Here is a 72,089-nt window from a genome sequence, read left to right on the forward strand (position 1 = left end):
TACATAAGGTGATCTGTTGGTTCTGTATGGAATCCTTGAGCCTTTTTGGATCAAATAACTCTGAAGCTGAAAAGAAAATTTCACGTGTTAGTGCTATTTCGTTCTAGTCATCAAATTAATTAAAAATTGTTAAACTACTTTTGCGACACAGTAGCGCTGAACAGTCACGAGGCTTGCACTGATGCCTTATGCAGAGATAATTGCAGAAATTTTATCACCTTATAATTCGCCCAATGGTTCAATTGTAACCACTTCTGCTTCAACAATTCTTAGCATCAGCACATTATTTTCAGATTACGGAAGGTAAGTTTGCCTCGAGACTTTTTGGCCAACACTTGTTTCCTTGTCTCGTTATTGTGCTCGGTAACAACGTTACTTTACTACGTCTTAAGTGCTATTTTTTGGAGGAAGAATTTATTTTCTTTAATGTTTGTAAAGAACTGATCTCCTCTGTATATGTTTCTGTATAAGGTAGAAGAAAAGTCCCACACAACGTCATTTTTCAGTGGAGTGTAATATTAATAACTATTGTATTCTGTGATACCGTAGTGAAACTTTATCGGTGATCAGAGATGATGAATGGCCTTTGCTGAAACAGAACACAATAGGCAAAAATTTTCTCTTTTGTTTCTGCAAGAGCCCGAGATCATTCACTCTTGTCTTTCTATGGTAGTCTGTAGTAGCAAACAAACATGTTTTGTAAGTTGTAGTTAAATTATACGTTTTACTGACTTAAAATAATTAAAAGTCATATATGTTTAGAACTACCTACTCCCACTGCGAATAGTTAACTTGATTTTTGCTGCTGGATGATTTGTTACAGACAGGTTCCAGCGGAGTTGGCAGATAATTGCGAAGACACACAGTGATCGATCTTGTATTGTACTCAGTCGTTAATTTGTATTTTCTCATAGCAGTTCGCGGCCCTGAATTAAAGGCCGATCATTTTAATGTATCTTGCATTCACCTCACGCAAGGAATGTGCAAATGATTCGGCCATTCGTCTCTGAACGGCTATGCTATCTATTTTTGCCCATGTCAGCCACTGGCCACTATTTAGCAATTGGATGGTCCACCATCTTACAAAGATGTGTTGTCCTCCTTTGAAATTATAAGAGTAAAGTAAAAAGAGAAGTGCATCGCGTCAGGTCCCATTTACCAATTTCCGTTGCGTTACCTATGTGTGTCTATGATGGATGATTCTTGAAGGTAATCAGGTCGCGTAATAACATTAGTTCCTTTGGCTTTAGTGCAATTGCAAAGAGAGTATCTTTAAGCAGGACAACTTAAGTGGAATTTTAATGTCACATCAAATGTAATAAACACCATCCAAGTTTTTCCGGATGGTGTGTGGACATGTTGCTAGCGATTCCTTTCACTGGTTTCAGTCGAAACACACCTGTCGTTTGTGCAGCGTACATTTTTAAGACGCCCAGCGCTTTCAGGGCAGGAGTGGTTTCTTTTGTTTCCTGTCTGGTCCCACTCCCTCCCTGCTTCTGTGACGCAGGTGCAGCGCCAATGCGGGCGTTCTGGCAAAGGAGTTCCACGCCAGCTGCAGGACATTCTAAGGCTGACACTCACAGTTACGTCACAGACATTGTAATGTTTTAATGCACACGCCCTTTTAACTCTAAATATTTACATTTGAGCCGGCCATGGTGGCCGAGCGGTTCTAGGCGCTACAGTCTGGAACCGCGCGACCGCTACGGTCGCAGGTTCGAATCCTGCCTCGGGCATGGATGTGTCTGATGTCCTTAGGTTAGTTAGGTTTAAGTAGTTCTAAGTCTAGGGGACTGATGACCTCAGAAGTTAAGTCCCATAGTTCTCAGAGGCATTTACATTTGAGTTACTACTCCCAATTTCCTTGTCTTTCGCTTGCAACGTCAGCATCTGTAGATCTATTGTTGCTCGCGTTCGTTTACCGCTGATTATTATGAGAATAAGCCTGTCAATGTGACTTGCATGAAACGCTGTGACAAAAAAACACATACGCTGATGCACGAAATAGACTGTTAACCCTGAAGCCACTTCGTAGCATTCATCGGTAGTACATAGTTTCGAGAGCAAAGTCCTAACGCTTCATCGGCTGGACTGAAACAAAGCCGGCGCACATGGAGTACACTGTGATCCATGAAACGTTATAGATTTTTAGCCAGTGATTATAATCGTGACGAAATCATCGAAGGCTCGGGATCTTTATCGATACTAACGCAACACATTAATCGATGCAGTTTACTTCTCAATATCAACGAGCAGGTTGATGGCATGTTTACTGGTTTCCAGCCAAGTTGACGACTTCATTGTGCGTGCAACATTTTCATTACTCAGATAGTCGTCTTAAGCGATACGGGTGGTCTTAGTATGCATGTAAGCAGTCCAGACTCCAATCGTACTGTAAGTGAAGTCTGTCCCCCTTTAAAGCTGAGTTTTGCTGCCCGCTACTAAAGACCGGACTCCAGTGCTACCTTAACCTGAAGATACCCTTGCATTTATAAGGTTATCTAACCACCTTATTTCGATAGATATCCACCACTAAAACCTAAAACAAGGTATAACATGATGACGACTCTTTGCAGTGCTGGCTACGTTAGTTCATTAATCTTCTTAGTAAATGTGCACTGGTGCCTCCACGACTGTACGGGTTTCTCTGGCGCAGCCGACAAAACCTACTAGCAAAATCTCCATATTCTTGTATTTCTCGGTCAATCACACCTTGCAATGGTGACAAATATAAATTTCATGAAAGTAGCTAATTCTTATCAGTTACACTGTGCCAATAACGAATATCATAAAGAAAACTGAAACTTATCTCTGGATTTTGTTTTGCAAAGGTGATCATCCATAAAGGGAAACGGAAGAAATTTATTTGCAACGTCGCATTTCTCCACATTGATAGTGAGCTTCCTTCAGTTCCAACTGTACACGCTGTTCGTATGGAAGAGTAGTCTGTAAATTTGAAATGCTTCGTTGAAGTCGTCGAGTATACGGCAATGGCACCACAGGGGGTTGGGAAGGCGGAGATGGATATACATGAAATATGTTGAATGTGTTGAAACTAAATGAGTTGATCGATGGGTATCCAGCCAAAGAAAATGAGACAGACGTGTAGTTGTGCTCACATTGCCTAATGATTAAGGGAAATTTACATTCGAGGACCAGTCTGACATCGGTTTCCAGTTATCACTAACGGTTGGATAATGCAATCATTACGACGTGAGTTGTACCCTGATACGGACACTGAGTTACGGGCAGACAAGTGAACAAAGAATGCAACAAATTGAAGCTATTGTCATACTTTGTTAACAGGATCACAGGATTCAGTTTTAGCTATGGCTGAGATCCAGAATTCGGGCTATTAGACTCTGTCACGAGATTACCGTGTCACAAAGGGCAGCACGTACTGCATACCCTGCCAGCAGTACACGTTTCTCTGCCAGAAGCATTTCGCGCGATAAAGTGAAACTGCCAGAATGAGATTTTCGCTCTGCAGCGGAGTGTGCGCTGATATGAAACATCCTGGCAGATTAAAACTGTGTGCCGGAGCGAGACTCGGACTCGGGACCTTTGCCTTTCGCGAGCAGGTGCTCTACCAACCTTTTTTTATTTTTTTTATTCGCGATGTCTTATCTACAGTGTGCGACGCTTACCGTTACGCTCCTTTTTTTGTAGCAGGGCAGAGTGATCAGGGTTCGTAACCCGAGGCAAGGAATCAAGGAATCAGTGATGGTAACGGGAAATCTTTAGTGGATAATTTTATTTATTTATTTTTTATTTACTGTTTTTCATATATTCTTAATTTGGTTTTACTTTATACCACAACAAAAAAATGTACCTAGCATAGCATCGTGCTCTGAGTAAACAAAACAATATCTCGGCACGTTCCTACACAGAAGTAATGTATATGGGGAAAACGAAAAAAAAAGTGCTGAGTACATGATGTAGAAGGGTATGTCGCTACTCTCCTTACGCTTCATCATCCAGGTACGTCTTCACGCATGTCGTATGTTTTCCACCGAGAATCGAACTTATTATCTTCAGCTCACTCAATGGAGTCTTCTCCAACCTGTTGATGATCCAGCTGCGTGGAGAGTCGCGTAGGGCACTCCCTAAGTAATTAGAAAAATACTGTCCGTATTTTGGGTTCCGTACCATCTTGCAATGACGTTCTTGTAGATAGTTCCAAAAGTCGAATACATCTTTAAGTACATCGTGAAATAAGTAGTGTACCGCATGCGCACGGATCCACGTGACAGCGTTGGTCTTGGTGCGCGGGAAATACTGTTGATCTGTTTACCATTGACTGTGATGTACCATGTGGATCGGACGTCTGTGTCCAGTGTAACCGCGTGTATCGTCCGCCACACCGCCTTCCAATTAACCTGACGGCTTTTGGTCTCCACGATGTAAGGTGGGCGCCTCTGCTGTAGGACATGATATATATCGCGCGCCGACGCCTGTTTCGTCGGTGGTACTGCGATACGGACATAGCTGTGTTCAATGTAAAAGTTCCCGAAGCAATAGAAGGGTGGGAGTACGTCTAGCGTCATCAGTGGGAGCATAAGGGAGAGCGGAGATAAGGACTCCAGCAGCGAACCTGTCAAACTTTCCGGGTTGTGGCGCCACAGCTTGATTTGTGGGCTGACATACAGGGCCACAGCTCTGTCGTGGACATGGACTAGACAAGGCCTCCCCTGTCTGGGGGAAGGGTCAGCGACTCATAACTGACTTTGAAGAGCATGCAGGTACTGACGTAGGCTCCGAATGCCGCTAATAGACGTCGAGCCATCAGTAACGGTATTGGAAGAACACGCGCTATGTGTGGAAGGCTCGATGCGAGGTAAACATTGACAAAGTTCAAAATGGTCCAAAAATTGCTCTGAGCACTATGGGACTTAACATCTATGGTCATCAGTCCCCTAGAACTTAGAACTACTTAAATCTAACTAACCTAAGGACATCACACAACACCCAGTCATCACGAGGCAGAGAAAATCCCTGACCCCGCCGGGAATCGAACCCGGGAACCCGGGCGCGGGAAGCGAGAACGCTACTGCACGACCACGAGCTGCGGACCATTGACAAAGTGTGTCCTTTGAAGAATGTTGAGGGTCGGCAGACGAAGGTTGAAGATCTGGACCAGAATTTGTTGTAATAAGCGGCGGTAGTTAAGCGCCGCAGTGCGCCGTATGTCGTCTAGAAACTCTATTCCGAGACATTTGATAGTGCCACGAAGCTGTAGGGGTTCGACACACGCTGGGGTCAACCCGCCCCCTATGACCATGGCGACCGATTTTGTGACGTTGAGACAGCTGCCGGAAGTCACACCGTACGTCGTAATCCATTCTAGTGCGTTGATTACATCGTCGCGATTGCGGAACACGAGAACCAGGTCGTCTGCATATGCTGTACAGCGAAATGTGACGTCACGTAAGGTGAGACCGGTGAGGCGTTGACGGAGGCCACAGAGGAGCGGTTCCAGTGCCAGAGCATATAGTAACGCCGACAAGGGGCAGCCTTGACGCACGGAACGGAAAATCGGGAGGGACTGCGAGGGACGCCCGTTAACGAGCACTTTGGAAGTCGCTCCTCGGAGGAGGCGCATCACGGCGTCTGTGAATTGCTGTGGGTACTGCATGTGCTGGAGAACGGACGTTAGGTACGCGTGACCCACTAGATCAAAAGCTTGGCTAAAATCTAGTGATGCCAGCGCTCCCGGGGATGCGGCGTGCCCTGGCTAGGGATATTAGTTACGGTATCGACACAGTGCTGTGTGGATGTTGTTGATACTCCCTAGGGAAGTCTGATCTGGTGAGATGACGTAAGGTGGGGTCGGTCGTAGACGGTTTGCTAATAGTCTGGTGAATATCTTCATGTCGCAGTTGACGAGTGTTAGCAGGCGGTAATCTTGTATTCGAGCCCCACCTTTAGGTTTGTGAACCGGTATAATTATTTCTTCTACGAAGGTCGCGGGGAGCGGCACCGCGGGGGACATAACCTCCCGACAGATGTCTGTCAACCTGGGAGCCAGTAAATACTGGAAAGTTCTATAAAACTCCACAGGGAGCCCGTCGGGGCCAGGAGACTTATTCGCCGCTATGGCGTCGATAACTTCGCCTTCCTTAATGTCGTTCAATAATTCAGTTTGTAAATCCTGTGGGACAATGCCGTAAACCAATTGTGAGACTGCTGTCATCTTCGTCGGGTAGGAACAATGAGCAGAATAAAGTCGTGCGTAATGGAAGAAGGCTGCACCAATGTCGCGTTGTGTGGTGTGATGACGGCTGTCCTCAGTGGTGATGGCATGTATCAGCGCCCGTCTTCGCAGTGTACGTTCTCGAATGACGTGGTTGCGAGTCTGTCTTGTGTCCGCGCTCGGGCGATCGTCCCTTCGAGGTGTCGGCTCATATAGGCTACGAACTGTGCCTTCGCACGCTGTACTGTCAACTGTCGTTCCGGTGTGGATGGCAAGGAGGCGCATTCGCGAAGGACGGTGAAATAATAATCGAGGGTCTGCCGCCTCCAAGCAGCAGTCTCACGACCATACGTAATAGAGGGTCTCCGTAGGGCCGGCTTGGCGCAGTTTAACCACCAACTATTCGATGTCGGATACGTCGGGAGGCGGCGGACGCACAAACTCCACGTACCTTCGATGGCGCGTCGACAATACGGAGAAGCGAGACGAGCAAGGTTTAATTTCCAGGGATGTCGGCTGCGCCACACCCGTTGGCGACGAAGGGTGACGGCACATATATAGGCCTCGTGATCAGAAAAGGCTACTGGCCACACCTCCGCGTCACTCACCGTTGCCGCGAGAGAACGGGAGACATAATGCCTATCGATGCGACTAGACGAGTGACTCGTGAAATGGGTGTATCCTGGTCTATTTCCTCGGACATGTTCGCATGTATCTACCAACTGGAGATCGCCGATGAGCGTCCCAAGTTCGGAGCACGGTGAACGGCGTGGCAGCTGATCTTTATGTGCTTGAGTGTAATTGAAATCGCCCCCTAATATCAAGTCATCGTGGCTGCCATGAAAAAGCGGTGTTATTCCTTCTGCGAAGAAGAACGATCAGTCACGACAGCGATTCGTTCCGGAAGGGGCGTACAGATTGATAAACCGGACGCCTTGCACCGTTACGGCCATTCCTCTAGCGTCGCGGAGATATCTAACTTCGCCTGCCTCTAGGCCATCTCTGACAAGGGAACCTCCCCATCGCACCTCCCTCAGATTTAGTTATAAGTTGGCACAGTGGATAGGCCTTGAAAAAGTGAACACAGATCAATCGAGAAAACAGGAAGAAGTTATGTGGAACTATGAAAAAAATTAGTAAAATACACAAACTGAGTAGTCCATGCGCAAGATAGGCAACATCAAGGAAAGGAGAGTTCAGCAGCGCCGTGATCCCGAGGTTAGCGTGCGTAGCTGCGGAACGAGAGGTCCTTGGTTTAAGTCTTACCCCCGATTGAAAATTTTACTTTCTTTATTTTCTCAAAGCTATGATCTGTCCGTTCGTTCATTGACGTCTCTGTTCACTGCAGTAAGTTTAGTGTCTGTGTTTTGCGACCGCACCGCAAAACCGTGCGATTAGTAGACGAAAGGACGTGCCTCTCCAATGGGAACCGAAAACATTTGATCGCAAGGTCATAGGTCAACCGATTCCTCCACAGGAAAACACGTCTGATATATTCTATACGACACTGGTGACGGCATGTGCGTCACATGACAGGAATATGTTGTCGACCCACCTAACTTGTACATGGGTAAAAAGATTCTTCTACCTTGCCCGATTTAGATTTTCTTGTAGATGTGATAATCACTCGCAAAAAAGTGATGAAAACATAAGAGTTTGTCACATAAACTGAAAATAAAAAATATAACTTTTCACTAGAGGGAAGACTTGAACCTAGGACCTTTCGTTCCGCAGCTGCTCTCGCTAACCACAGGACCACGGCGCTCCTAGACTCCCACTGTCCTTGATGTTGCCTATCTTCGCATGGACTACTCAGTTTGTATATTTTACTTTTAATTTTTTTCATAGTTCCACACAACTTCTTCCTGTTTTCTCGATTGATCTGTGTTCAGTTTTTCAAGGCCTATCCACTGTGCCAACTTATAACTAAATCTGAGGGGGGGGGGGTGCGATGGGGAGGTTCCCTTGTGAGAAGAACTGCGACTCCACTGTTAGTTGGCGAGGCGTCGGACACATGAGCCTTATAACCATACATACCCGGGAAATCGGCGACGAAGACTTCTTGGAGAAAGACAATGTCAACGACTGCTGCATTGAGCATGTCTTGGAGCAGCGACAACTGTCGTGTCCTAATGGTGTTAATGTTGATGGTCGTTAAGCGATAGGCCTGTAGATCGTCTCCTGCGGTGGGGGCCGCCGTCAGTGTCGCCGTACAAGGTGGGGCCTGTAATCTGCAAGCCGCGTCAGCGCCACATGTGTTGCGCCGAGGGGCCGAGGTGTGGGAGGAGAGACCCGTCTCCTCATCCACCACAGCGGCCGTAGAATCGTCTTCAATGTCATCCGCCCAAGGTCCGTAAGTTAACGGTGGCTGCGGTAGAACACTTGTGGGCGGAGAGACTAAGGGTGAATCCGCAGTTTTTCCTGGTTGTGTACCAACGGCGGGCGCTGAACTTGCCATCTGTTTGCCCGAGAGAGCGGAATCGGGTTTGTCAAAAATCAGACATCAGACAAACTGACAGGTGAGGGCGATCCTGTGTCATCCATTTTCCTCGTCGTCTCGTCGGTCGTCAACTGGAGAAGACGTCCGCTGGAGGCAATCATCTGAGGGTGTGCGACGTTGCTTTTTATGTTTTCTCGGTGACCTTTGTTTGCGGACGTGGGTTTCTGTGTCCGAAAGAGTTTGTGGTTTCCGCATCGCATCTCCCTCGGGGAGAAAAGCAGGGGTCGGTACAACCCTTTGTCGAGTTCCATTCTCTCGTCCGAATCTTCATGTGGAGTCGATGGGCGGCTTTCTTCCATTTCTGCGGACACCGTAATGTTGTTGGTCAATCCAGGACTGACGACAGGTGTGCATTCTAACGCTTCCTGACTTCCAGATGGTTTGTCGTCTGTCATGATGGTCGATCGTGTCACCCCTGCGTAATTCAGGGGGAGGGCCGTGAGCGTAGGAGGTGGTGCTGTGTCATGTAATGGAATTTGTGTAACCCGACGTTGAATACACGCCGAGAGCACATGACCCTCCTGGCCACAACCAGAACAAGTACGAGGTTGTCCGTCGTACATTACTATTGCTCGACAGCCACCTATGACTAAGTAGTATAGTACATGTTTCTTTAATTCAATTTTTACTTGACGGACGCCGCTGAGGACCTGGTACCTCTCGAAGGTGTTCCATTTTTCGGCCACGTGATTAATTACCATCCCACAAGGGCGGAAAGCTAAAGTAACTACGTCCGGTGGCACTTCGAACGGGAGTTCGAAGACTCTTAGTGTGCGTAATCCTAGTCCAGCATGGTTAACGGTAACCTCTCCGATGTGACCAGTGGAGTGTTTGAACTTGAGAGTGTTCGCGCATCTGTTCACAACTGCGTGACATAACTCTTCATCGACCATCTTGACGTAAACGACGCTACTTGTGATGGATAGGTGGATATCGATGATGTGCTGTGTTCGATTTCAAAGGCTCGTGGTCGTGCGTAGTCGGGCTGGAAGCTGATCTTGATGGCAGCTTTTCTGTACGAATGAACCATTGCGACTCAATGTCAACGGATGCGAGTACTAGTTGCGGCAAGGAAGTAAACAAACAACGCGCGCTTGCGACTCTGCGGACGGGACGTAAACAAGACGTCCACGCCGCTCACCGGCCGAAAGCAGAATGACCAACTGAGCTATCCAAACACGACTCACACCCCGTCCTCACAGCTTTACTTCCACCAGTACCTCGTCTATTACCTTCCAAACTTTACACAAGCTCTCCTGCGAACCAAGCAGAACTAGCACACCCGAAACAAATGGTTCAAATGGTACTGGCGGAAGTAAAGCTGTGAGGACGGGGCGTGAGTTGTTCTTGGGTAGCGCAGTTGGTAGAGCACTTGCTCGCGAAAGGCAAAGGTCCGGAGTTCGAATCTCGGTCCGGCACAAAGTTTTAATCTGCCAGGAAGTTTCAAAGTCAAACTGGTTTGTATGCGTAGAAGCCTGTAAAATGCATCCCGCTTCAACCACGCCATCGTCGCGAAAGAGGTCGTTGGTGCAGTGATCATATTGGTTGGGCTGAACAACAGTACTCCAGAATGATGTTGTCTGACCAGTCCCGCTTCACTGTGGCAATTGATTCTATCCACCGGTTAGCGTCGCGTGGGAGTAAAACACGTTGCGAAACACAGAATATTCTTGAACGCCATCGTTATGGTCTAGGCGTATTGGTATGGGCTGGCATTATGCATAATGGCGGGACAATACTGCATATATTTGTGCAAGGTGCCGTCACAGCACAGCGTATTGCAGGGAGACTATCTGGGATCATGTTCGTCTGTTTAGGAGTGCGCTAGGTCCTGACTTTCTGTTTGTGAACGACAATTACCGCTCCCACAGGACGAGTGAGATGTCGGACACACCTGAAAGTGAAAATATTGAATGTATGAAATGGCCTGCGTACTTCACGGACCTAAATGCTATAGACCTTGCCTGGCTGGGATACCCTTGTTAGACGTGTTCCTCTATGAACCCCCCCCCCTCCCCTCCCCTCCCTGTCCGAACCGTTGAAGAACTGAAAACCGCCCTGAGAGCGGTCTGGGACAATATCCTTCAAGGACCTCTCAATAGTTTGGTAGCCAGCATGACTAACACATCCAGTACGTGCATTAGTACCCGAGTAGTCCATATCCTTAGCGAGAGTGCGACGTCGACCTTTATATGGGGAGTCTGACTTCTGAAAAACATGAATCTTATTTATACCTGCTATCCTGCTTTCCCATGTGGTGAAATCTGTACCATTTATCGTTATAAACACGCCACTCCACTTAAATAACTTACATACTGTGTTTCATGTCGTCGGTAATTGCTTGTGAGTATTCCTGTTGAACAATGTCTCTGTTCCTTAGCAATTTTCAAGCAATTTTAAAAAATGATTGTTATTTGTCTCTTGTGGTGTTGGCAACATTATTTTTGTTTGACTTTATTATGGAGGACTCGAACCTCCGCCGGGATCAGCCGCACAGTGCAAGACTGCAGCGGCGTAGACCGCTCGTCTAATCCCGCGCGACTAATTACGGCAACTACTTTCTGTCGTAAGAGGTTCGCTTCCTTACATCTATTATCTCAGGTGCCAGAATTATTTGTTGAAAACAACATAAATGACAGCAAACTGTTCACGATATCATTGCGCTAGTGACTTTTCGTGGATTTAATAAAGGTTGAATCTCAGGAGGTACTTCTCCAACAACGGTCTCTTAAAATAATTCTTTATGCATCTGCAACAGAAGGAAGCGATAAGGGAGACATCAGCAGAGGGAGCTTTGACTGTTGCATCATTTGCTTATAACGTCACCTGTAAGTATTATACAAAGAGAGTTCAGTGAGTAATGCAACACATTTTTTTCTCGGCCAATTTCAATTGAAAAAATGCGGAATTTGTTGTGCGACATCGTGGAATATTCCCATTTCAGCCCCTATGTTTCACGAAATTCCGATAGGTGGCGGGGCTATACGTAGTCTTCAAATAGTTGTCTGTAAAGGAGGTACGTTCCAAGTAGACAGCAGTCATTGAGTTTCTTTCGGCGGGAAACCAGGGCATCGCAAATATTCATAATAGTTTCTAGAATGTCTGGGGAAACATGGCAGTGGGCAAAAGCACAGTGAGTCTTTGAAGGATGTATCTGTCATCATGAGAAAAGGGTTGCGAAAATCTGTCCAGTCACCCGCGTGCGGACCGGCTGTACACAGTTGTGACTCCTGCAATGCGGGAACATTCGCACACTCTCAATCCAGGTGATGGACAGACCACAACCAGCTGTACAAATGGACGTTTCTGTTGGTAGTACCGTCACATTCGTCCACCAGTTGGGGTGTAAGGAATTCCTTGCATGTTATGAGGCTGATCGTGAAAATTTTTTGTCGTACATCGTCAAAGGCGATAAAACACGGGGTCATCCCTTCGAACTGGAAACAAAAGCTAATCTATGGAGTGGAACCACTCCACCTATCCTCCCAAGAAAAAGTTCGAAGCCGCACCGTCAACCGATAAAATTATGATAACGATGTTCTGGGACTGTGAAGGGGTTATTTGTTTGATGTCGTCCCTCATGGTGGAACGATCAACTCTGAAGTGTACTGTGCTACCACCAGGTAAATGAGGAAACGATTACAACGTGCTCGAAAGCAAAGAAAAATTAAACGAACTGTTCCCTCTCCATGACAACGCAAGATGTAACACTAGTCTGCGCGCCGGCCGGGGTGGCGGAGAGGTTCTAGGCGCTACAGTCTGGAACCGCGCGACCGCTACTGTCGCATGTTCGAATACTGCCTCGGGCATGGATGTGTGTGATGTCCTTAGGTTAGTTAGGTTTAAGTAGTTCTAAGTTCTAGGGGACTAATGACCTCAGATGCTAAGTCCCATAGTGCTCAGAGCCATTTCGACCATTTGAACAAGTCTGCGCACCCGAGAGGAGCTGATAAATCTTCAATGGACCGTTCTTCTTCAAGCGCCCTACAGGCCAGATCTTGCAACTTCCGAGTCTCATCTGTTTAGCTTAATGAAGGATGCACTCGGTAGGAAGCTGGTTTGAGGACCCGGGTATTTCAGTTTAATGACTTACTTTAATGGTTGCTGAATGATAAAATTTGATCCGATGAAATAATATCTGTGAAAATAGTGTGTAACATTACTCATGACACATAAATGTTGAGGTTATAAAACAGTTTGAGAATGAATTACAAAATTAAAGCAGAACAATGATAAGAAAATGAATGGTTTTTGCTAGGGTCACCACCAGCTTGATGCTGTACAATTACGATTGAGATGGTATCCAGACACATAAAGAACACAAATTATGCTTTCAACCATAGTTGCAAAACTTTAAAATTACACAAAAAATGTATAAATTAGAATAGAGCAATGAATAAAAGATCAATGAATAAAAGAAGAACCAGAAAGGAATATTACTAAGCTGGTGAGCTCCAATGAGTTAACCCGATAGCGAAACAAACATGAGTGGTTACGAGAAAAATCCCCGGCCCCGGATCGAATCCGCCCGCCGGATTAACGACGAGGGCTAGTATGGCGGCCAGCCTGGATGTGGTTTTTAGGCGATTTTCCACATCCTTCTAGGTGAATACCAGGCTGGTCCCCGCGTACCGCCTCAGTTACACGACTCACAGACATTTGAAACACATCCGCACTTTTCCATGATTTACGCTGGACGCAGACAGATGGGGTACTCTGATTACATCCTGGGGGGTACGGGGTGGCGGCAGGAAGGGCATCCGGCCACCCCTTCACATTATCATGCCAAATCCGATTTAACCACGCCAACTCCGCGCAAAATGTGGGACAAAGGCGCAAGCGATAGATAGCGGTAGAAGCAAGAATTATATTGCAGAAAATCTTGCATACCAATGCATGAAGCGCGTAGATCACATTAGGAAGACTAAAAAATAGCAACCAGCAATGGAGTCCTCTTCCCTCAATATATAGCGATTCTCGTAGGTGTGAGTGTGTGTTGCAAATGCAGTCTCATCTTGACAGCTATTGAGGTGGCTGCCGACAGGACGGTGCTCCGAACGGCGGCCCCTGCTAACCTTTGCTGGGCTGAGCCGATGTAATATGATTGCGAATCGCGAATCTCATCATCCTCCTAATTACTCGCCGCGGATGCGCGTAAATTCACAATGAAACTTCGAAGACTTGGCAGGAGGCCGAAGTCAAGAAACACACGTACGAGCGCGGATTCCAGAATAGCATCACCAAGTGGAAGTTAGGATCAGAAAACCTATAGGAATCTGAATACCAGTTATGAATGCTTCTTAATTTTTGATAGCCTTCCTGCAGACTTCGGAAAGGCACCCCGCACAATCTTTCCTAGCCAATCACAGAATGGGCCTAAGTATTCTTCCAATCAGGGATCCAGAAGTCCGTTTCCTGGCTCCCACCATAAAGTTAAAGATGTATCCGCCAATGGGATACGTGTATATGGAAACGGGAGATGAGTGTCGGCCCGTTCCCACGTCCAGACTTGTCGAAAATTCAGGAAATTTTGTTGGCCTTCAGGAAATTTTGTTGGCCTTCGCACATCGTTTCTGCGGGAATGGCAAAGTTTGGAAATTTGCAGACACGCGAGTGGCTATTGAGGAAACGTTTGCGGAGACCACACACAGCATAAAAGCAAGTGGACAGCTGAGGAATCCACCCGAAGTTTAGTAACAAGGTAGAGTTTTCACCCCATACTCCAGTGCTTTTCCGTTCTGCTACTGATGACACCAATCTTTCTTTCCGTCACTCATTCTTCGTGGAAGCTTAACCAGCAGGATAATACCTGCAAAGCTCCGTCCGACTGTCCACGCGGACCACTAAAATGACACTCTGCACTATCAATGCTCACCAGCTCTTCCAGAACGTGTGAAAGTTCTTCCTGCTTACACCGCAATGAAAAGGAGTTCCGCTAGTCAAGACCAGACGCATACAATGGAAAAAACTACTACAAGAATGAAATGACACAGGGGTGTATTACCGGCATTGCTGCCGGCCACTGTAGCCGAGCAGTTCTAGGCGCTTCAGTCTGGAACAGCGCTGCAGCCGCGGTCGCAGGTTCGAGCCCTGCCTCGGGCATGGATGTGTGTGACGTCCTTAGGTTAGGTTAGGTTTAAGTAGTTCTAAGTTCTAAGGGACTGATAACCTCAGACGTTAAGTCCCATAGTGCTTAGAGCCATTTGAACCATTTTGAACCGGCTTTGCTACACGCTAGACCCTAGCTACTCATCTCAGCAACACGCTGTACAGGTGGAAAATCGACATACCAGACAGTAAATAAAACAATAGAGTATCCTATGCAGTATGTGCATAGGGTAAAATACGAGGGAAACGACTGAAATTGGGCGCCGCCTCACCGCACTATTGCACCTGTCGGCGCAGAAGGAAACTGGAAATATTGGTAACCGGCGTGTGTCTGTGGCTCTCACTCGAAGTTGTTATTACAGTCACGAATGCATTATAAGCAATGAGGAATATCTGTGCGCAGGTCTCCTTGTTCCTTTGTACCTCACAAAGACTGAAAGCATGTAACCTGGCGACTCCCCGGCTTTCACGACAACTCACCCCTCTGCTACCCGGAGGGGTGAACAGAAGCCTGCTGATTATGGCCGCAGACGGTGTGGGGCGCACCTGGCGGGATGGCGGGCACTCCCACAGATTTCCCGGCGGTGCCCGCAGCTCGTCAGCGTCCGTCAGCCCGCACCGCCCGGCTCTCCACGCGTCTTGGTCGCCAGGCTGCGCGGAAACCTTACGTCGAGCTCTCGTCTCGTTACATGCCGCAGTGGTTAGAAAGACACAAGCGTACAACATTAAACGGAGGTACATTTGGTTATAAACTCTCGTCGATGGTGAGATCATTAACGACAGACCATTAACTCGCGACAAACATGCAGCTGTCCCGTTTCAGAGTAATCATCTCGGAACTTGAACGATTTTCAGAGACGGCCGTGCCACACCGAAGTCGGCAACGCGAATCGATAGCACAGGCACCAGCGAGGTCTCGCTGCAACCCGCAACAACCAGTGTGGGGGAGGAGGGGTGGGGTGTGGTTCTCTCCAGAAGACACGCCCTCTCTCTCAGTATAGTGGCGCCCTAAAGCTGACGTCAACACTCGTGTAGCGTCGAGCATGCGAAAGCTCTCTCCGTGCGAGATCTCAGCTCCATCAGTCAACATTATCGTATAGGACAGTGACAGTTAAAGTTTCAGATGGTGTGTCTTTCCGTATAGGTTGCATTTTGTACTGCAAAAGGACAGTTTGTTAATCTGAGCATCAAGTGGTGCTACCATAGTCAATAACAGTTGTAAATTATGCAGTACTCCCGTGGCAAAGAAGTGAGTCAAAATCAAGTAATTTTTTTTTTTAGTTATGTAATGAAGTGAACTAATTCTACACGTGTTCTAGTTTGATGTGCCCTTTACCGAGCAATCAAAGAATTCACACTTATGTCGGACGAAAGTAGTTTCTTCTGGTCACAACAGAATTCCCGTCAGACGATTCAGGAAAACTATGGAAGACATGTGATGCTACAGAAACATGCTGAAAATTGGATGGGCTGTTTCGGGAAGTCTCAGATAACAAGTCAAAGAAGTTCGAAGTTCAATCCTTGTTTCGTCTCTCTCATATCTTTCGTATTTCTGATAATAAGTTGTCCATGCGAAAAATGCCAAGCTGGACCGTGGTTAGGTGACTGCCTTCAATTGTTTGTCCCCTTTTGACTGACTTGGTTAGTTGCTCAAAGTAACCAATGAGTTGACGACACCTTTACTTAACGTTCGTTGTATGTAAACTATTTAACAAACAAGGAAACTGTCAGCACAAATTCAAAAAATGGCTCTGAGCACTATGGGACTCAACTGCTGTGGTCATAAGTCCCCTAGAACTTAGAACTACTTAAAGCTAACTAACCTAAGGACAGCACGCAACACCCAGCCATCACGAGGCAGAGAAAATCCCTGACCCCGCCGGGAATCGAACCCGGGAACCCGGGCGTGGGAAGCGAGAACGCTACCGCACGACCACGAGATACGGGTGTGTCAGCACAAATTAAAAAAGTTACAAAACCGTAAATACTCTCTAAGACAAAAAGGAAGTAAGAAAAGAAAAAAAACGACAAACAGCGGAGGAATTATCTGAATGGGACAGAAATCGGTAGATGGGATGTACATGTACAAACAAACAAATGATTAAATTTCAGAATGATGTGTATGATTTATTCAAAACAAATCTCATTGAGTGGACTAGACTTGTCTTCAGTGAACTGAACCACAATCACCAGCAAAGACGTGCCTGGAGACGACCTGCACGATGATGCGATACCAACGTGACTCTGAACCGCCAAACGGCCCGACAACAAGGAGTAACCGCCTGTAGCGCCATTTAATTAGTAGAGATTGGAAATACCGCTTCGGTTGTGAATGACTTTATTTGCACACGACCGGTCTTGGACTGCTATAAACCCATCCTCAGGTGTCGTAGCTGTGCTGTGGTCCCCGAGAGCCGCGCGTACCAGGCGCGGTGTGCTGCCTATGAGCGCAGACTCCTTGTTCAGCACACCGCGCCTGGTACGCGCGGCTCTCGGGGACCACAGCACAGCTACGACACCTGAGGATGGGTTTATAACAGTCCAAGACGGGTCGTGTGCAAATAAAGTCATTTACAACCGAAGCGGTATTTTCAACCTCTGCTATAATGATCAGTTGTGGATGTTCTTCCAACAGGATTGTTTGCCATTTAATTACTTGGAAGGACTCCTTTGGTGGTCATCCGCGGCACTCTTCCAGCACGGCTATACGTCAACGCTATTCTACGACCCGTTTTGTTGCCCTTCATGGCAAGCCATCCTGGCCTTCCATTTCAGTAAGATAATACCCACCACATACGGAGAGGTTTACTACTGCTTCTCGTAGTGCTTGCCAAAACCTACCTTGGCCGGCAAGATCGCCGGGCCTCTCCCCATTTGATAAAATTTGGAGGGCCCTCCAACCAGCTCGGGTTTTTGACTATCTCATGCGCCACTTGAACGAAGTTTGACACGATGTCCCCCAGGACGACATCCAACAACTCGCAATTAATGCCAAGCCGAATAACAGCTTGCGTAAGGGTGAGAGGTGGACCAACGCGTTGTTCACTGGTTGAATTTGGGAAGCTCTTTCTCTTGAATAAATCATCGAGTTTTTTTTAAAACTGAAATCATTTGTTTGTCTGCAGACGTATATCGCTTTTACCGATTTCCGTTCCATTCGGGTAATTCCTCCGTACTGCGTATTTTTTTAACTGAATACTTTTTCCGAATGGCGTCAATTTTTGGAGTAGATTTACATCCACTACTTTACTAGTTTAATTGAGAATTTCATTTATGTGTGTCGGTAAGAGGTAAAAAACGTTCACTACAGTCAAGTATAATACATTATTTAGGCCCTTTGACTGTGAGCCCGGCAAACCAGTTGTTGTAACGTTCGGTCTACCACAAAAAAATCGGGCGTGAGCTATCTCCAGCGACATAGGTATTCGTAGTTGACTCGTGGAGAGATTAATTCGCATTACTACTAATTATACGGTTCCCGGATTCGGAGAAAACTAGAATAGGCGTACGGCTCATCGAACGGGAAGAGTAGCTTTGTACTCACACTCTTTCACGTTTTTCCTCGCCAATTCATCCCTCATCCTTATTCATATTTAGAACACTCTAATATCATTTGATATATTGACCAGTTACAACTACAAGATCAAAATGGAAATAATTTCCATCTATGTGTAGAATTATTCTAGTAAATGCACTGCTGATAAAGAGCTTTCACTCGTATCAACTGAGATCCTACACTCGGTGCTTCTACTCCAAGATATTTAAACAGACCATGCTCCCGCCAATACTTACGCGTGCCACCCCAGGGAGTGCTGAAACCCATAGTTATTTGAGGCAGCCGCCAAATATTTAACGGAGCAACGTGCCAAGCGCGTCAATTAAGCGATCACACACCGGAACTCTGACAACTCTTGTCAATTTCAGTTCCAGCATTCGGCAGTTTGTAATCTCACCCTCCCACACGTCACTATTAATATGCCAGACTTTTCGTAGTTTCAAATATTTCTAAAAGAAGAATAATTTTAAACGTACATACAGAGTGTAACAAATTAATTTCTTTTTATACATTTTAGTCTGAAATTTAATACATCGTATACAAAATCAAATGAAATTCTTTCAGTGAAACAGCCGAGAATGTTCACCCAAACTAGATTCTGGATTAATCCTGGTATGGTCTACTACTACAAAAAAAGGTTGTGTTAGAAACGACTGTCCCATTACAAGTTCCAGTTAGAGCAGTTTAGTTATCCCAGTCATCGCTCAGCAGTCATCACCCAGCAGTCGTCAGCAGTTAACGCCGCAGTTCAATCGATTCATTCGTCGGAAAATTTACGCCGACTGTCAAACATTTTTCCAAGTGATAATCAAAGTGTTTATTTATTGACAGACTCAATATGAAAACTGCAGTCAGTCTGAATCTTCTACGGTGTTACGTTAAATGCCTTCTCGTGAAACAAAAGCTGAGTATATAATTTTGACCTACATACGTTTAATAACTGATTGTTCTTGAGTCTCATGTGTTGCTACAGTAGTTATGTTTTACAGATATTGCCGCGTGAAGAGACAGTAGCTAGAGTGTAAACAGGCTGCTTCCATTCAGATACGGGTATGTGCGGTAGGAGGTTCACTTCCTGTTGTTACCCTTCTGTTGAGCACCTGATTGGTAGACACAACAGGAACCATTCTGGCATTCGCCTTAAACTATATATAGCTAAACAGCGGACAACCTAAATCTGGATTGCTTAGCGGGAATCGGAATTGCCGTCCTCCCGAATACGAGACTTGTGTCTTAACCAATGAGCTACATGAAGATGGACGGAAGAAAAGGGGGAAGGAAGAGAGGGTGTCAAGTAGGAAGATGAAGAAGTAGAGAAAGAAATATTGGAGACAGATAAAATGGGAAGGCTGCAGAGATGCATGAAAGGAAGTTATGAGGAGATTCACTTGGCCGTACACGTGAGGGCCGTAGCTGCAGATGTACAGCATCAGGTACACATCGCAGGGCTTCTGTCTCTTACCTGGCGTCTTCTAAAGATGTCCCTCTCACTGCAGAAGATAACGCTGGGCTCTGGCTTCGTCTGTGAAATTGTACTTCAGTATTGCTTAATGCATGTTGTGGTGTCACCGCCAGACACCACACTTGCTAGGTGGTAGCTTAAATCGGCCGCGGTCCATGTAGTACATGTCGGACCCGCGTGTCGCCACTGTAATCGCAGACCTAGCGCCACCACCAAGGCAGGTCTCGTGATACGAGAGTGGACCGCCCAGTTGTACGAGAACCAAGCTACCGCCCAGTTGTACGAGAACCTAGCTACCGCCCAGTTGTATGAGAACCTAGCTACCGCCCAGTTGTACGAGAACCTAGCTACCGCCCAGTTGTACGAAGCCTTTCTCTCTCATTAGCCGAGAGACAGAATAGCCATCAGCTAAGTTAATGGCAACGAACTAGCAAGGCGCCAGTTGTATCAGTGCCTATAGCTTACGAGTATTCAAGAGAGATGTATTCCAAGGACTATTAAAAAGATAAGTAAAAAGCATCTACATACTTTTCTTCTATTTCATTTATAAGTTCTCATGTTCCAGACTTCACGCCCGTCTGCTTTATGCCGTGCGTGCACTATCGGCTACAGCGTTAGTCTAGCATTCCTTTTCAGCCATCAACATCACGGTGTCGGCCCAGCTACCGACACAACACATGTCTTGTTTTATTCCATGCCGGGAGTCTTGCTACAGCACCGTTATTACACCAAATAATTACACAACCTCTTAGTCACATACTTGTCCATTGTTAAAAATAGCTTTACCCAATTTTAATAATGGACCCTCGTAATGCAATTAACACTCTCAATGAGATGATCAACACGCGTTGGTACGTCCGTCTGATACGCCACTGCTCACTTTAGCTGTCGTCAACCAACTCCTGCCAGCAATGACAACGGAGTTGCTGCCTCAAACTTTTCGGCCAGCCAGACCCCAGGAAAATCGTCGCTACCTTATAAGGGTTGGTTTCCCTCAACCAGTGAGAAGCGAACATGCATATTCAGGTGGATTGTGAAGCAGTAACTCGCCACCTCGTAATAGGCTCCCCGACACTAGTGCTTGCTACATATTGCACCATAATACAATTATATTGGCACTCATTTGCCATAAACGTTACAATGGCATTGGATCAGTATGCAATGGGACAATGAAAAGAGAATCGCGCTATTATAGTAAGCGCCGGCACGCCAGTCGGGAACAAGACGTCAGCCAATCGCACGCTGACCGACCCCTCTGCAGGACGGCAACGTGACAGCAGCGGCCCCTATGTGAAGAGGACAGACATAAGTGCTGCGACCGACTGGCGATGCCCACTTCTATAGTAGCTTCAAGATTAGCTGGGTCACTTTTCTTGTCCTCTCTATGACTTGGAATTGTCTACACTGAAGAAGATTAATTATTTTGTATGTCACCCTCTGCTTGCGACACATTTGTGTAATAGAAAAAATTAAGTATTGTAAATTTATTTCAGTAATAAAACTCATTAATACGATTTATTGGAGTGTTTGTCTGGTGAACCGAGTGTGCAGTCTTCCTAGACACCACAGCAACAATAAGGCTGCAGCAATGAGGACTGAACAAAAACTGGCAAGATGTCAGCAGCGGACCAGGGATTAGGTGCAAAGTTGGAGTTTCACCTGGACGCTTGTTACTCTAGCTACGCCACTGGAACAAAGTAATGAGAATAAATTTGCTATAATTTGTAAAAACATTAGTGTCGCGTTCGTAGCTTTGACCACCGGTTTCATGTGTGTATAAATGATCAAGTGTGTGTGAATTCCCAAGGGACCAAACTGCTGAGGTCATCGGTCCCTAGGCTTACACACTACTTAAACTACCTTAAACTAACTTATGCTAAGAACAACACACACACACACGAGGGAGGTATCGAACCTCCAGCCGGAGGGGCCGCGCAGTCAGTGACAAGACACTATTGGCAAGGAACTAAACATCTATGGTCCATAGCACGCTAACACGACAGTACTGGCGAGCCCCTGCAACACAGCTACTACTGGTAACCCCAGATGCTCGACCCGCCGAAAAACAGGCTACCGCAGGGAAACCGTACTGTACACAGCACGCAAACCAGCCACACACACCCTCTACACTGTCTGTGAGCCGATCTATGACCGATCGCCCACTAATGTTTAACGACCTTGAACTGTTGCAGGGACGCAACAACTGCAGCAAGCCCCGCAACGAGCTCCAGCAACGACAAAGGTAACGTTGCACGATACCTCGCTCTAACATAACCACACCTTGCATGCACTGTCGCAGGTAGCAAGCCGCTACTGCCCTTACTACCCGTCCTACTGTCGCAGAGGTTTTTTCCCCTTAGCGCTAGCCTTCGCACGTTTTTTCCTCTGCCCTTACAACCGCTACCCTTCGATCGCTTTCGTCCACTTTCTATCTCCTGATGGACCATGTTAATGAGTAATCTTACCCAGACGCATTGATAACATCGCAGCCCGCATCCTGTGACTCCTGATTCAAAAATTAACATGTTATACGGAGGTGACAGTAGAACTTTTGGTTTGGTCACCACGTTGGTGTGGGCGTGGAGGGGTCCCATCCAAAGTCAGTGACATGGAGCCTCTAACCGCGCGGCCATTCCGCGCAGCTGTATGTAGATTTTAGCATTACTGTGGTGTGTAGTTTTTTCTTTGGTATTGCAATCCGTCACTTATCCCCAAAATGCAGAACACGTTGCACAGCTTTCTGATATGTATTTTCGCACGTTACGTTTCTCTCTAAGAGGCACCACTGGAGGAAAGCGCCATGAGAAGAGCTACTGCCGACGTGGTGCGTACAACGAAAACGTTGACGCAGCAGCTTCCTCCCGATGTTGACAAGCGGAAGCGGACGCATTACTTCCGGTGCCCGCATGGCTGGAGTGCGCCAGCAGGCACGTCACACAGCGAAAGCACAAGAGTCTTCATCTGCGTTCCACCGGAGTGCTGGCTGTTTAGACACTCCAAGAGGAAGCGTGAATTTCGTCTGCCCTGGGTTCCCTGTGAGAAACACCGAGCGCCAGAAAGCCATTCCGTGAGGCCCCACGACTCCGTGGAGGTTCTTAGCACACCAGTCCCTGAAACCATGTGCTTATACACTGTTGATAGAACAAACAAAAGGAAAATGGTGATGTACCTGTAGTTTTTCATAAGTTCACCACAAAGTGCATTTACTAGAATGAAAAACTTTTTCTCTCCAGTGTCAGCGAATTTCAAAAATAAAATATGTAATTTGCTTGGTATTTACAGAATGTATATAGTTATCTTCTAAATACTGGCACTGGTTACGTTATTACAAACATGTGAGGAGAATCATAGAAATAAGTTCATAGGCAGTTCACCAGTCGAAAATAATCGACGATAAGAAGCTTAATTTCGTTATTATGCCTTCAGTAGTGGGATGCCACCAGTATCAGGGCGTTTTGTTAGTGTGGGTTGTCTACACCAGGGGCTAGTATAGATTAAAGGGCAAATATATTATTCTCTTTTGACTGACAGGTCATTAACCTATTGCTTTGTCGAGTGGATTATGACTCCCTGGAAATAATCTGTCCTTCAGAGAAACCTGCCCCCACTCCTCCCCCTCCACCTCCCAACCCCTCTGGAAACCTTCAAGACTCCCCCCTCTCGCTCTCTGATACAGGTACACTTTCAGTTACTTGAATAGTCCCCTCCCACTCTACCAACTAGAATGATTAATTAATTAAATTGATCAATTAATTATCCCTCCCTCTCTGGTAAATCCACCAGCCTTTCCTTACACTCGCCCACTCCCCCCCCCCCCCCTCTCTCTCTCCCACCTGGAAACTGGCGGTTCCCTGCTGCAGAGAAGGGATCACATGACAGAAAATTCAATTAAATAGCAAAGCAATTATAAAAAATTCATTTTACTGGGACTTGATCTATGTTGCTCCTCATTCCATGCTGTTTGTGAAAATGCAGGTCTTGTAAAATACTTTGCAAGGAAGTCATTAAATCGATCACCTTTTTTATTTTCATCATGCAAGGAATACTGCCATAACACTCATCACACATAATTATACTGTTAAAATCTTTAGATCGCGAAACATGCACCATCCACCATCGCCTGTCCACTGGGCCACACACGAAGCCTACTCACACCACTGCACACACAGGCCACTCGCAGTCCCACAAAGAAACGCATCCATCAATGGTTCAAATGTCTCTGAGCCCAATGTGACTTAACATCTCAGTTCATCAGTCCCCTCGAACTTAGAACTACTTAAACCTAACTAACTTAAGGACATCACACACATCCATGGCCGAGGTAGGATTCGAACCTGCGACCGTAGCAGTCGCACGGTTCCAGACTGAAGCGCCTAGAACCCCTCGGCCACTGAGGCCGGCGCATCCATCAGTGGCCCCACCCTATGCTGGTATCCAAGAGGTGTCCACTCTGGCTCCATGACTGACAGACCAGATGTCACGCTAATCCCCAAACTAAAGAGTCAGGAGGAAGCAACCCTTTGGTATTTGGCACCTGAGAAATTCCTGTCAGAACATCTGGTCTCTCTCTCTCCCTCTCTCTCTCTCTCTCTCTATCTCTCTCTCTCTGTATCTCTCTCTCTCCCTCCCTCTCTCTCTCGGGCTCTCTCTCTCTCTCTCTCTCTCTCTCTCTCTCTCTCTCTCTCCCTCTCCCTCTCCTCTCCCTCTCTCTCTCTCTCTTCCTCTTGTCCTGTAACTTGCCAATGCCAGTCACATCGAACCACAAACAAAGCAGCATTTACCTGCTAAACTCTATGGTTTGGATGTCTTGGAAATATTCCCTCACCTTAATTGATTAATTAATTAAATCGATATCCTTTGTAGGGTGGCTATTATTTCACACCTTACAAGCACTCATTCACATACTTTGCCATGATCTACAATCACATTGGGTATTATTTGATAGGTCGCACATCGTATACAGGGTGAGTCACCTAACATTACCGCTGGATATATTTCGTAAACCACATCAAATACTGACGAATCGATTCCACAGAACGAACGTGAGGAGAGGGGCTAGTGTAATTGGTTAATACAAACCATACAAAAATGCACGGAAGTATGTTTTTTAAAAGAAACCTACGTTTCTTTATATGGAACCCCCTTAGTTTTGTTAGCACATCTGAACATATAAACAAATACGTAATCAGTGCCGTTTGTTGCATTGTAAAATGTTAATTACATCCGTAGATATTGTAACCTAAAGTTGACGCTTGAGTACCACTCCTCCGCTGTTCGATCGTGTGTATCGGAGAGCACCGAATTACGTAGGGATCCAAAGGGAACGGTGATGGACCTTAGGCACAGAAGAGACTGGAACAGCACATTACGTCCACATGCTAACACCTTTTTATTGGTCTTTTTCACTGACGCACATGTACATTACCATGAGGGGTGAGGTACACGTACACACGTGGTTTCCGTTTTCGATTACGGAGTGGAATAGAGTGTGTCCCGACATGTCAGGCCAATAGATGTTCAATGTGGTGGCCATTATGTACCGTGTGTACCGTGATGTGCCTACAACCCCAGAGGATATGAAACAACGTATTGTGGCAGATTAAAGGGCAAATATATTATTCTCTTTTGACTGACAGGTCATTAACCTGTTGCTTTGTCGAGTGGATTATGACTCCCTGGAAATAATCTGTCCTTCAGAGAAACCTGTACTGCGGGGTGTACGACATTCATTACGCCAGAGATTGCAATTGTGTGCAGCAAATGATGGCCACCACATTGAACATCTATTGGCCTGACATGTCGGGACACACTCTATTCCACTCCGTAATTGAAAACGGAAACCACGTGTGTACGTGTACCTCACCCCTCATAGTAATGTACATGTGCGTCAGTGAAAAAGACCAATAAAAAGGTGTTAGCATGTGGACGTAATGTGCTGTTCCAGTCTCTTCTGTACCTAAGGTCCATCATCGTTCCCTTTGGATCCCTACGTAATTCGGTGCTCTCTGATACACACGATCGAACAGCGAAGGAGTGGTACTCAAGCGTCAACTTTAGGTTACAGTATCTCCGGATGTAATTAATATTTTACAATGAAACAAACGGCACTGATTACGTATTTGTTTATATGTTCAGGTGTGCTAACAAAACTAACGGGGTTCCATTTAAAAAAACGTAGGTTTCTGTTAAAAAACATACTTCCGTGAATTTTTTTATGGTTTGTATTAACCAATTACACTAGCCCCTCTCCTCACGTTCGGTCTGTGGAATCGATTCGTCAGTATTTGATGTGGTTTACGAAATATATCCAGCGGTAATGTTAGGTGACTCACCTGTATATGAATATTTAAAGGAGACTGACACTATCACGTACGCCTTGTAAATAATTGTTAATGCTTATTGCATGAAAGGTGACGTTGTCTTTATTACCATACTAGTAGAGGTTGGAATGACAGTGGAAATGAAACGGCAGACGGAAATCAAGCCCTGGGTGGAAGGCCCACACAGGTGTGTTGGTCCTGCTTCACCGCAGGAAATAGCAAGAACGACATCGTAGCACCTAAGCACTGGAGCGCAATAGAGTCGCAATCGGCTGGTTTTGTACCCGAACCGGAAGGATTATACCTCGGGAACGCTGAATATCTTGGATGCAGATAAGAGGAACGAAGAAGCGGCACCTCGGAAACCACGCAGGCTGGGTTATTTCCAAAGATTTTTACTCGGAAGCGTACCATTTTACAAGTGTAGGTTTTTCCTCGCAAACTTTCCGCACTGGACGACAAAAGACTAAAATAAGGTTGGTCGGCGTTCGGAAGAATCTGTAGAGAGGGAGAATATTCCGTGGTTTTGGGAATATGATTTGTTTTCGGAATTGCAATGGTGGGGAGCCAAGCCTTGCTGAGAAGCCAGCACTGGAGAGGCGTGGTCTTCCGTTGTGAGTGCCCGGGTGTGACGGTCGCTCGACATCTGCTTTTGTCGGTACAGATGGACTTGCTGTCTTTGCTCCCATTAGAGTTTATAGTTAGAACAGTTAGGAACTGTACTGTTGCGAACCTATACGATTCTGGACCTCACCTCCGGGTTGGAAGACGTCGCTGAGTATACAGCGTTCAGTAATTGAAAGCATTTCCTCTGCCTATACTTACGTTGAGACGTTATCTGAACTCCGTCCTTGTGATTGGGAGTTCGCGTTGCTCGTCTGTAGAACATAGAGAGGAGGAGAGAGTATTAGAGTACATTAGTCAGAGGTCCGCCTTCTGCCGTCCTAGTGTTTGAAAGAGTTTAATTGTGGCTGGAGTTCTTCCATCGTCGCAGATGAGTACTAGAACCATCACTCCGGCCCAACGGACGCAGTACATACGGTGATAGCTGTGATCACGTTATTTTATTTCCACTGAGGTTCCACACCACCGTGGATCATCTCTGAAACTTGTATCTTCTAGTGTTTGGTATGTGGATGATGTCAGCAATTTCGCGTTATTGATATTAGACCACGAAGTCATAATAAGGGCAGAGTTGGGCAATTGATTAGTAATTTTACTTATGAAATGTAAACTTTGTAATCTAAATGTTTTTTTTAATCTACAATAAATATATAAGCAGGAACAACGTTTATCATTTAGTAGGATTAGTTGCCTTCATTACTCATTTATGTTTAGATTGTAATTTACAGAATTAAGAGATACTGAGATCTGCTTCAGGGGGGGGGGGGAGGGGTAGTCAGACAGAGCCAAATCTTCATTTTAATGTTTACTATTTTCCGTTGAGCACATTAATTTTACACCTCCCTTGGAGTGGCACATTGGACCATGCTTCCTATTGGTGGATACTAGGACTGGAATATTTGACGAGATTCGATCCTGCAACCATCCAGTTTCCAAACCCTACTGGATTTTTTCCTTTTCCCTTGTCTCCGGTCAGTGGATACAGACACAATTAGGTCATTTGGTAGCTAAAAATTACAAATTTCAGCTCAGTTGCATGCTGTGTCCTTAAACAATTTGCAGGAGCGTCTTGACAGATGTGTCCTCACAATACAACTATTGAAAACAATAAATTTATCAGTTGGGAATTTGACATTGTGATTGGGTTCTTAAAACTCTATAGAAGGAGGAAGAAGGGTCCACCATGTGATAGGATAGAGACAACAACAAATACCACTCCAAGACAAGCTGCAGTCGTGGATGAGCGTGTATGCCAGAGAGCAATACCCCTGGCTATGGAGGGAATCTGGGGATGATTGGAATGGTAGGAATTTGAACTCTCTCGTTAAGTAGCCAAATGCCTCATCACATACGAAGTCTCTTAAGATAACAGCACAGAGAAGTTGCAAATGTCAGGTTTATACTACGTACCACTTTATAAATTCGGTAATAGGCCTACATCTGATTTTATTACGATGGTTGTCCCTCCTTGTAATGGTGGAAAATTGAAACATCATTAAAAGATATCGCTGCAGCGGAAAAGAAACGCCTGTTTACTGCGCCAAGTCATGAATCATATCCGTTGCACCCTACACATCTCATCCACCCACCAGGTGGCACGTGATTGATACCAAATTGATAGGCTAATTCATGAAAGTCACTTTGCATGGCGAGTATTTTTTTTTTTCAATAGTCGGATTACTCTAATCAGGTAGTTCAAATGGGAATCTTTGGAGGAAAATTATGTTGTTTTCGATGAACACTATTGGGAACCGACAATTGAACCTGACCACTGAAGGATTCTACTGCCAGCAACATACATTTCACATAAGGACTGCACTATTAAAACACGGTCACAATGACTGCATTACCATCACCATGCTTAAAAAGTGGTCTTGTTTCTACTGGCACACACAAGAGTCGCTGATAGTGTTACACTTTCTGGTAGAAATGCTGCCTGCGATTTGGTATCAAATCTGTCCATTCAACCACATACTTGTGTTGGATACTACGGAGACGTCTTTTAAAGATTACATCCACTGCTGAATCATATTCGTTCCACTCTCATACCTCGAAACGGGTCACCTTTTTTGAGCCTACCTGCTAAGGGTCCCATACAGCAAAAACTCCAGTGCAGTTTCTTAAACAGTCCCATTGCATCTTGTAACTGCTCCTCAGTTTCTACCCAACCCTCCCTGCAGCTTCAGTCATGTGATCGTCCAAGTTTAAGTCAGAACTGAACGACATCCAGAGAGCGCTAGGTCTAATACCTTCCGCATCACGTGGAGAAACAGAGTGAACTGAGTTCATGCGACAGGCCCGTGTTTTGACCAGTCAGTGGAAATGGGGACACGTCGTAGCTCCGCAAAGCTTGCACAATGTGTAAGGCCAGAACCAAACGAAGCTTTCTCCTGTAACACGAGGTAGCAGAAAAGATAGTATGAGCAGTTACAGTGATTTTTCTCATCAGGAAAGTTAGGAAGACTCCACATCACACAGAAACTGGAAGAAGGACGAAGATTTTGTCACTGCATTGCGGTACGTCTGCAAACTACACACACGTACTGCAGTCTGTAGCCGCTCTACGTCAATCTGCTGTCGTCGACTTTTCTGATGTAAGAAACTGATGTTGTTATCTAATGTATATGGCCGACTTTTCATTATAGTTACAAATCATATGGAGCAGCCACAAACATCTTCACTGTAACGGCGACTAAATTTCGGGTTTTTACAATAATAATTAATAGTGACCTATTTCACAGTCGATCACCCTTCATTTGTTGCTGCGTTACCGAAGACAAGATAGTTAATTACGTCTTTGGGTGTTAGATATTACTTCAACTTCCTATTTCCGACGTTACTGCTTATCCACACTATTTCTGATTTTGTATTATTTCTGTCTGTTTGGAAATGAAATGTTAAATAAGTCACAATTTAAGCTTTGTAATATTTCATAATCAAACCTTCCGTCATCCAGAGATAGTTTACAGCTTGCCTATAATTATTGTTGACTACTCACACCCTGTTGTAGAAATCACTTTAGTTTTTTATTAATAACTTTTAATAACAAGTTAATGATCATGAATGATTGCGTTTGTTGTATAGGAAAAAGGAGGGTTGATCCTACCATTACTCTCAGCAATTACAGCAACTAAAATGTCTGTGATTTTTATAGCTCGTCACTCAAGGATATTATAGCAAAGACGATAGTCCATTACTATTCTTAGATACAGTCATTCAAACTACGTACGCTTTAACTTTCACAAAGCTAAGTGTCCAATTCAGTTCGTGTATTCAATTTAATGTCCCTTCGTAAGGTCCACAGTGCCTACTAGCGATTATTTAGCATGTAATATAATTTAATGCTGAGCGCTACTTTTTCTCTCGTACACAGTTTCTCAGATATTCTTAGTCCATGGCCTTATGGCAAAAGTCTGTCCCTTATAAATTAAGTACAGTCAATTTTCTTGCAGCTTAACAAAAGTGCCCTGATCCCTTCTGTAGCATATCACACGGAAATGCCAGCTATATCATACGCCGCAACTACGTAGACTAATTCAGAGCGCAGAAAACAAGACGAGAGGACTAACAATACCCGCGGATGGTTTATATAGTAGAATTTAGAAACAAAACTATCCGTGTTAAACCATCTTTGATTTCCCTGAAGCGTTACTTCGATGCGGGCGTTATTCTGATGAGAGATTATATACCGATAATTTTAATTAAAACTTTTCCACTGTTATTAATTATTTCCGATATTATCGATCACCTCTCACCTCTCCCCTATATGAGAATAACCCTAATAATATTATTCTCAATTAAAAGAGCGGTTATAAAAGCCCCAGTTTGCACCCTGCTGCAAAGTGTTGTCATTCTCACCCATAACCGCGGTCTTTTTATTTTCACGAAGTTAGTAAACAGCCTTTACTTCGCCCAACAGAGGGAGTGAACCTACATTTGCTGATTTATTTGGGGATTTTAATGTGGACTGTGAGGCTAATCCTCTTGGCTCTTGTAGCACCGAAGTGCTGGTGATTGGGGAAAGGGGGAAGGTTGATGGTTGTGTTATATTGTTCCTTTTACATTAGTTTGTACAATGGTTCTTACGAATAACATGTTTACATAATATCATCACAGATTTTCACATATTGTAAGACAATTAAATACTTCCTGATAATATTATGCGGAATAAGTCTACCTATCATAAATAAGTTCATTACAAGTATTTTACAATTGTTTAAAAGTTGTCTAAATGAACAATCTTCGGTCTTAAACTTGATAGGGTTTTCAGGCTAGGCAACTTATTCATTCTCCGTCGCCCTTCTCTTGAGGTCATCCGTGCGGTTACACAGGGGAAAGTAGAACTAATTTTCTTGAGGCCCTCCGTTCGGTTGCACAGGGGATTGCAGCAATTATTTGAGATGGAACTCATCTTCTCGAGCAACCTCTTGAATAGGCTAGCGACTCGATATATTGTTGTTAGCGTTGTCTGCATGCTGACTTCAATTATTTATTCGTTCCGTCAGCGCCTTGGCGAGGTTGGTACCAACTCATGCATCATCGTCAATCTTGACGACCATCTGATTATTAGGTTGTCGTTGTTGTAATCTTCTTAACGCCTTTGTCCCTAGCTGCGTGTAATTTCGCCATACAGGATACTGGTACAGCATCTTGAATCTCGTTTCATGTAGAAGTCCTCTGCTTCGGCTTAATGTGCTGTCGTCCCATTAGAGAATTCAAGAAGCAGCCAACACGTCATCTCGACCAGCAGATAGTTGTGCCAGCCTCAGCATGTTATCTCGCCCCGTAAGATGTTGCAGGCAGCGCCGGTGTGCATTCTCGCCCCATCAGGTAGGTGGTGCAGCGTCGGCACGTTGCACCGAGCTGACTCTCGAAGGTAGTGATTCCGGACAACTCAGTCTCGTAGATAGTGTGGATATGGAACATAGAATTTGTGCATATATACGGTAGCAACAATTTCATCGCTTCAAGACAAAATAATGATGATTAGTCACATTAAAATAGTTAGCTACGTAAGAGCTTCACAAAATAAACTTCGTCATAGTTATTTTTCACTAAATCACTCATGACACTGTATTTCACACAGATCCTAGATCCTAGATCGTCATCTGTTAAATACGTAAACACATGGGGTTCATTTTATAGTAACATTCACATTAATTTCATTTAATAATTATGTAACTATTTACGTGAACATATTCCGTCCTTTCAGTTCTACCCACGTACAGTCACAACACATCATCAATCAACGTCTCCCATCACGAGGTCAGATTCTGTCCCTTCAGTTCCAATGTAATGACAAGACGTTCCAGTAAACCACTTCCAGCGCGTCAGGAGCCCAGATTCTGTCTTTTATTCAGTTCCGAACGTGTAACACGCATGATACGACTAACCAAGCTTCTGCCTCACACGTTATGATTCAGTTACGTTTATCTTTAAACGCGCAGTCACACATCATCAAATAACTAAGTATAGTACCACGATTCTGAACTCATGCCAGTTCTTGATACCAGGTCAGTCACAGTCGGTGATCAGTTTGTACTATTGAATTAAGATCAATCCCCATTAAATAGGAAATAATTGACTGTTAACTTTTAGGACAATAAATTGTCCTCGCGCTTCGTTCTGAATTATTGCTTCAGTACTCATCGTGCTTTTACATACATTGGCATCATGAAACTGACTTTACATCTGAGGCATTTGTTCAACTTAATACTAGAACATAAATTCACTAACAACGCAAATAACTACACATAAAACATACACTAAGATAATTCCCTTAAATTTACATGAAATCACACAGATCTTCATGAGGGAACAACCCTTTGGGCGAGCCCCTCATTATGGATACCTACCAGTACATAACTACCCAGATGTGGCACCTTGGTTATCTTATACGGTCCGGTGTGTAGATTTTCATTTTTCATTCATCTTCTTCTCTGCAGATGACTTGGTGTGTTTCCGCAACAGTAAAAAAATGGTTCAAATGGCTCTGAGCACTATGGGACTCAACATCTGAAGTCATCAGTCCTCTAGACTTAGAACTACTTAAACCTAACTAACCTAAAGACATCACTCACATTCATGCCCGAAGCAGGATTCGCAGCTTTGTTCTTAACATCGCAGATTTGTGCAAGGCTAGCTGAACTTTACCAATAAGCTAAGAAGCTCTTCTGTGAACCTTGCAGAAATTTCACTCCTGGAAGAAAGGATATTGCGTAAACATGGCTTAGCCACAACCTGGGGGATGTTTCCAGAATGAGATTTTCACTCTGCAGCGGAGTGTGCGCTGATATGGAAGGTAGGAGACGAGTTACTGGCAGAATTGAAGCTGTGAGGAAGGGTCGTGAGTGGTGCTTGGGTAGCTCAGATGGTAGAGCAGTTGCCCACGAGAGTCAAAGGTCCCGAGTTTGAGCGTCGGTCCACCACACAGTTTTAATCTGCCAGGCAGTTTCATATCAGCGCACACTCCGCTGCAGAGTGAAAATCTCATTCTAATTAGACAATCTGTCAAAATTATGTTACCAATGCGTATGAAGTGGAAAGTTGTTATACTAATATTACCTAACAACAGTGAGATATGTACTTTTATCGCGAAAACCATTCACCACCTGACGGCTGCTCGAGGAATAATATAGGAAACTACTAGGAGACAGAAGGAAACAAGCAAATGGATTGGGGACCACACTGAAGTGGAAGACTGTGGATGACTGTGTTGACAACGAAATGAGGGCGCGCGGCTCGTGTCTCAGGGCGAACGGTTGGCAGATGGTCCAACCAAGTTCTTCACTACATTCAGAGAGTTAAGAAAAGACGTAGATGACAACATTAATGGAATGTGGTTAGCTGGCATTAGAAAGCTTTTAGGAGCATAGTCGACGGGTACTGTGGAAAACTGTAAGGTCTAGAGGAGGCTGCCGTCTAGCAGTGGATGTCAAATTAATCACGATGATGAAGATGAATTATGATTCCAGAATGAGATTTTCACTCTGCAGCGGAGAGTGCGCTGACATGTAACTTCCTGGCAGATTGTGTGCCGGACCGAGACTCGAACGCTGGATCTTTGCCTTTCGCGGGCAAGTGCTTTACCAAATGAGCTACCTAAGCACGACTCACGCCCCGTCCCCACAGCTTTACTACTGCAAGCACCTCGTCTCCTACCTTCCAAACTTAACAGAAGCTCTCCTGCAAAAGGCCCGTGAAAGGCAAAGGTCGCGAGTTCGAGTCTCGGTCCCACACACAGTTTTAATCTGCCAGGAAGTTTAATGAATTATGAAATTCAGCATTTCAAAAACGTTCAAAAAATTTCAGCATATCATCAGTTACATTGCAAATCGTGTGAGACGTACTGCATGTGGCAAACCGGCCGCCAGGAAACCTGCTACAATCCGCAAACCGTCTGTCTTATCTCTGTGTACCATTGTACCCACCACCCCATCCCCACCTTTTTTTTTTTTTCAGTCACGAATGGTGCTCGGGAAGACCGATTGTTAGCAACCCTCTGCGCGAGGTCCAATCTCTCTAGTTTCACTCTCGTTACCTTTTCGTGAGATATACGTCGGAGGAAGCTATAGAGAGAGAGAGAAAGAGATTTTACTAGGAATGTAGGCTCCCACAATTTCAACAGTAAACCACACCGTGATGCACAACACCTCTTACGTAGCGTGTGCCACTGCAATTGTATGAGCGTCTCCCCGGCACTATCACGTTACCAAACTGTGACAAAAGAGCTGCTCTTCTGAGGATCTTCCTTATTTCCTCTGTCGATCCCATCTGGCGCCTAGTACGGTTTCCAGATTGATGAACAATAGTCAAGTATCTGTAGGGACGAGATTTTCGTAAGCTATCTCCTCCGTGGACGATTTTCACTTCCTGAGAATTCTCCGAACAAAACTGGGTCTGGTGAGTGCTTTTCCTACGGTTTCGTAGCGTTGCGACTTCTTTGCATTCAAACAGTAGGTGCTGATTCAGAACACTGAGGAATGCATGCGACAAACACGTTTTCAATGCACAGCTCTCGCTCCTAGCGACACACAGGATCTCAATCTGGCACGTTGTGTAAACGCGGAGTGATGGTGCTGTTTGCCGTGGATAGTAGGCCCCCAGATATTGCCTGAATGCGAGACGTGCGCACTTCTCGAGCCTCGTCCGTGCACTTTAACGGTAGCTGGCAATCGCAGAGTAGCTGTGAACGGAGTGCAGGACACGCGTGCAGACCTGGGACCGCCGGCGCCCTTGGTCCCTCAGAGGCCCGCATCAGCCTGCAGCTGCCTCCTGCGGCCGCATGCGGGACGGCAGCCAGCGGACAGCAGGTGCTGGCCGGCGCTTTCTCCTGCCACTGCCGGACACGACAGCAGCTGCCGCACCTGCTCTACCGGGAACCTGCCAACAGCGCAGCCTTTCGCGATGCTTCTCAGTTCAAGTTTTAGAATCTTTTGTTTCCGTCTGAAGGCATTTATCACGCGTCGTCGAGTCGGCATTTGTTCAGCCTTCGGTCGCCGTGTAGCAAACTCTTGTTTCTGGGACTGGATTTCTAGCGGATAATGTGACCTTGATCGGTTAGAATCCTGCGTGTGACGTCTCCTATTGCTGTCTAATGGAACTTCCACGAGCATCGAAAGTGTAATGTCCTTTTTCTATGTCCAGTCAGTATTCTTCACCTCGTCGAGATACGTGACCACGAAGCGACACAACATTACCTATTATTGTAGTCAATATTTGTTGATTAATGGGTTTAGATTCAAATTATTACAGTTGGCTAGATGCGCTGTTTAGCGGTTGCCACAAGAGATGCTCATTAAGGAGGTAGGACGTCAAAGGGACCGACTTGGAGCAGGAGAGGCACCACACGACTTTTTAATTTCCACTGTCTATACTTTTACAAAAAAATTCATAAAACTTCGTCAGCATGACCAGGAAGAATTCAGAATTCACACTCATAGCTGTGGAAGTTCGAAAACAAAACATGTGAAATTTCATCATTTTTTCACTTACTAATGGCAGTATTTGTTGCTGTAGGTACACTTTTCTTCATAACTAAGACAGATTCTTCGATGAATTGTGCACAGCATACAAACCATACTTAAAGGTGTACGAAAATCTAGAATTTTCGAAATCTATTAAAAACTGTGGTAAAATTGAGGTAATTAACTACAAAATTTCTGTTTTTCCCAAACATGAAGTTTAAAATGTAACAGTTCATTGTTTTTCATAAATCAAATAAATTCTAGAGTTTCATACACCTGTGAGTATGGTATATATGATGTGCAAAATTCATCGAAGAATCTCTCTAACTTATGAAGAAAAGTGTACATATAGCAACAAATGCAGCCATTAGTAAGTGAAAAAATGATGAAATTTCAGACGTAAAAAGAAATTTATTTTGTTATGTTTTCGAACTTCCACTGCAATGAGTGTGAATCCTGAATCCTTCCTGGTGATTCTGACAAAGTTTTATGAATTTATTTGTAAAAGTATAGACACTGGAAATTAAAATGTCCTGTGATGCCTCTCCTGCTCCAAGTTGGCCCGTTTGACGTCCTACCCCCCTTAACAGAACAGTTACTAGGAGGCAGATTCGTGTTTCAAAATGAATTGTTATCTTTGATTTGTGTTGCACATGTACACCGAATTAATTCCTTCAAAAGTCACAGCATTCATTTAATTCAGCAAGATGTTTTGTCCGTTTAAAATTATTCCTTATAATATTAACATGGAATAAACTATTATTATTATTATTGTCCAGAGATAATGTAATGCACGGTTCACTTCTCGCGATACTCTATTCGAAATCGTGGGACACTATAGTTTTTCCATAACTCAGGTTTTATTAACACAGCTTCTTTGATACGATTCATTACTATGAATGGTCACACTTAAGACCGATAATAAGCGTCTAGACAGGATCTATAAGCGAAAGTCAAGTTGCAACGCGACATTTGAATAATATCTAAGGTAACAACTGAATTTCGAAGTTTTCTTTTAATTACCCCGGTCTCCATTGAAGTTAACTATATCACGCAGTGGTGCATGAACTTAAGAGACGTTAATATTCAGGACTCAGATGCTAAAAGCACAGGCACCAAAATCTCAAACGCTAAGGACTGCCAGACGCTGCAGACACTCAGATGTTAAAGCTGTTAACAATTCGTGGTTGGGTTTATACAGAGTTGTGAAACAAAAGGAACGTTCTGAAATGTTGAATTTTTGAATAATAAGCGGAATATACCCCAGTCGTTTAATTAAGGCTAAAATACGTTAAGACTTGATATTCTCTGTGTAAATAAATCTGTAAAGTAAGGAGAAAAGGTCACCATTTAATGTAAGGAATGTATTTTTTGCTGTTCCGATAAAGAACGTTTCACAGAAATGTTCATGCATTGAAATTGTAAAGTAATTTGAAGTCAGTCGCCGTCACTTATTTTTGGATTGAATAGAAGCAGGAGTGTGAGCTCTCTCTCCCTCTCTCTCTCTCTCTCTCTCTCTCTCTCTCGTTTTCGATGGCTGTTTCACAAACTGTAAGTGTCGTTCTAGTATCTGTACAGTTTTTACTAGATAACTACGCTGATTTAATTACAATAGACGTGTTTGAATTAAGAACCTACTTTCCTACTGCATTAATATCAATCTCAATTTATTATGTTACATTTTGGAACTTTTTCAGGCTGTAACGAAGGAGAGTTGCCGACGAATTGTTTGGTGGCCACAGCCGAACGCTACTAGTGTTCAATCGGCCCTTACTTTACCAAACTTTTATTTCAGCATCCCTGAGGTCTCTTTCACCGGTCTTTTCTATCAATATCCGAGCAATGTAATTACGCAAACTGTGTCAATTTTGAGATCGGTCACTGGCCTCTAAACAATGCCGTCGGTCAACGTTCTCGACGGTCTGATGGGAATCTGATGCTGGTTGGCGGAATTCATAATTTCATTATTCACAATTAAAAATTTACTATGCACCATTTTACCATTTCAGAAGCTTCACCATGAGCAAAAGTGATAAATATCATATTATTTTATTTGTTTTTATCTACCGGTAATATTACAGTTTGTTAGGAACTCTTTGAATAAAGCCTCTTGCTAGCTTGCAGAATACTCCATTCTATTGGTTCTTATTATTCTTTTGTTTAATTATTTCTGCTTTACAACGGGAATTCGTGACTTTACATGAAGTATTTCGAGTAAATTTTAGTTTCAAAAAAGACCAGACATGTAACGAGGTGTTACAGGTGGAAACTCTAGCAACATGTTGCGGTTCTGCTAGCTAGTGGCTCCAGTGATTACCAGGACTGCAGGCAAGTACTTGCAAATAAAAGAAAAAACTCTTAACTTCTACGTTTTTGAGGTGTAATTGAAACTGTATGATTACCCCCTTGAAATGAATTCGCCATCAACAGGAAGTTGAACCCTAATGCTTCCTCATTCTCCCGTCGTGAAAAAGCCTTTCGTCTGACGATGTAACGCCACTGAAATAAATTCTGTCGATACCCAAAAAAGATTCTGGGACCCTCCTTGCTCGTTTACCCCCGTATTGACTTATTTTATGCTGGAATAATGAGAACATGCGCCTGTTATCTGGTGTCTTGTTACTGTCCTTGCGCTTGTGTTCTCTTTTTACATGTTACGAGGGTGCTGTGCATAGTACAGCGCACTGCTGGAGCGAACAGAGCCGCGGGTTCCTGGCCACTGGCGAAGCAGGGTCGAAGCCCGCGGCTGCCCCGGGGCGCAAGGTTAACTTGGATCTTGAAATGAAAAGGAATGTGTTACTGTGCACGCGACTCTTCGTATGGGATGCTAGGAAGTTATTCGGTATGGATCCTGTCCTTTAACAAATACTTATACAAGTTCAAGCCACTACCTTCTAATTGAAACATAGCGCAATTCTAGATTGTTATGAACTACTGATCATTTTCTGAGACTTGAAGGGAAGTAAGAGATCACTATAGATTTCCTTCCCTGGTTAACTCTTGAATGGAAAGGCAGAAGAGACCTGATACGATAGAAATTACGGAGCAAATAGCTATCTAAGTGTCAGAAAATATTATGCCTGAAGATTTTTTGCAAGTGATATACACTCTTCCCCCCCCCCCCCATGAACCATGGACCTTGCCGTTGGTGGGGAGGCTTGCGTGCCTCAGCGATACAGATAGCCGTACCGTAGGTGCAACCACAACGGAGGGGTATCTGTTGAGAGGCCAGACAAACGTGTGGTTCCTGAAGAGGGGCAGCAGCCTTTTCAGTAGTTGCAAGGGCAACAGTCTGGATGATTGACTGATCCGGCCTTGTAACAATAACCAAAACGGCCTTGCTGTGCTGGTGCTGCGAATGGCTGAAAGCAAGGGGAACCTACAACCGTAATTTTTCCCGAGGGCATGCAGCTTTACTGTATGATTGAATGATGATGGCGTACTCTTGGGTAAAATATTCCGGAGGTAAAATAGTCCCCCATTCGGATCTTCGGGCGGGGACTACTCAAGAGGATGTCGTTATCAGGAGAAAGAAAACTCGCGTTCTACGGATCGGAGCGTGGAATGTCAGATCCTTTAATCGGGCAGGTAGGTTAGAAAATTTAAAAAGGGAAATGGATAGGTTAAAGTTAGATATAGTGGGAATTAGTGAAGTTCGGTGGCAGGAGGAACAAGACTTCTGGTCAGGTGACTACAGGGTTATAAACACAAAATCAAATAGGGGTAAAGCAGGAGTAGGTTTAATAATGAATAGCAAAATAGGTATGCGGGTAAGCTACTACAAACAGCATACTGAACGCATTATTGTGGCCAAGATAGATACGAAGCCCACACCTACTACAGTAGTACAAGTTTATATGCCAACTAGCTCTGCAGATGACGAAGAAATTGAAGAAATGTATGATGAAATAAAAGAAATTATTCAGATTGTGAAGGGAGACGAAAATTTAATAGCCATGGGTGACTGGAATTCGAGTGTAGGAAAAGGGAGAGAAGGAAACGTAGTAGGTGAATATGGATTGGGGCTAAGAAATGAAAGAGGAAGCCGCCTGGTAGAATTTTGCACAGAGCACAACATAATCATAGCTAACACTTGGTTTAAGAATCATGAAAGAAGACTGTATACATGGAAGAACCCTGGAGATACTAAGAGGTATCAGATAGATTATATAATGGTAAGACAGAGATTTAGGAACCAGGTTTTAAATTGTAAGACATTTCCAGGGGCAGATGTGGACTCTGACCACAATCTATTGGTTATGACCTGTAGATTAAAACTGAAGAAGCTGCAAAAAGGTGGGAATTTAAGGAGATGGGACCTGGATAAACTGAAAGAACCAGAGATTGTACAGAGTATCAGGGAGAGCATAAGGGAATAATTGACAGGAATGGGGGAAAGAAATACAGTAGAGGAAGAATGGGTAGCTTTGAGGGATGAAGTAGTGAAGGCAGCAGAGGATCAAGTAGGTAAAAAGACGAGGGCTAGTAGAAATCCTTGGGTAACAGAAGAAATATTGAATTTAATTGCTGAAAGGAGAAAATATAAAAATGCAGTAAATGAAGCAGGCAAAAAGGAATACAAACGTCTCAAAAATGAGATCGACAGGAAGTGCAAAATGGCTAAGCAGGGATGGCTAGAGGACAAATGTAAGGATGTAGAGGCTTATCTCACTAGGGGTAAGATAGATACTGCCTACAGGAAAATTAAAGAGACCTTTGGAGAGAAGACTTATCTTATAAGAAAGATTAAGGAAAGGCAAACCTACGTTTCTAGCATTTGTAGACTTAGAGAAAGCTTTTGACAATGTTGACTGGAATACTCTCTTTCAAATTCTAAAGGTGGCAGGGGTAAAATACAGGGAGCGAAAGGCTATTTACAATTTGTACAGAAACCAGATGGCAGTTATAAGAGTCGAGGGACATGAAAGGGAAGCAGTGGTTGGGAAGGGAGTAAGACAAGGTTGTAGCCTCTCCCCTATGTTGTTCAATCTGTATATTGAGCAAGCAGTAAAGGAAACAAAAGAAAAATTCGGAGTAGGTATTAAAATCCATGGAGAAGAAATAAAAACTTTGAGGTTCGCCGATGACATTGTAATTCTGTCAGAGACAGCAAAGGACTTGGAAGAGCACTTGAACGGAATGGACAGTGTCTTGAAAGGAGGATATAAGATGAACATCAACAAAAGCAAAACGAGGATAATGGAATGTAATCGAATTAAGTCGGGTGATGCTGAGGGAATTAGATTAGGAAATGAGACACTTAAAGTAGTAAAGGAGTTTTGCTATTCGGGGAGCAAAATAACTGATGATGGTCGAAGTAGAGAGGATATAAAATGTAGACTGGCAATGGCAAGGAAAGCGTTTCTGAAGAAGAGAAATTTGTTAACATCGAGTACAGATTTAAGTGTCAGGAAGTCGTTTCTGAAAGTATTTGTATGGATTGTAGCCATGTATGGAAGTGAAACATGAACGATAAATAGTTTGGACAAGAAGATAATAGAAGCTTTCGAAATGTGGTGCTACAGAAGAATGCTAAAGATTAGGTGGGTAGATCACATAACTAATGAGGAAGTATTGAATAGGATTGGGGCGAAGAGAAGTTTGTCGCACAACTTGACCAGAAGAAGGGACCGGTTGGTAGGACATGTTCTGAGGCATCAAGGGATCACCAATTTAGTATTGGAGGGCAGCGTGGAGGGTAAAAATCGTAGAGGGAGACCAAGAGGTGAATACACTAAGCAGATTCAGAAGGATGTAGGTTGCAGTATGTACTGGGAGATGAAGAAGCTTGCACAGGATAGAGTAGCATGGAGAGCTGCATCAAACCAGTCTCAGGACTGAAGACCACAACAAAACATACACTCTTTAGACTAGTTGCAAGGACTTCAAGAGAAACTTGACGTCAGATACCGTTACGAAGAGTTTTTCCTGTTTCGCCGATATAACCGGCATGAGAGTCGCACGTTCTTCATTCTCACTCTCGTGCAAAAAAAACTAACCGGCGCCGAGGTATAATGACACATTACCATCCGAGACATCACAGTTCCAAGTCAAATGTCTGAAAATAATCCGCTAATTCAACAGTTGAAATATGAGTGACTGAATGGTCACGCGGCCTTACTTCCGTCGAAGATGGCGCACGTGAAGAACGTCTCTAGACAAACCGCAGACGGAAGCATCGAGAAAGTATATATTTATTTATTCATTGCTTATTTAGCCTGACCATATTAAGGCGTTTAACGCGTCTCTTACATCTGACCACGAGCTACACATATCAAACATATTACAAAAATTTCTCAATAATAATGATAAGATAATAATAATAGCTGATATTAGTAGCGATAATAATAATAATAATAATAGCAGCAGTAGTAGTAGTCTAATAGATCATATATGATGAGGTAGATTGGTTTAGCTTATTTGAAGCCATGTTTAGTATTATCAGAAGTGATATAATACGGTATCTGTTTATCGACGTATAAGATAGCTGGCCGGAATTCATATCTGAAGAAAAATTATAGTGTATTTTACTCCAGAAATCATGGGAAAAGTTTGTTCAATATTTTCAGCAATATTTGGACTAAAAAAAAAAAAGACATGATTGATCGTTCGAACTGCTGCCTGTTTACATATTACGTATCTACATTCTCGTGATCAACAAATACTTCTTGTGTGCACCTTTTCACGCTTAGGTACAACTTAACCACACTACAGTTGTTGCGTGACAATCATGATAACTTTTAGACATTGCTCTTAATCGTAAGGTCGTCGCTTTATAGAATTCGTTGTCAATTATTTTACAGCCAGAGAAATTCGGGATACAAGGCGGTACTCAGTTAGCAGAGGAACCCTCCCTGGACGATCACCGTAGAATAGTTTGCGCAGGCCACTTACGGGCCAGGAATCTGGCAAAGGGCGGGTGGCCCTTAGGGCTGTCGCCGCCACAATTAGGGATCTGTCCCTGCAGGCGCCACGCCAAACAATGCACCCAAGTGCCGCCCTCGGCAGGTAACGCAATTACCACCGACGCTGACGGTCGTCTCCCAGGGGCCAAGGGAGTCGCTGTCCGGCGCTAATTTCTCAGTACAAGTCTGTCTTTTCAGAGCACAGAGGTTAGACAAAGTAATACGAACATACCGATATACTTCTGGAACGTTATATGATTTATCTGTAATACACTAACGTTGCAAAAATCTCTGGAACTTTTTTGCTGTTTATCTGTAACATACTTAGGTTGCCTTCCGTTCTTCCTTTCTGAAAGAGTTCAGAATTACCATTATGTCGGAGATCATTGGCATCTTGGTCGATTACCGTCGTGTTCTACTGTACAGATTTATAATTAGGAATATAAAAAGCATACTGTCATCAGAAAAAGGTTTACTGATTAATGCAATAATGGAGAAAGAACTAAACTTGCTGTAAAGCCAGGATGGCATAAAATAGAATTTTTACTGCAAATGAGAAAAGTACGGAAGTCGGTACTGGGCTTCATAAGTTAGTGTATTCAGTGCAACAGAAAGTAAAATGTTCTTCGTACCACTACCTTCGTCACACCTGTTGCAGTCGGATTTCAGTGAATTTCCTACTCACATTGAAAGGAAGATGAACAGATTAGGTCAATAACCCATTTTAGTAAGAAGTAGTGTTCGTCCAATGACACAGCTTTCCCAAGAGTGGAACTGCATTTTTCAAGATCACGGCTTTCTCTGACTACTACAGACACGCGATGTACTTTTTTAAGAGAGTCATTCGGGTGTGTGTTATCAATAAATGGTTTTTTATCTTCCTCCAGCGACTTTCAACGAGATGTAACAGTTTCTTTTCGATGGAAAATATAAAAGTGTGATTGACCACCATTCGGAATTTATAAGGTTTCGTCACCAGGGGAATTAATATTGTTTCGAATGTCAAGGATAACTAGGATCTTGAACGAAAGTGTTGATTTGTATTATACTACCGATAGATACATTACTAACCTCATCAGAAAAAAATGTTAGCCATCTACTTAAAACAGCAGTCTGTTGCTTTTGGAGCACTGTACAACGATGTAAATCTGGTACAAGGCAGTCATTCTGTGACTTACCTTTTCATAAAGACACACGGGTAAAGCCTTGTGCTTTTAACTAATCCTGAAGCGACATGATAGAAACAATCTCAAAAGACATTCCTGTTCATGTGCTCCCACGTAATCGTTACTAATATTATTTCAGTTAAAATGTTTACGAGTTTACGTCGATGCCCTTGTAAGAAAGTGAGAAGCTGTTTCTTTTGGTTGTGCTTATGTAAAAGCAAAGTCTTGGAAAAAACAATATCTTCAACATATCTATGTTATACCAGTTTTTATTCTGTGATAATTTTTCCGTCTCTTAAATGTCCGACACTAGATTGTCTTTTTCTTCTTCTTCTTACATCCTCACGATACTGGTATAAGCTGCACTATACGGGTCTTTATCTCAATAATAATTGGAACGTTGCATTTCCAACTGGTTTTTGCTTGGTAAGAGAACTAACTTCTGATTTCTCCCTTTTCAAATCAAATGATGCAATTAATTTGTGGCCACCTAAATCAAGTTGGAAGGGGTTTGTTTGGTGACGCAGCGATCGAGTGCCTTCAAGTTATGAAAATTCGAGTCCGCGTCTTAATTCGTAATCCAATTAGCTTTTCAAAAAGTTACTTCTTTTGTATGAACATACCTACTCAACGCGGTCACGCCACCAAGCGCGCCGTGAACCAACAATGACCTGTTGGCCTGAAGCTAATTTTAATTCAGTTAAAGTCAGTAAGTATAATTTCATTTGAAATACAAATAATCAGCATCTACGGTAATTTCAGTTACTGATGAGAATAGTTGCATCCTCCTTTTTCATCGACTCTGGAGTGGATCCTTTTGTTTGTGGTTTTATAATAGGTTATAATCTGCAAGATTATTCAGTCTGTACAAAAAGATCCGCTTCAGTGCTACCCTCATCAGTGAGTGGTGTGTAGGTGCTGGTCGCTTTCACAGAATCTGCAAAATAAGATGGGTCGACGTAGAAAGGTGACAGTATGGTGAAACAGACTATTGTATTCGGACTTGCCTATGACCACAACGTGAACGTTGTTGTCCTTGTTACGATATCAAGGCGAGCTGTCCAATGCGTCTCCAAAGAATGGTGTACCACTCGAAACATTGTAACATAACTTAGGAACAGTGGCCGGAAAAGATCCTAACGATCAGGAATCGCAGAGAAGTGTCACAGCATGTCAGTGAGAAACGATATCAAATCTGACAGCTGCTGGCAGTGACTGCAGGCCAATCTCACCAGGTTTCCGACCGGATATAGCAAAGGAAACTGGTTGCAACAATTTTCTCAAAAGTATATTATCCAAATTTTCTGCCTCAGCCAACATGTCTAAATTCCAGTAGATGAAATGGGAATATCTTCGGCATACGTTTGCTTGCTGTTCCTGTTCCACCTAACCCGATTTAATTCCACATTTTAAATTTTGTTTTAAAACTCCACTGTAAACTTCCCCAGTGCCATCTGCATGTATAGCGGATATGTCTTTAGTCTACCTATTACTTTCCTGAATTTCCCCAGAAACGTGGGAACTTCCAACACTCCATATTTTGTTTTTTAATATCAAAATTTTGTGCAATTTCCTAATAACATCGTCCTGTCCAGATATGACTCAGAGCAACCAACTCCTCTCTGAAACTTTTCGCGAAGGAAAAACTGAATCCTCAACTTTCTAATACTGCGTTTCATGATGTTATGTATGTATTGTGTCTTCAGTATTGTGGTGGTGACACCTTCTGTGTGCTCACTAGCATAATCATTACTGATATTTCATATTTCATTTCAAAGTTTACCATTCCGTGGGCAGAAAGAGGAGAACAACCACTAACGTAAAACGTTGGTCGCAAAGTAATGTCTTTTCCTAATACAAATACTGCATGCTGTGTATCTAGGCACCTTTGCTTTAAGATCTCAATATTTTGATCATTACAGCATGGAAATAATCTTTTTAGCACGTCCAATACTTTGGGAGTAGATCATTGGGTAAGAGGTTTGAGGAAACAAGGAAGTAGAACATAAAAACTGCAAGTAGTTTATTTGCTCCTATTTAGAGAGGCCTCTACTGCTTGATGCGCAGTTCTAAGCCACCAATAGGTTAGTCTAATGATCAACTAGCAAGTTCAGAAGAACAAAGCTTTCACTTTGCTTTTTAAAAACTTCGCCTTCCGAAAAAATAATATTTCTTCTTTCTTTTTCTTACCATTCACCAGAACATGTGTCGACACCACTTTGTTATCTTCAGTTGTCTTGTTTTATTTCTGCGTAAAATATTGTACAAGAATTTCGACGGCTCCCTATGTTAACCTAAAACTGTAACAAGTGCATTTCATTTTGTTGTTATTGCTCATCTGAAACTACAATAATTTTTACGACTGGATCACGTAGACTGGTATGCATTTATATGCATTATGACTTGTGCGACAAACTTGCCTCTCATTAACCTGATTGGATCTTGATTTTTAATTAATAATTCTATTTGTGAGTGTCTGAAGGCACAGAAAAGAGACACTCCACGTTTTTTCCATAGATTTCACTGAGCACACAAAATAGGGAAGGCTTAGCAGAATTAACTAAAAATATACCAAGTAAAAACTATTGACATATATTCTCTCAATTATTCGCGCTACCATAATTGTGAATTAATTCACGTCAGTCTTCATGTGATTGTAATGGGAATGTACAGAAACTATAGTCAGACTATGCATATAATGAACAGTCTGAATCTGTCTGCGAAATAATCAAAACCCGTACCGTGCGCCAAAATATTCCGAGTCCGTATCTGTCCATGAAATGTTCAGTCCAGAACTGCACGTGAAAGTAATTAGAATCAAAACTGGGCGAAAAACATTCGGAGTCCTAACTACGCGGCCGTGAAGCGACGCATACTGACGGACCTCATGAAAGTCTCGCAACTGACTGATCGATCGTTAGAAACTCTCGCCAAACGCAAACCTAGAGCTCGCTGTGTGCTGTAGCTTGATGGGGCACTCTTTAGTAAATTCTATTGCGACCTACGATCAAAATTAAATTTTAATTCCTGATTCTGATTTATTGCAATCTAGGTGGTCTTCTTATGTGTCAATCGAAGCTTCTTTTAACCATGCATCTGGCTAAGCATCCAAAATTTTGACATACGCAATAGCATTTAAATAACCCTTACTTGCACAATATGGCTGTTTGCTTTCCTAAACTATTCTCACAGAAAACAAGCTTATTCTCTACATACTACGTTGATACTACATTATATTAAAGGAGAGACCACCAGTTTTAATGTAATGCGTAGTGCCGGGCGGAGGTTTTAATGATCGAAATCATGATCGTATTTTATTTTGAGCTGGTAAATTGCCGATTTTTTGTTACGATTGATGTAGACTATGTGGTGAGACAGATCGGTTACTTTGTTTGTTACGATAATTTCCCATGCTGCATCGAGATCTTCTAAACTGACTTTATATAAACTGCTATTCATTAAAACAATTACAAAAGTGCAGGAAATTCACTACATTGTTTGAAAATATATACTGTTCTCCCATTGACGTGATTCATAGTCTACTATGCATTATCTTTTGAATGAATCATTGTCCTTGTTTTGTATACAGTCATGATTTTCCTAACTTTATGATTTTTCTTCTGTCTTTGCTGCACTGTAACTTATGAGCAACTAATGCTGTAATTTATTCTTTTTATGGTGTCGAGACCTGTCCAGAGGAATGTTACGTTACACGTAACCAGATAGGTTGCCATGGTTTTATGTTTTATTTGTGACTAATGTATTCGTACCCTCGTAACCCCAAGGCGTTAGCCCACTTGCAGACGAAGTCTGCGTCTATTCCCACCCAGTTGAAGCGATTTTTCTCTTTACCTGCTACTACGCCGTCGTTCCGTCTGCCTGCCGATCACCTCGGACAGACACATGACAGCCCTTGTCGTCAGCAGGTTGCTTTAGGTTCGCTTGAGGAGTTGCCAGAGGGCTCACTTGCGCGGAGCTGAAATCACCTATGGGCAGCGCCTTTTCCCGCTTCTGTCTTCTTCAAGTGTGACTGTTAGCTGTATGAACAGTAGCAGCAAGTAGCCAGCTGCTACCCGGAAAATTTTTTCTGGCGCATTCAAGCTGCCAGATTCGAGCATGCGTAGAGTGGTCTGAGTTGTAGTTGGAGTGGCGGGGGACTCGTGTGTATGTTTCGTGATTTTCCTGTTTTCTCTTCCTCTTCAGCTCTAACGTCCAGTGAAAACAACATGAATTTCTCTGCCTGGAAGCTATCAATGAAATTAAAATACATTCACTTAATTGCGGTAGACTAAAATATGTTATTAGTTTCAGTTTTCCGAGTTTTATTACGGCGTGACTAGCAATAAAGCATTGCAGAACAATGAAGTTATTTTTGTATGTTTCCTAAGGAAATTATGGTTTTATTGATCTTTTCTGGAGAAGTACGCAATTTATTTAAAACAATTCACTATTCACTCAATTTCGAGTGTACATTTTCATTTTCTGCTTCGTATGGCATCGTATCATAATGAAGAATCAAACATGAGATAATACGGGGCTGGTACTCCCAGAAACAGGTATCTCAAAAACCAGACTGAAAAGCTGAATATCAGGTACTTCAGTGTGAATCTGAGCATTTGATTGTTCACTTCAAGTCGTAGTATGGTTAATGAAGTTCGAATGTCTTGGAGTGTTCCCTGATGTCCTGTTTCTTTTATGACATGACATAACAACTCTTAATGCTACTTATGTATGAACATATGTTAATGTTCACTCGAAGATGATAAATCAGGTAAATTTCGTCAGTAACATAGAGCGAAATACTTTCTTTCAACTACATTGACAGCTTTAGTTGAATTTTACAAACATGCCTTCCGTGAAACAATGTTTTTCGATCACAACACACATTTCAACACTTGTCTGGTACCTCCTCTGTTTGACGTTATTACTTAGATTGTTTCGTTTACGTCTTTGGTAAATTACAGACTGGCAGCACACCGTGTTACATCATGGTAACTCCCCACATGGCTTTATAGATACAATGAAATGAAATGGTCGTGTGGCGTTGTTGACCGGGAGGCCCCGTCTGGGAAAATTCGGCTGCCAAGTGCAAGTAGTCTTTCTTCAGGCGACGCCACATTGGGCGACTTGTGTGCCAGTGATTAGGATGAAATGATGATGAGGACAACACAATACCCTGTCCCCAGGTGGAGAAAATCTCCCACCCGAGTAAGTGGTCGCTTTATATGTATTTATTCCTAGAGTAGAATACTAACTGATACTTATACTGTTTCTTGGCTTCACAGAGAACCTTTTTAATTTTCTTTATTTTTTATTCAGTCTGAAATAGTCATGAAATAACTTATTACAGAAGCGGCTCTTTTTACATTTTTGCAGGAAATTTGTATTTCTTGTTACTAGCGTTTTGCAGTGCTGTGCAGATGTAAACCTGGTTGGAAATGCTACGAGACAGTATTATAGAGTACGATTAAAAAATCTATGTTAAGGTCATCACAAAGCAGAACATGAGGGTACTTTGGAAATGAATATTACGCGAAGAACTACTTCCTTATTTTGCATTCCTTATTTGGATAGGATATGGTAAAACAATTGCCCCTGTGAACAACATAACACAGTGCTGCGCGTGGTCAGGTGATTTTACGAAAATAATACAGTCACGGAAGGAATACTGACAGTCTTAATTAAAATATTATATGTCAGATATACAGGTGAAGAAATCAGCAATGAATGGGGCATAAGGGACAACATCAAACGTCTCCAAATACGGAATACCCGTGGAAAAACAGGTAATAAATTCTTGTTCGGTACACGTACTAAGGGTCCCGTGTATACTTATGTCTCCCTTCTTTGACTTCCTTTATAAAACACTAACATTTACAACATCGGCGAGGCTCGTTAGACTGATTTATGTCTTCTCTATGCCGCCACAGACAATGTAACAGATATAAGGGGTATTGACACAATCATGGAGAGCAAAATTTCCAGTATCTGAACTCTTATTTTTCCTAAAATATCTACACCAGTTTTAACGTTGTTTCGTCATTTCCACCTCTGCAGTTCTTGACAGTCTTTGAACTGACGGTACTTTTGTTCCTACACATGAAAACAGCGCATTTACGTGGTTGAAACTTTGCCAACATAGTTAATGCATCGCTCCAATCAGTGGTAAGCCGTTTATGCGGTACCATGGCAGCAATCTGCCAGTTTGCCTGGCTAACCTCACTGCGACACCGTGCGCTGTGTAGGTGGAGTGGGAGGCTGCTGGCGCTGAGCACGGGCAGCAAGTGCGTTGCTTGTCATTCACTGTGGCTCAGTGATTTCTGACGGGCATCACCCGTCACCTCACTACGAACATGTATCAGGAACATTTGAACACTTTTCATAAGTTGCTAGTCATGGCAAAGTGATCAATTTGTTTCGTATTCACCTCCTTGCACGCCATTTATGTCTCCTGGTGTTACTTTTATTCACCAAAGAAAGTGGTAGCTTATGAGTAAGAATACTCAACATTTACCTGAAAATCACCAATATCGAAAAGAAAAGCACCTCAAAAGAAGGGATTTATGAACAAGTCCAATACTGACCTTATCAGACGTACCCAGAAGTAGAGATCAACTAAGGTCACAGCTTAGTATGACGAAGTCTAAGTAGGCTAAAGTTTAAGTCAATCCCCAGGCAATGTGCAATACAGCGAGATTCCGAAATACTGAGGATCGATGAGAAGTGTTTGAAGTTGTGTGGTGCTGTAGATAACACGGTAATGAGTACCATGGTAAGTAGTTGAGTTAAAGTGAAATGGACATCGCTTATAAAAAGAGTCACAAAAGCTGACCGCAAAAATGTACATACGAGTAAGATAATTTTAAAGAAACATTGGCTAGCAGAAGAAATACTTCAGCTAATCGAGGGAAGGAAGATATACAAAAATGTTCAAAAATTGATACAGCAATATAAGATACAAACAAAAACAGTAGGAAGTTCGGAGAAGTTGAAGCGAAACACCGTAGGAAAAATGCGAAGAAATGGAAAAGTAACTGATCATAGAAGCGACAGTACAAATAAAAGCATCAACATTAACAGTACAGAAGTAATTCCGCTGCTGTTAAACGCTGCCAGTAGTTGGGAAGAGTATACTAATAGCTTCTACGACGGGAAAGATCTTTCTGCTGACAGAAAAAGACAACAAATGTTTGTCAATCTGTAAGACACAGGGTTTCCAGTATTACAGCGGAAGTCTGAAAGAGCTTTAGAAGACCTGCGAACAAACAAGAGAGAAAGGATAGATAAAATTATTTTGTAAATGCTAAAATTACTGGGGCAAGTAGTAGCCAAAACATGATTCAACTTAGTGCGCAGACTATTAGACAAGGTCGTCTTACCTTCAGACTTTTTTTGGGGGGTCATAAGTCTTCTGACTGATTTGATGCTGAGCGCCACGAATTCCTCTCCTGTGCAAACTTTTTCATCTCAGAGTAGCACTTGCAACCTACAGCCTTTATTATTTGCTGGGTGTATTTCAGCCTCTGTCTTCCTCCTCAGTCTTTACCTCCACAACTGCCTGTAGTACGGTGGAAGTTGTTTTCTGATGTCTTAACGAATGTCCTATCATCCTTTACCTCTTCTTCTCAGTGTTTTCCATATATTCCTTTCCTAGTCGATCCTATGGAGAACCTCCTCGTTTCTTATCTTCTCAGTCTACGTCACTTTCAACACCACATCCCAAATCCTTCAGTTCTCTTCTGTTCCGGTTTGCCCACATTCCATGTTTCACTACCATACAATGCTGTGCTCCAAACGTACATTCTCAGAAATTTCTTCCTCAAATTAAGGCATATGTTTGATACTAGTAGACCTCTCGTGGCCAGGATTGCCCTTTTTGCCAGTGCTAATCTGCTTTTTATGTACTCCTTGCTCTGTCTGTCATTGGTTATTTTACTGCCTAGGCAGCAGAATTCCTTAACTTCGTCTACTCCGTGATCCCCGATTCTAATGTTGAGTTTTGTCTCTGTTCTTATTTCTGCTACTTCTCATTACTTCAAGTTTCTTCGATTTACTCTCAACTGATGTCCTGTACTCATTAGGCTGTTTATTCCATTCTACAGCTCCTGTAATTCTACTTCATTTTCACTGAGGATTGCAATGTCGTAAGCGAAGCTTATCATTGAAATTCTTTCACCATGAGTTTTAAACCCACTCTTGAACTCTCGTTTTACTTCCGTAATTGCTTCATCGAAGTATAAATTGAACAGTAGCAGCGAAAGACTATATTACTGTCTTCCACCATTTTTAATAGGAGCATTTGGTTCTTGGACTTTCAGTCTAATTGTTCCTCCTTGGTCCTTGTACATATTATAAATTATCCGCCTTTCCCTATAGCTTACCCCTACTTTCTTCAGAATCTCGAACAGGTGTGCTACTATTGCAGGTCGACAGATCCTATGTACGTGTCTTGGTTTTTCTTCAGCCTTTCTTCCACTATTAGCGGCAAAGTCAGAACTGTCTCTTGGTGCCTTTACCTTTCGTAAAGCCAAACTAATCAACACCTAACTAATTCTCAAAAAAAAAAAAAAAAAAAAAAAAAAAAATGGTTCAAATGCCACTCGGTTTCGCAAGCGTTGCCTGTCCGCTAGTAGCACCAGTGGCGGTAATCGGTATGTAGTAACTGTTTCCCTATCTTTGGGGCGACGTAGTTGTTTTACCGGGTCATGTGAGTGCGCCAGTTCAGTTGGGGACTGATGAGGAGCCAGGTCCGCGCAGTGCACAAACACGCCGGCACTGCTGGCAGCACGCATGGACTGCCAGATGGAAGGGCTGTGGTCACAAGAGTGTACGACCTCGTCATAAACCGGATCCAGCAAGCTTTAAGATGAGTGCCTTTAGATCCAAGAAGAGAAACCTCCACCACTGTGATATCTCGCGATTCTCCAGTGACTTGGGTTTGTGTTGCTGCTCGTAGCGTCGCCGAGGCGAAGAGCAGCGAATGGAGGAAGGCGGATCTGATTAGCTTTGCTCGACTTCTTATTACGATTTGATGCGTTCAACTTCTTACAATTTATTAAGTTCAACCAGCGGTAATTTTTCTTGCCTGGTGGCCGCTAACGCCACAGATACCTGCCCTGGGGGGCCGGTTAGTGATTCTTCCACTCTGGTGGTAGTGATTCCTTCCTCGTTCCGGGTGCTCTAAGCACAGTATTCTGGAGACGTAGTGCAGACCGCCGGTCCCGGCTTAGGCGCATTGTTCCATCGTTGCATTTGGTTTATCAGATGTCAGGTAGCTTCAGCAAGATTATCATTATTCTTTCGTTAGATTGCCACTAGTCTGAGTTACTATCTTTTGAAGTGAATGCAACTCTTGACTGCCTATCTCATTGCTCGCGAAAGTGTTTGTTGCCTGGCCTCCTCAGAGGTCGATTCCTGGAGCACCGTCTGTAGCCCCTTGGTTCTTGTAAGACATGTGTGTTCTAAAAAGAGGTCTGATGGCCAGTAGTTCAGTATAACGCTCCTTCTACTCACGCCGTTTGATGATCAACAGTTTTTTTATTAACCTTTGCTATTGCATTTGCTGTTTTACAGCAGGTTTCTAAATGTTTATATTATTGTCATTCCTGGCGTGTAAGACCTTCAGCCGTGTTTGTGGTCATTTGCCTTAAAATCCTGATTTGGTATTTGTATTTTAGCAGTAAGCCTTAAGACCTTATTACTGCCATTCCTGGCGTCTGATGCCTTCTGCTGTGTTTGTAGTGACTTACCGTTAATATTTCAATACCTGTAAGTTGTAAACTGCAGCGAGTTCTTAAACAATCCTTAATTCTTGGCGTTTAAGGCCTTCAGTCGTAATTCTGGTCGCTTGCCTTAAAATTCTAAGTTTTTATTTGTATTTACGCAATAAGCCTTTAAAACCTTATTTACTGCCATTCCTGGCGTCTGATGCCGTCTGCTGTGTTTGTGGCGACTTGCCTTTAGTATTTCAATACCTGTAATTTGTAAGTTGTAGCGAGTTTTAAACAATTCTTAATTTATTACCATTCTGGCGTGTAAGGCCTTCTGCCCAGATCACAGTGGCTTGATTTTAAAACACTATCTATTGCATGTGTATTTAATGGTGATTTGCTAAATTGTAACTCACTGAAAACGCAATTATTTACATTGTTGTTTATTCCTTCATTAATAACGTGTGGTACTTTTTTATTTATTGTTGAGTCTGGAATTACTTATTTAAAATAAATTGTGTGTAATAGTAAAAGAAAACCAATAGTAACCGATAACGGCCCCGTCCACTATCTTAACCGAATCCTGCCTTCCCTTGAATACCACCAGGTCTCAAAGGATGTCCAGAATGAAATTTCCACCAGTACCTCGTCTCCTACCTTCCAAACTCCACCGAAGCTCTCCTGCAGACCTTGCAGAACTAGCACTCCTGGGAGAAAGGACACTGCGGGGACATGGCTTAGTCACAGCCTGGTAGAGCTCTTGCCCGCGAAAGGCAGAGGTCCCGACTTCGAGTCTCGGTCTGGCACGCAGTTTTAATCTCTCAGGAAGTTTCAGTAAGGATGACCTTCTAAGAATCGGCGAGGAAAGAAATATGTAGAAAACACTGATTACAAGAAGTTGCAATACGATAAGACATATACGTAAGCGTCAGGGAATAACTTGCGCGATATTAAAGGGAGCCGGTGAGCGCAAATTTTGTAGAGGAAGACAGATATTAGAATATATCCAACTAATAATTGACGATGTTTTCCGGGCAACTCTGAGATGAAGGATTTCGTACGGAAGGGAATGTTGTAAGGAGCTGCATCAAATCAAAAAATGTTCAAATGTGTGTGAAACCTTATGGGACTTAACTGCTAAGGTCATCAGTCCCTAAGCTTGCACACTACTGAACCTAAATTATCCTAAGGACAAACACACACACCCATGCCCGAGGGAGGGCTCGAACCTCCCCGGGGATCATGCATCAAATCACTCAAAAGAGAATTCGACGAGAGGAATAGCAGTTTGCCTCTTGCTGAACGGGACATTATGCGGCGCATTTGAGTAAATATGCTGCACTGACATCCTGACTCATAATTTCGATGTTTTCCCTAAATAAAGTAAATTTCCTGATTAACTTTCCAGAAGTATGATGACCGTCGCCTTTCTTCTTACTTGTGCAATACGAACCAATGTTATGTCCCCAGTGTCCTGATGCGTCATTTACCATAAAGTTCCCTCTTTCTTATCTTTGCTTTCCTTGATAGGAGTGAATGCTAAAAGAAACAGAAAATGAATTTTCAAGACAGAGAACGGGAGAAAAGAAAAATGGTAAAGAGAAAGGCAGCAGATAATTTACAGAATTACTGTACCATTACGTTTATTTTCTTAAAAAACAATTCGAGAGGTCAATACTCCTTGAGGTTTTAAATTTATGCTCTAAAAATGCATCTTATTGTGAGTGACAGGCAGTGTATGATAATAATATAGCAACATATTGGGTGCCGAATGCTGTCTGTATGAGGGTATGGCCTGACTGGGCTGAGTCACCTCTTTAACTTTAAATGACTGATTTGTTGTCATAACTTAGGACCTTCAGTGAACTAGTGAACTCCAAGCGGTGTCACACTTAAGGCATAACAGAAAAATTTCGTACATAGGAGTGCGTCAAATCCCTTGACAGTGTACTAAATTAGCACAAGATATATCTGCCTTTGGATTTGCCGATTTCAATTCTTCACTCTTCCAATGGAGTTATTAGTTGAGATTAAGCGACACCTGATTTTACATCACTAAAGCAAACACACAGCGACCCACTAATGTCTCTTCTAAAAATATTTCAGACTAACATTTAATTTCTCATTATCTTTCACAGAACCCCTCAATTGTGTACTTTGTTGACTTACAAAAGTTATACCCTTTAAATCGCAGCTCATCCGTTTTATCGACGTGATCTCTAGTGAAACTAACAAGAGTTCGCTCTTGAAAGTACAACAGTGCTATAGAAGATTTCACTGGGGCATCCTTGGCTAGAAAGAGCCTTCTTTCCTTTCTGAAGAGTTAACCATGTGTCAGCAAACTAGAAGTACTTGATGAGCAAGGAGAGAAGGTTGATGGAATACAGGCAAAAGGTATGGCGCCATTATCTTGGGTTACGTTCGATGCTGCTCTGAAGTCTTATACTCTGAGGGACTGATATTGTTGACGGAGATTCATCCATCATAAAGACCATATAGCTTGTAGGCGCTACTGGTGACATTCGAAGATGCGTCCCTTATTGTCAACGTACCACTCTCTACATGCACAAATCGAAATCATCTAACTTATACAAAAACATGGTAAGTAAGTTACGGAAGTTACACTACGTGAAGGAAGGCGTCGATATCACTGAAGAAAGGAAACTTTCTACATGGTTGCACGTACAACCTGGGATGTCGAAGTCAACATTAACATATTACTGTATTGCACATTTTAATAGTACAGCACTTGTAGTGTACTATTGGGGTTTATCTCAAGGGCCTATCTAGCATGGAGCAACCAGAGCATCGCCCCGGGGCTCCGATCATGAGGGGACAATTAAAATGGAGAGAATGAATGGAAACAGTAGTAAAACTGATCAGTCAAGTGAAATCTCTTCGCAATAATAATATAATCGAGATTAGCTTTCGAAATCATTCTGATGTAAAGAAATTCGTACAATTTGGCCAACTTTAGCTAACAGACGACGCTGTTTTCAGTGCGTGTATGCACCTGTAAACGGAAGCAGACATAACGTCCGGGGTTGATGATCACAGAAGTATTTTGTGTAATTGAATTTCAAATGGTTTAAATTTACTGTCTGTTTCAATGAAGATATTCATTCCACACCATATCAAAAGCTAAGACAGGTAGCGACAGGAAGCAACGGATATCAGTCCGAAGTCATACACTTTCTTTCGACTTGAATCTAAAGAGTCACTCCCGTCACCCACTGCTCCGAGAGTGCACGATTAATATCCCTTGTGTCAGATCGAGGGGTACACAGTGGTGAAATAGGTCATGTAAAAATTACTTACAACCGAAATGAAACACGTCATTAAGCAATGACAGTTGTTGTGTCAGACATATTACGCAAAGAATGATTTTACCGTGTTGCTTGAGGCTTTCCCGACGGACATGTTGTATATATGGTTCTCGGGCGAGACGTCGGATGTCATAGTGCAAACTCCACAATATTTCGTCAGCGCAACTGGCCGACATCTTCAGGTGCGACGAACACACTGCTAAGGCAGGTTTTTTTTTTCTTTATTGTTATTTTAAAATTGTAGAACAGGCAGGCTGTCAGCAGCATTCTACGCCGCTCTTCAGCCAGAGGATACACAAAGAGAAGAAACACTGAGAAGACACATAAGTTACAGAACGGTGGGCAATAAAGCAGTAGACATAGAAAGACAAACACGGAGCCGTTCACACTCGACGATAATCCACACTGCGAACTGCTGATACGACGCACAAACACTGAAGAAGACGATGGCACTGGTGAACGATGGAGTGGGACGGTGAACACTGAACACTAAACATGACGGCACACACGAAACACTGATGGTGGTGATCTCCAGCGCGCGAATGTCCACTTAGCGTGTGCGAGTCCGGGGACCTGCCAAGAGGGGAACAGGGGTGAGGTGGGGGAGAGGGGAGAAAAAGGATGCCAATGGCTGAGGAGACGGGGGCAGGAGGAGAGGGACAGGGGAGGGGAGGCCCGGGGGAGGAGGGGGGAGAAATGGAGGAGGGAGGGAAAGAGGAGAGAAGGGAGGGAGGGTGCCCAGAGGAGCAAGCACAGGAGGAGGGCGGGAGGATCAAAGTTGGTAGGAGGGGTAGATAGAGGGGAGGAGGGCATCATCAGGGAGGGGGAGCTGGCGGAAGCCACCTTGGGAGAGGGTAAGGAGGGTGGAGAGATGGAGACCGGGTGGTGCATGCGAATACAGGCGCGGCAGCGGGCGGGGATGGGAGAGGATCGGGGAGACGAGCAGGTGAGGAGGATCGAGTTTGCGGGAGGTGTACAGGATCCATAGCCTTTCAAGGAAAAGGAGGAGGTGGGGGAAGGAGATGAGATCATACAGGATCCGCATGGGGGAGGGGAGACGGATGCGATAGGCGAGGCGGAGAGCATGACGTTCAAGGATTTGGAGGGATTTATAAAAGGTAGGGGGGGGGGCGGAGATCCAAGCCGGATGGGCATAACAAAGGATAGGGCGGATGAGGGATTTATAGGTGTGGAGGATAGTGGAGGGGTCCAGACCCCACGTACGGCCAGAGAGGAGCTTGAGGAGACTGAGTCGGGAGCGTGCCTTGGCTTGGATTGTCCGAAGGTGGGGAGTCCAGGAGAGGCGACGATCGAGGGTGACGCCAAGGTACTTAAGGGTGGGAGTGAGGGCGATAGGACGGCCATAGATGGTGAGATAGAAATCAAGAAGGCGGAAGGAAGGGGTGGTTTTGCCTACAATGATAGCCTGGGTTTTGGAGGGATTGACCTTGAGCAACCACTGGTTGCACCAAGCGGTGAACCGGTCAAGATGGGATTGGAGAAGGTGTTGGGAGCGCTGTAGGGTGGGGGCAATGGCAAGGGAGGCGGTGTCATCGGCAAACTGGAGGAGGTGAACGGGGGGCGACGGCGGCGGCATGTCCGCCGTGTACAAAAGGTACAGAAGGGGGGAGAGGACGGAGCCTTGGGGCACACCGGCGGAGGGGAAAAAGGTGTAGGAATCGGTGTTATGGATGGTGACATAGGAAGGACGGCGGGAGAGAAAGGAACCGATCAGACGGACGTAGTTAATGGGAAGGGCAAAGGTTTGGAGCTTGAAGAGGAGACCGGAATGCCAGACGCGGTCATAAGCGCGTTCGAGGTCAAGTGAGAGGAAGATGGCGGAGCGACGGGAATTAAGCTGTTCGGAAAGGAGATGAGTGAGGTGAAGGAGAAGATCGTCGGAAGAGAAGGATGGCCGAAAGCCACACTGGGTGACGGGAAGGAGGCGGTGCTGGCGGAGATGCTGGTGGATGCGGCGGGTGAGGATAGATTCTAGGACCTTGCTGAAGACCGAGGTAAGGCTGATGGGACGGTAGGAGGAGACGGCGGACGGCGGTTTTCCAGGTTTAAGGAACATGAGGATACGGGAGGTTTTCCACAGGTCGGGGTAGTAACCGGTGGACAGGACTACATTGTAGAGCCTGGCCAGGGTGGAGAGGAAAGAGATAGGAGCTTCACGAAGGTGACGGTAGGTGACACGATCGTGACCAGGAGCGGTGTTGCGTTTGGTGCGGAGTGTATTGATGAGATCCTGTGTGGTGATGGGGGCATTAAGGTCCGTGTGTGGAATGTTGTCCAAGTACTGGAAACCAGGAGCGAGGGGAGGGACAGAGGTGTCAGTTCGATCGCGGATATCTGGGAAGAGGGAGTAATCGAACTGGGGATCATCAGGGATGGAAAACACATCGGACAGGTAGGAGGCAAAGTGATTGGCCTTACTAAGGGCGTCAGGGAAGGGGTGATCATCGTGGAGAAGAGGATAGTAGGGGGAGGGTTTAGTTCCGGTAAGGCGACGGAAGGCGGTCCAGAACTGGGACGAGTTTATAGGGAGGGTAGCAGTTAAACGGGTGCATGTCTGTCGCCAGTCCCGGCGTTTCTTGGCCGCGAGCAAATTTCGAATGTGTCGCTGTAGTTGCCGGTGGCGTCGTAGGGTGTCCGGGTCACGCGTGCGGAGGAAGGCACGGTAGAGACGACGGGATTCACGGAGGAGGAGGACGGCCTGTGGTGGTAAGGTAGGACGGTGGGGGTGGATGGCAACAGTAGGGACGTGGGCCTCCACGGCCTCAGACAAGGTCTGCTGGAGAAAGGAGGCGGCATGGGTGACATCATCGGGACGGCGGTAGGCGAGAGGGTGGCTATCGACCTGAGTGGAGAGGGTATCCCGGTAGGCATTCCAGTTGGCACGGGAATAGTCATGGATGTACTTAGGGGGAGGGTCATGACGAGGGTCGGGGCGGGGGCGACGACCGTCTGAAACGGTGAGGAGGACAGGGAGATGGTCGCTACCAATAGGCTCCAGGACATCCACCGTTATGCGGCCAAGGAGGTTGGGGGAGAAGAGGATAACATCAGGAGTGGAGTTGGATTCGGGATGGGTGTGCTGGGGGATTGGGATGAGGTCACCTTGAAGGGAGGAGAGGAACCGATGCCACCGCCGTAACTGGGCAGCGGAACGACTATGGATGTTGAGGTCGGCGGCGATCACGTAGGAGGAGAAGGTACGGTCGATGTGGGAGAGGAAGTCGAAAGGAATAGGGGCGTTGGGGCGGACATAGATGGTGGCGCAGGTAATGGTAAGGCTGGGGAAGAAGAGACTAAGGATCAGGTGTTCGGTGGGGTCGGGAAGGAGAGGTTGGAGCCGTACGGGGATCTGGCGGTGGTGACCAATGGCAACTCCGCCACGCGCAGTTGGGAGGGGATTATCGGAGCGGTGGAGGAGATAGGGTGAGGTGTGGATGGAGTGGTGGGGTTGGAGGAAGGTTTCATTGAGGAGGAAGGCATCCACGTCGTGGGTGGCAATGGTGTGCAGGAAGAGGTTCTTGTTGGCGGGAAGGGAGCGGATATTGTTGAAAAGGATACGTTGCTGTCGCGCCATGACAGGGATTTAGACGAGGGTGTCAAGACTGGAGAAGGTGAAGCTAAGGCAGGATCAGGGCCCCCTATTTATGCCAGTTTTAGGCAGGAAGTACGCATGCGTGGAGGCGCCAAATTCGGTGGCCAATAGCGACGATATCAGCTGGTAGCTGGAAGGACAGTAACGCCACCTACAGGATGAAGAACCAAATACTTCAGCGCACGCGCGGAGGCTGCCGCCGCTGCTCTGCGCTGTCATCGGCCGCCCCAGCGACCTCTGTCGGAAGCCGCAAGCGCGGAGGCTGCCGCTGTTACTCTGCGCTGCCATCGGCCGCCCCAGCGACCTCTGACGGAAGCCGCAAGCAAAACTGCGCGTCCACGTAGGCGCCTTGATTATTCTCCCGTTGTCAACAGAATATTTATGTTGCTGGCGAATCGTCTTCAGTCTTATGACCAATAGTAATCCTCTCTGCTCGAAGCGACTTCAATATGGCCAGTGCTGGATCCCAAGCTGTACTAAGCTGAAAGCCCGTGTCTCTGTTTCCAAGATTCGTCGAGCTACGTATTTCCACTGCTTCCTTAATAACACTGTCCCAGACGGCACATTGGGTCACGCAGTGTACCGTAAACCAACCCATACGGACTTATACTTACAGGCCACCAGCTGTCACCATCCTTCGCAACGAAGTGGCGTACTGAGGACGTTGGTCCACAGAGCACGAGCCATATCAGACTCAGACAGCTTATCCAATGAGCTACTCCATCTACGTACCGTTTTCCAACAAAATGGATACTCCGAACGGGAGATTCGCCGTGCCTTACAACCGAAACGGGTTACCCAGCGTGAGGAAGTGGAAGAAGGCGATGAACAAAGAGGAATGGTCATCTTGCCATACATCGGCGGTGTCTCCTCAAAAATAGGAAGATTATTGAAGAGGCATAAAGTTAAATGTGTTTTTCGTCCGCCGGCAAAACTCAGAGCTCTCTTGGGCTCATCTAAGGACAGTCTTGGCCTAAGAAAACCCGGTGTTTACGAGATTCCTTGTAGCTGCGGCATGTCGTACATCGGACAAACTTGTCGCACTGTAGAAGAGAGATGCACTGAACACCGACGCTACACTCGTCTGGAGCAACCAGAAAAGTCTGCAGTGGCCGAGCATTGTCTCAGTACAGGCCATTCTATGAATTATCAACATACAAAAATTCTCGCATCGACGAGTTCGTACTGGGACAGTGTTATTAAGGAAGCGGTGGAAATACGTAGCTCGACGAATCTTGTAAACAGAGACACGGGCTTTCAGCTTAGTACAGCTTGGGATCCAGCACTGGCCGTATTGAAGTCGCTTCGAGCAGAGAGGAATACTATTGGTCATAAGACTGAAGACGATTCGCCAGCAACATAAATATTCTGTTGACAACGGGAGAATAATCAAGGCGCCTACGTGGACGCGCAGTTTTGCTTGCGGCTTCCGACAAAGGTCGCTGGGGCGGGCGATGACAGCGCAGAGCAGCGGCGGCAGCCTCCGCGCGTGCGCCGAAGTATTTGGTTCTTCATCCTGTAGGTGGCGTTACTGTCCTTCCAGCTACCAGCTGATATCGTTGCTACTGGCCATCGAATTTGGCGCCTCCACGTATGCGCACTTCCTGCCTAAAACTGGCATAAATAGGGGGCCCTGATCCTGCCTTAGCAGTGTGTTCGTCGCACCTGAAGATGTCGGCCAGTTGCGCTGACGAAATATTGTGGAGTTTGCAATATGACATCCGACGTCTCGCCCGAGAACCATAGATACAATGATTTTACCACCGAAAGTGGCTACGAGAGAAATCAACATATTAGCAGCTCGAATTCCAGCGACCTCTACTAGTTCAGCGCTACTGAAAAGAGATACGAGATCAAGCAAATGGGGGAGCGAAGTACTGGCATTCAGGATACTAACAGCATTGGCACAAATACCTTATTTAATGATACGTAAACAGGAACGGCAACTTCAAATAGCATTTCAGCCCGTTTCAGTCAACGTACGATTTGACAGCCAAAGAAGTTTTCTGTCAAAAATATAGTTTAATGTTTGAAATTAGAATATAAACTTTAGAAATTCTTATAAAATTGTTTTATTTCTTATAATGTTTGCATGGAAAACGTTTGTTTTCAACCATAGTGACACATACGACTTGTCGAACCATGTCCGTTCGAGCGAATATGCACGTCACTTAGCATAGAAACTTCGCAGGAGTATGTGTAATTTGTGGATTCCGATTTTCCTGTAATAACATGTCTTGTGGTGCTGATGCAGCTCTAAAACAAAATGCCTCAGATAAAACGTGATAAACAGTCGGGATCTGCGAAATCAAATTACTCCGACCATAACTGCAGTTTCGAAGGTCTCCATATTCATTGAAACATAAAAACAAGTAAAATAAAGTACCTACAGTGGTCATAGGTTCCTTTCACCGTCGTAACACATCACATTAATACTGTGACCACTGGAGGTACTTTATTTTAGTTATTTTTATGTTTGCTGTTAGATACACGTTTAACTTTTTGTCAAAAGAAATCCAAAACCATGTTCTGAAAGAGTGTTTTGTTTCTCCACTAGACAGTGCCCCAAGTTCCTCCACAACATCGTAACACAACACACACACAAATGTCATATTAACAAATGTAAATCCAACTAATGGTGGAGGCCTAAACCTTTGAAACGCGTTGTGGTGATAAAGAAACAGTGAGCGGTAAAAATAAACTTGTTTCATTTCATGTCAATAACAGTCACTGTGAAGCCTAACCTAAAATGTTCGCAGTTAAACTTACATACTCATTTGAAACTATCTGTTTGTTCTTATTTTGTCTTGCAGTAGAATAACAGATATTATTCACCTTTTATGACATTATTTAGTGTTGTAATTAATTTATTTTTAATATTTTTTTGGACATAAAAAGATTGGCTTTCTAATCACATAGAGATTCTCATAAGGAGCCGTTCAGTTTGGTATAAATTAAAATTAATTTTGGATAGTGTGCAATATTTGTTATGTTCAGTGTTACAGGGATGGTTATCTACTTCATGTAAGGATACATCAAGGAAAAAATTTTAAGATTGTATTTTCCTTCACCAAAGTACTTAAAATATTTTGAAAGTTTATCTTACTTATTTCACTTTTTACTCAAGTGAGAGGAGAGGGGGAGAGGGGCCGGGAAATGGTGTAGTATACGCGTGTGCGTGTGCGTGTGCGTGTGCGTGTGCGTGTGCGTGTGCGTGTGTGAGCTGACAGTAGAGGGGAGGAGTGGCTAGCTGTGCTGGGGCACTTGTCTGTAATTTCGCCCTAGTTTACCCTCCGAATTTTGATACACTAATGCATATGACTAGGCATACAACTACTATGTAATTGTGCAGTACTATACACATAGTTATCTAATACGTTGCAACCAACAGCTCAGCGAGGACGCCACAGTAGTTCATGCAGTTGAGAACACATGTGGGACCAACTGCAATGTCTCGTCATGAGATGAAGCCATTAATTCCTTTTATTTACCTCACAGGGCAACGACCAATACATATACCGAAAAATTAAGAAAATCGGTCGCATTTTTGCCGGAAATAATTTTCATTTCTCTTTTGCTTTTTGTGGAGAAATAGTCAGTACATTTTTCATTTTTCATCCAAATTACTGTAGCGACAAGAGCACTCGTTAATGCATATTCTAATTTACGCTGAATTAATTGCTTGCTTTCTCGTTTGTCCAGTATAAAAGTCAAAAAGCATAAAGCGGACGCAGAGGCAACAAACGCTGGAAGCTTAATTAGGAAATCCATTGAGTGCTGACAGTATCAGAGTTGAAACATTTATATACAAAACGGAGTACATAAAAACAGAATTTGTGAGGAAGTAACGGCATCTATTTGAAATGAATAAAGTAGAGGGTCTATTGAAGACTAGGTAAAGTAGCGTCACAAAACTGATACAGAAAATGAGTGAACTCTACATAATTGTAAATACTTGCGTAATCTTTCTAGAGAAATTGTTTAGCGTTGGAAAGGCACAAAATAAGTTTTTTATGAGGAAATGTAGTGCAACGCCTCCTGAGCATCGTGTCAAGAGTAGAAGAGCGCATACCTGACACTGATGGAAAAAAATTATGTCTCTATGAATAGGAAAAACTGGAATTTTGCTTCAATATGCTGTAAAAGTAAGACATATAAGTCAGTTACCAATGAAGCAATGTTAAATACTTTGGTTCGATATGTCGATTTTTACAGCTATCCGAAGAAACAGTCTGAGTATGTACATGGCAGGCGTGAAAGTGAGCTATGTTTCTCACTCAGTAATAATCTTTTATACGGTATTACATCAAATAATGTAGGAACTGTTTCCTATGGTGCCAAGCAGATTCTAATTCAGCAATAAATGTGAATTTTCGAATTTCTTTGCTTGATTGCTGATGAATACATTAAAGGCTTCAGTTTCGTTTTATTGATGTTCTACATACACATGCATACTCTCCAAACCACATTTAACTGCTTGGCAGAGGCTTCATCGAATCACCTTTAGCTACGATCACCGAAAAACCGAGGGGCAGTTGAGTCAAATCATAAATAATGTCTACAATTTAGTTCCATGATTGGTTTACAAACATTCTTACTTTATTGTTCAGATATTTGAAGGCCGTTTTCGACTGTTTGCGTAAACGTTTTAATGTTTACTGTGTGGAGACACACTTACCTATGTAATTTTTTGAGTGCCACATACATATATTTAAGTGCTACATTCACTATCATGGTTTCTCACGGATCTAGTGCTTGAAGTATTCATTCGTTTGTTATAGTAGATGTGGGTACACCTACTAGAAATAAATACAATTACAGAGTACCCAACAACTTTACAGAGGAAAATAAACTTGATTTGTGATACTTTTGGGAATCCAGTTTCAACTCATTTGTCATTTATTTTATCTCGACTGGATTCAGTCTAGACCCGAACTTCCTATTTTAGAGGCACTCGGTCGTTCAACGCATAAGAAGATATTCTGCAGTCGCGTAAGAGCTGCTAGAGCGCTCGATATACTCGTACGTAAATGCGAAAACCTCACTGGCCCAGGTACGGAGGAGACTAATACACTACTGGCCATTAAAATTGCTACATCAAGAAGATATGCAGATGATAAACGGGTATTCATTGGACAAATATATTATACTAGAGCTGACATGTGATTTCATTTTCACGCGATTTGGGTGCATAGATCCTGAGAAATCAGTAACCAGAACAACCACTACTGGCCGTAATAATGGCCTTGATACGCCTGGGCATTGAGTTAAACAGAGCTTAGATGGCGTGTACAGGTACAGTGGCCCATGCAGCTTCAACACGATACCACAGGTCATCAAGAGTAGTGACTGGCTTATTGTGACGGGCCGGTTGCTCGGCCACCATTGACCAGACGTTTTTAATTGGTGAGAGATCTGGAGATCTGGAGAATGTGCTAGCCAGGAGAGCAGTCGAACATTTTCTGTATCCAGAAAGGCCCGCATAGGGCATTATCCTGTTGAAATGTAGGGTTTCGCAGCGATCGAATGAAGGGTAGAGCCACGGTTCGTAACACATATGAAATGTAACGTTCACTGTTCAAAGTTCCGTCAATGCGAACAAGAGGTGACCGAGACGTGTAACCAATGGCACCCCATACCAGCACGCCGGGTGATACGCCAGTATGGCGATGACGAATACACGCTTCCAATGTGCGTTCACCGCGATGTCGCCAAACACGGATGCGACCATCATGATGCTGTAAACAGATCCTGGATTCATCCGAAAAAATGACATTTTGCTATTCGTGCACCCAGGTTCGCCGTTGAGTACACCATCGCAGGCGCTCCTGTCTGTGATGCAGCGTCAAGAGTAACCGCAGCCATGGTCTCCGAGCTGATGTCCATACTGCTGCAAACGTCGTCGAACTGTTCGTGCAGATGGTTGTTGTCTTGCAAACGTCCCCACCTGTTGACTCAGGGATCGAGACGTGGCTGCACGATCCGTTACAGTCATGCGGATAAGATGCCTGTCATCTCGACTGCTAGTGATACAAGGCCGTTGGGATCCAGCACGGCGTTCCGTATTACCCTCTTGAACCCACCGATTCCATATTCTGCTAACAGTCATTGGATCTAGACCAACGCGAGCAGCAGTGTCGCGATACGATAAACCGCAATCGCGATAGGCTACAATCCGACCTTTATCATAGTCGGAAACTTGATGGTACCCATTTCTCCTGCTTACACGAGGCATCACAACAACGTTTCACCAGGCAGCGCCGGTCAACTGCTGCTTGTGTATAAGAAATCGGTTGGAAACTTTCCTCAAGTCAGCACGTTTTAGGTGTCGCCACCGGGGCCAACCGTGTGTGAATGCTCTGAAAAGCTAATCATTTGCATATCACAGCATCTTCTTCATGTCGGTTAAATTTCGCCTCTGTAGCACGTCATCTTCGTGGTGTAGCAATTTTAATGGCCAGTAGTGTATATACCACTGTGCTGGCTAAACTTGAAATTTGAGACCGTAGGTTTCCCCGGCCGCGACCCATTTCAGTAAAATACTTCCGGGTACGTGACCCCGTCACACACTCTAAGACAAAAAAAGGCAAGCACCATGAAGGAATAATCAGAATTAGACGGAAATCGGTAGACGTGGTTGACTTATACAGATGAATACATCATAAAAATTTCAGAAAACTTAGATGATTTATTCAAGAGAAAATGCTTCACAATTTGAGCACGCCAGTAACGCGTTTGTCCATCTCTGGCCTTTGTTCAGGCAGTTATTCATCCTGGAATTAAATGACAGAGCTTTTTGTGTAGCACTTTATGCACAACAGCAAGGAGAGGTGGGCTACTGAATTGCGTGGCATCTGTCGTCGTAAGAAAGCTGTACGGGAACGGAGAAGATTAGCGAACAGGTTAACACAGTAAACAGAACATTTACTTAACTTGTATTTCTCAAGGCGTATCAAGGTTCATTACAAACAATGCTGCAAGAAACAGAAGTCAGCTGATACAATAGCAACAAGGAGGATGCTCTCCGAAGTAAAGAGCAAACGATGGAATCGGACTGGCGACTAGGTTGGCAACAGGGGACCAGGTTGGCAACACGGCGCCGACGCGGACACTTCGAGTATTTGCTGCATTAAATAATTATAAAAAACGTTGTTATTAAGCTGTTTTAAACGTTTACAGTTGTTATAAATATAATCTAAGTGTTGTTAAATTAGTAGGAGTGTTAGTGAAGTATAAAATAAGATTAAACGGGGGAAGAAGCGTATTTTTCTTCTCGCGCCTGTAGCACGAATCCTAGGCCAAATTTCACGCGTGCGAATCGTAAGTAGTGAATTAAACTTACAGGTAAACGTTTCCTGAGGGTATAAATATAATATAAGTGTTGTTACATTAGTGGAAGTGTTAATGAAGTGTTAAAGAAGATTAAACGGGGTAAGAAGTTTATTTTCCTTCTCGCGCCTATAGCACGGATTTTAGGCTTAATTTCAAGCGCGCGTATCATAAGTAAACAGTGAGTTAAACTTATATGTAATCACCAGTTTTTTTATTCAGTAATCTTTCAATTTATTTATATCTGCTTGAATAGTTTCTAGGGTCCTTTGTTTACGTTTTAGTCAGTACTTAAATCAGGTTATACGATTTGTGTTTTTACCATGAGTGAGAAGTGTGTGGCATGCCGTAGGATCGTTAGTTCCGGGGTGTGGTGTGATGGGTGCTGTAGTTTCTTTCATTGGGGCGAATGTAGTGGCGTGAGAAATGGGGACATAAATGAGGCTCACCAGTGGTATTGTAGGATCTGCAGTAGAGACAGGAGAATACTGGAACAGGAAGGGAAAATTGCAGCTCTTCAAGCTGACTTAGACAAGGCAAGGGAGGAACTGGACAGGTTAAAGAGGGAGAAGGGTGAACAGAGGTGGGATGTGGCAACAGGTAAAGGGGGAACAGGCAAAGGAGAGCATCAGACAGCTTTGTCATAAATCTTGAAAATGGATTTGACTTGTTGCCTCAGTCAGAATCTGATGAGCCTCATGTAGCTGAAGCCGTAGAAAGGGCACAACAAGCTTTCAAGGACTTGAAAAAGGTAGGGAAATTTGTAAAGAAAAAGAAAGTTATGTTGTTAGGTAACTCCCATGGTAGAGGTGTTGGCCAACTACTGCAGGAAAATCTAGGTCCAGAGTACCAGGTCACAAACTTTTTCAGGCCTAGTGCAGATCTGGGTCAGGTAACAGAGGATGTAGGTTCTTTATGCAAAGATTTCACGAAGGAGGATGTCGTGGTTACAGTGGGTGGTCCAGGAAATAGCATTGACAGAGACTTTAAATATTCCATAGAGAGTGACCTGGTGAAGATAGCATCAGCAACGAAGCATACAAGTGTGGGATTTGTGTCTGGGTTGGGACACCATGATCTGCCTCATTTGAACTCTTCCGTCAGGAAGGTGAACTTGGGAGTGGCTGCTTAGGACGGATATAGAGTCCCATACTGGTTTGATTCCTGTGGATGCTATCGATAGGTGGGACTACACTAGGCATGGCCTTCACCTCAATGGGAAAGGGAAGGAAAAATTGTCTGGGTTGATTGCAGAAAACGTAAGGGGGGGGGGGGGGGGCACTGTCACAAGTGGTAAAATACCAGTGGTCACAGGTGTCAGAGGAATGCGTTTTTTAGGATAGGGAAGGGGGAAAGAAAACGAGTTTTAAGAGAGATTGGCAGACACACTCAGTTTGAGAAAACAGATGAACAGGTGTCAGATTTTAGCATACAGATTCCATTTGAACAAAGTTTAACAGAAAGTAATCAGAAACTGCCAGTTCATCTTCGCCAAAGCAGTTATAATCCCATTAGTATGCAGTATCAGTTATCTTTATTACACCAGAACATTCCGGGACTCAGAAATAAAATTGATGAACTACTCATTTGTATTGATGAAATGAATTCATCTAACCAAATTGACGTAATCTGCCTCTCTGAACATCAAGTGACCACTGGCATAGACATGTTAGACATTTCAGGATTTAAGCTAGCATCCTACTTCTGCAGAGTAGATATGGACGGAGGAGGAGTTGCCACATTTATTAAAAACTGCCATAAATTCAAGAACATTGACATTAATAAATTCTGTTTAGACCAGCATCTAGAAGCATGTGCAACAGAAGTAGAGTTCCATAATAGATCCTATATAATAGTAACTATTTACGGAGCACCTGCAGGAAATTATATTCTATTCATAAATCATCTAGAAGCTCTTTTGGGTTATTTAACAGGAAGAAAGAAAGAAATTTTGATTGCTGGTGACTTTAATACAGATTTTCTAATGCAATCTTCCAGTAAACATTTACTGCAGTTAGTAATGTTGTCTTTCAATCTAACTCACACTGTAAACTTTCCAACTAGGATCACTAAACCCTCAAGGACAGCCATTGATAACATTTTTATAGACAAATCAAAGGAACAAAATCATATCGTAAAACCTGTAATAAATGGACTATCAGATCATGACATGCAGCTCTTTGTTTTAGATGTAAATTCTGAGCAGATTATCAAGACTGCTAAGTCTGAGTACAGGAGAGTAGTCAGTCAACCAAAAATTGAGTGTTTTAGAAAACTGCTCAAAGATATGAACTGGAAAGATGTTTATAGTGCCCATGACATGAATGAAAAATATAATACATTCATGAACAATGTCAGTACCATGTTTGAAAACTGTTTTCCTCTAAAAGTTACTCAAATTAAACAGAAGTCTATAATAAAACCATGGATTACACAAGGAATAAAGATTTCCTGTAAGACAAAAAGGAAAATGTATCTGTCGACCAAGAATAGCTCCAATACTGATGATTTAGCTAAATACAAGGAATACTGTAAAATATTAAAAAAAGTAATTCAGACATCTAAACAAATGCACTATGAGAAGAAGATAGCAATGTCAGGGAACAAAATAAAAACAATATGGGATATAGTGAAAGAGGAGAGTGGTGGAACCAGAAAGGAACAGGAGCAAATAGCATTAAGGGTAGATGACACATTAGTAACCGATGGGCATAGTGTGGCGAATCTACACTCCTGGAAATGGAAAAAAGAACACATTGACACCGGTGTGTCAGACCCACCATACTTGCTCCGGACACTGCGAGAGGGCTGTACAAGCAATGATCACACGCACGGCACAGCGGACACACCAGGAACCGCGGTGTTGGCCGTCGAATGGCGCTAGCTGCGCAGCATTTGTGCACCGCCGCCGTCAGTGTCAGCCAGTTTGCCGTGGCATACGGAGCTCCATCGCAGTCTTTAACACTGGTAGCATGCCGCGACAGCGTGGACGTGAGCCGTATGTGCAGTTGACGGTCTTTGAGCGAGGGCGTATAGTGGGCATGCGGGAGGCCGGGTGGACGTACCGCCGAATTGCTCAACACGTGGGGCGTGAGGTCTCCACAGTACATCGATGTTGTCGCCAGTGGTCGGCGGAAGGTGCACGTGCCCGTCGACCTGGGACCGGACCGCAGCGACGCACGGATGCACGCCAAGACCGTAGGATCCTACGCAGTGAGGTAGGGTTGGTTGGTTGTTTTGGGGAAGGAGACCAGACAGCGTGGTCATCGGTCTCATCGGATTAGGGAAGGATGGGGAGGGAAGTCGGCCGTGCCCTTTCAGAGGAACCATTCCGGCATTTGCCTGGAGTGATTTAGGGAAATCACGGAAAACCTAAATCAGGATGGCCGGACGCGGGATTGAACCGTCGTCCTCCCGAATGCGAGTCCAGTGTCTAACCACTGCGCCATCTCGCTCGGTAGTGAGGTAGGGGACCGCACCGCCACTTCCCAGCAAATTAGGGACACTGTTGCTCCTGGGGTATCGGCGAGGACCATTCGCAACCGTCTCCATGAAGCTGGGCTACGGTCCCGCACACCGTTAGGCCGTCTTCCGCTCACGCCCCAACATCGTGCAGCCCGCCTCCAGTGGTGTCGCGAGAGGCGTGAATGGAGGGACGAATGGAGACGTGTCGTCTTCAGCGATGAGAGTCGCTTCTGCCTTGGTGCCAATGATGGTCGTATGCGTGTTTGGCGCCGTGCAGGTGAGCGCCACAATCAGGACTGCATACGACCGAGGCACACAGGGCCAACACCCGGCATCATGGTGTGGGGAGCGATCTCCTACACTGGCCGTACACCACTGGTGATCGTCGAGGGGACACGGAATAGTGCACGGTACATCCAAACCGTCATCGAACCCATCGTTCTACCATTCCTAGACCGGCAAGGGAACTTGCTGTTCCAACAGGACAATGCACGTCCGCATGTATCCCGTGCCACCCAACGTGCTCCAGAAGGTGTAAGTCAACTACCCTGGCCAGCAAGATCTCCGGATCTGTCCCCCATTGAGCATGTTTGGGACTGGATGAAGCGTCGTCTCACGCGGTCTGCACGTCCAGCACGAACGCTGGTCCAACTGAGGCGCCAGGTGGAAATGGCATGGCAAGCCGTTCTACAGGACTACATCCAGCATCTCTACGATCGTCTCCATGGGAGAATAGCAGCCTGCATTGCTGCGAAAGGTGGATATACACTGTACTAGTGCCGACATTGTGCATGCTCTGTTGCCTGTGTCTATGTGCCTGTGGTTCTGTCAGTGTGATCATGTGAT

The sequence above is a fragment of the Schistocerca piceifrons genome, chromosome 1 (genome assembly GCF_021461385.2).
Source record: "Schistocerca piceifrons isolate TAMUIC-IGC-003096 chromosome 1, iqSchPice1.1, whole genome shotgun sequence".
NCBI classification, from domain to species: domain Eukaryota; kingdom Metazoa; phylum Arthropoda; class Insecta; order Orthoptera; family Acrididae; genus Schistocerca; species Schistocerca piceifrons.